Source organism: Cricetulus griseus, chromosome 2, assembly GCF_003668045.3.
Source record: "Cricetulus griseus strain 17A/GY chromosome 2, alternate assembly CriGri-PICRH-1.0, whole genome shotgun sequence".
NCBI lineage: Eukaryota > Metazoa > Chordata > Mammalia > Rodentia > Cricetidae > Cricetulus > Cricetulus griseus.
In genome coordinates, this window is record NC_048595.1 from 411,461,102 (window position 1) to 411,533,190 (window position 72,089).

Sequence of the window (72,089 nt, forward strand, 5' to 3'; positions counted from 1 at the left end):
GAGCTCTCTCTCATCATGGTAAATTGACACACTGTTTCCATTACATAAGAGCCCTTTCTTTCCTCCTGTCCCCAGTTCCTGGTGACTGCTATGCTACATTTTCCCCTCTGTAAATATAACTACTTTGGTTACCGCATATGAATAATAGCATATAATCTTTGTCATTTTGTGTCTGGCTTATTTCATTGAGCATGTCTCCAATATTTTTCATGCTGTTTTGGATATAATGATTCTATTCCAGATGTGTATTAAATGGAGTTCTCTAGAGGAACAGAACCACAGATAGAATAAGTGTGTGTGTGTGTGTGTGTGTGTGTGTGTGTGTGTGTGTGTGTGTGTGTGTATGTGTGTGTGTGCGCGTGTGTTGTATTTTATTTAAGGGGATTTGTTAGAGTAGCTTACAGGCTGTGGCTCAGCTAGTCCAACAATGGCTGTCTATGAATGGAAAATCCAAAAATCCAGGAATTGTTCAGTCCACAAGACTGGATGTCTTAGCTGGTTTTCAGTATCCTGAAGAAGTAGGATCTAATGCCGGTGAAGAACGGACTTGCCAGTAAGAGCAAGAGCAAGCAAGCAAGCCGAGAGAGAGATTGAGCTTCCTTCTCCCATGTCCTTTATAGAGGCTGCTAGAAGAAGGTGTGGCCCAGATTAAAGGTGTGCTTTCCCACCTCAAAAGATCAGGATTAAGTGTGTCTTCCCTCTTCAAGTGATTTAATTAAGAAAGAAAAATTCTCACAGGTGTACCCAGACACTTGGATTTTAGTTAATTCCGGATAGAATCAAGTTGACAACCAAGAATAGCCATAACAAAATGGCTGAGCAGTTAAGGGAACTTTCTGCTCTTACAGAAGACCTGAGTTTGCTTTGAAGTTCCCATGTCATGGATAGGGGAGAGCTCACCACCTCTCACTCTAGCTCTAGGTAATCTGTTACCACCTCCTGGCTTCAGAGAGTGCCACACATGTGTGTACATTCACACACACACACACACACACACACACACACACTGAAATAAATATTTAAAATAAGAATTTTATTCTTTCTGGAAATGAAATAATCTTCCAATGTAAGTATCCATTCATCATTCCATGAATATTTTGGTTGTTTCACCTTTTTTCTTCAAAACATACATTTGTTCATGCAATATGTTAAAATTATTGTTCCCCCTCCCACAACTCCTCTCATATCCCCCCTGACTTCTCCACCCACCCAAATACACACCCTTTCTCGCTCTCTCTCATTAGCAAATAAATAGGCATCTAAAAAGGAAAAAAAAAACAAAAGCAAACAAACCTGAAGAGGACACGACTAACAAATAAACAGAAAAAAAAAAGCCAAAGAAAAATCACAAGAAATTCATACAGACACAGAGACAGACACACTGACAAACAGAGAAATCACATAAAAACAAAAAATCATCAACCATACTGTATAAGCAAAAGATCTTTAGGGAAAAAAGAGAAATGTCCAGACAACGCATAATGAGACAAAAAAAAAAAAAAAAAAAGCAAGCAAACAAACAAAAATCCCACTTTTCTGCCTCCTCCTCTGCAGGGTTCCCTGAGCACTGAGAGGAGGGTATGATGGAGACATCCCATTTAGGGCCAAGTATTCCAAGGCATCACTGTCTGGACATTGTCCATCTGTGGGTCTCTGTATTTATTCCAATCTGCTGCAGGAGGAAGCACCTCTGATGATGACTGAGCAAGGCACTGATCTATGAGTGTAGCAGAATGTCATTAGGAGACATTTTGTTGCTACATTCCTTTAGCAGAAAAGCAGTATCTGGTTCGCCTATGCCCCTGGCCTATCTAGTCTCAGGTTCTTGGTCACTTGAGCAGTGTTGGGGATGGGTTCAATCTCACCTGGAGTGGACCTTAAATCCAATCAGATATTGGGTGGTTAGTCCCATGAGCTTTTTGCCACTATTGCACAAGCACATCTTACATGCGGGTCAACCATTGTAGATCAAAGGGTTTATAGCTGGTTTGGTGTTTACCTTCCTCTGGTAGCAGGCAGAGTACCTTCTAGTACCCTGAACACTAAGTCAGTCAGGTGAAGGCTCTAAGGTGGGCACCAGATCAACTTCTCCTTCTTCAGTCAGTTGTGTAGGTATTGTCCTCAGCAAAAGGGCTTTACCATAGATTGTGGAAAGCAACCAATAGTTATAGTCTTGGCAATAGCCTGGGCTCTTTGGGGGTTCTCATGGGGCCCCTTTGGACAACAACACAACTGGATGCAACCAATTCCTGGAAATGGAGTCTTAATTTGGTGATGACTGATGTCCAGTTGGGGCTCCATCTCTCTCATTATTTGGTGATTCCATTTAGGTCATATATTTTAGGAAGTTTCTACTTATTAATTTCCATTAAAACCTTCAAATGGCACTTGATTTAATCTGTCCATCCCAAAATTACCTTTCTATATACCCTCCCTCAACACCCTCTTCTCCCTCTCCATTTGATTCTCCTATTCCAGCCCCTGCTGCCGATCCATAACTATCTATTCTATTAACCCTTACTAGGGTGGTCCAATCCACACCAGTCCCTTACTCCCTATATAACCTCTGTGGTTATATAGATTGTAGCCTGCTTATTGAAAACTTAGCAATTAATATCCACATATAAGCAAATACATACCATATTTATGTGTGGGGGTCTGGATTAGCTCATGCAAAATGATTTTTTTCTAGATCTACCCATTTCCCTGTGAATTTAATGATTTCATTTTTTTTAACAGCTGAAAGATAACCATGTTTTCTTTATCCATCTATGCATTGATGGACTAGCCTGTTTCCAATTTCTGATATCATCCAATAGAGTCCTTTGGGTATATAAGCCAAGACTGAAATAGCTGGATCTTGAACTAAACCTACTCCCAGCTTCCTGAAGAACCACCATACTGATTTCCAGAGTGGCTGTGCAAGTTTGCACTCCCATCAGCAATGAGCAATGAGTGTTCGTCTTACTCCACATCCTCACCAGCATGAGCTGTCACTTGTTTTACAGATCTTAGTCATTCTCAGAGGTGTAAGTTGAAATCCCAAAGTAGTTTTGATCTGCATTCTCCTGATGACAAAGGATATCAAACATTTCTTTAGCCATTTGTGTTTCTTCTCTTGAGAATTCTGTTTAGATCTGCATCCCATTTTTAGTTGGTTTGTTTATTTTCTTGGTGTCCAGTTTTTAAGGTGTCTATATATTTTAGATATTAGTCCTCTATCAAGATGTATAGTTGGAAAAAAAACCTTTTACCATTCTGTAGACTGGTGCTTTGTCTGAATGAGTTTCCTTTGCCACCACAGAAGCTTTTCAGTTTCATGAGGTACCATTTATTAATTGTTGATCTTAGTGTCTGTTCAGAAAGTCTTCTCCTATGCCAATGAGTTTAAGACTATTCCTCACTTTCTCTTTTAACAGACCCATGTTGAGACTTATGTTGAGGTCTTCCATTGCTTGATTAGAGTTACTCCAAGATATTTTTTTTAGGTCATTTGTAAAAGGTATTGTTTCCCTGATTTCTTTCTCTGTCCATTTGTCACATGTACATTGGAAAGCTATTGATTTTTTGTGAGTTAATTTTTTATCCTGCTACTTTGCTGAATATGTTTATGAACTGTTTGAGTTTATAGTTTCCTGGCAGAATTTTTAGGGCCACTTTATGTCTACTATCATATCATCTGCAAATAAGGATTCTTTGACTTCTCTCCCTATTTATACTCCCTTGATCTCTCTCAGCTGTCTTATTGCTCTCCTTAAGACTTCAAGAATTATACTGAATAACTATAGAGAGCATGGACACTGTATCTGGTTCCTGATTTTAGTGGAAATGCTTTGAGTTTCTTTCAGTTTAAGTTGGTGTTGGTTTTGAGTTTGCTGTATATTGCCTGTTATGTCCCTTGTATCCATAATTTCTCCAGGACTTTTATCATGAAGGGATGTTGGATTTTGCCAAAGACCTTTTTCTATTTATATGCCATATTGCATGTATTGATTTATGTATGTTGAATCATATCTGCCTCTCTGGGATGATGCCTACTTGATCAAGGTAGATGATCTGTTTGATAAGTTCTTTTATTCAGTTTGCAAGTATTTTACTGAGAATTTTGTGTCAATGTTCATAGACGAAATTGGTCTGTAATTGCCTTTGTCACTGTTCTATTATTTTGAAGAGACATCATCACCAAGGCAACTCTTTTTATTGATTAAATTCATTTATTTATTTTACATCCTGATCAAAGTTTCCCCTCCCTCCTCTGCTCCCATTCCCTACCCCCTCCTTCAGCTCCTCCGCAATCCACTGTTCCTCTGTTTCTGTTTAGAAAGGGACAGGCTCCAATCAGTGTCAACAAAGAATGGCATATCAAGCTGAGGTAGGATAAGCTCCTCTCTTTGTATTAAGGCTATGCAAAACAACCAGTATGAGGAATACGTTTTTGAAAGACAGCCAAAGCATTATGGACAGGCCTTGCTTCTACCACTAGGAGTCCCACAAGTAGATCAAGCTATACAGCTGTCACCCATCTGTAGAGGGCCTAGGTCAGTCCCATGCAGGATCCCTAGCTGTCAGTCCAGAGTCTGTGAGTTCCTATGAACCCAGGTTAGTTGTTTCAGTGGTTTTGCTTGTGATTACTTTGACTCCCTGGCTCATACAATCCTTCCTCCCTCTCTTCAACAGGATTCCCTGAGCTCATCCCAGTGCTGGGTTGTGGATCTCTGCATCTATTTCCTTCAGTCACTGAATGAAAAGCTCTCTTATGACAATTGAGATAGTTACCAGTCTGATTATAGGAGATGGTCCAGTGAGGTACTCTCTCCATTATTGCTATTGCTAGGGGTCTTAGCCAGAGTCATCCTTGTGGATTTCTGGGAGTTTCCCTTGCACCAGGTTTCTACCTGACTGTCTTTTTCATTATTCTCTCACTCCATCCACCCCTCAACCTAATCCCTCATGTTCTCATTCCCGCCAACTCCCAATCTACCCAGGAGATTTCTTCTATTTCACCTTCCAGAGAAATTCATGTGTCCCTGTCCCTCTTTGGGCTCTCCTGACCAAAGCAACTCTTATAAAAGATAGAATTTAAATGGGGGCTTGCTTACAGTTTCAGAGGTTTTGGCTATTAACATCACAGCAGGAGCATGGTGTAAGCATGGCAGCATTCATGGCAATGGAGCAATAGCTAAGACCTATATCCTGATCTGCAATCAGAGAGAGAGAGAGAGAGAGAGAGAGAGAGAGAGAGAGAGAGAGAGACCAGACCTGGCATGAGTTTTTAAAACCTCAAAGCCCATACACTTTCTCCAAGAAGGCCACACCTCCTAGTCCTAATTCTTAAACAGTTCCACTCCCTGGTGACCAAGCATTCAAACATATGAGCCTATGGCAGTCATTCTCATTCGAAGTTCAAAACACCACAGCAATTCTCAGTCGTTGTTGAGTCTGTATGAGGTATTATGGAAACAGTGTCCTTGCAAAAAGTATTCAGCAATGTTTCTATTTTATGGAATACTTTGAGGAGCTTTGATGCTAATTCATCTTTGAAATCTGATAGAATTCTATGCTAACACCATTTGGCCTTCAACTTTTACTGATTGAGAGATTCTTTTTTTTCCCTCCATTTTTTAATTTAAATTAGAAAACAAGATTGTTTTACATGTCAATCCCAGTTCCCTCTCCCTCCCCTCCTCCCCTGCCCCCCACTAACACCCGACCTATCTACCATTTCTGCTCCCCAGAGAGAGTGAGGTCTTCCATGGGGGGGTCTTCAGAGTCTATCATATCCTTTGGAATAGGGTCTAGGCCCTCCACGTGTGTAAGAGACTCTTAATTACTGCTTCAGTTTCACTAAGTCTGTTTTAATTCTTTATCTGATCTTGATTTTGCTTTGGTAGATAGTATATATCAAGAAAATTATTCATATTGGTTACATTTTACAGTTGGATAGAGTATAAAAAGTATGTCCTTATAATTCTCTGGGTCTCCTCAATGTCTGTTGTGATGCCCCCCTTTTATCTCTAATTTTGGATCTTCTCTTTTTGTTTTTTAATTAATTTGGCTAAGAGCTTGCCAATCTTATTTTTTTCAAAGACCAACCCTTGGTTTCATTGACTCTTGGTATATTTGTTGGTTTGTTTCTGTTTTATTGATCTCAGCCCTGAGTTTGATTATTTCTTGCCATCTGCTGAGCTACATTTCTTCTTTCTGTTACAGAGCTTTTAGGTATGCTATTAAATTACTAATTTGAGATTTCTCCATTTTTTATATGGACCTTCAGTGCTATGACTTGCCTCTTAGAACCCCTTTCATTGTGTCCCATAAGCTTAGAAATGTTGTGTTTTCATTTTCATTCCATTCTAAAAAAGTTTTTAATTTCTATCTTGGTCTGTTTTCATTCAGTTGTGAATTGTTCAGGTTCCATGAGTTTGAAGTTTCTGTTGTTTCCATTGTTGTGGATATCAGCTTTAATCCATGATGGTATGATAGGATACATGATGTCATTTTAATTTTCTTCTATCCAAGGAGACTTGCTTGGTGTCCAAACAGGTGGCCAATTTGGAGAAAAGTTCCATGAGCCACTAAAAAGGTGGTGTTTCTTTTATGTGTTTGGGTGAAATGTTCTGTAAGTATAGTAGGTCCATTTGGTTTATAGCATCAGTTAGCTCCAGAATTCTTCTGTTTAGCTTTTGTTAGGATGACCTGTCCATTGGCATGAGTAGAGTATTGAAGACACCCACTATCACTGTGTAAAGGTCAATATATGATTTTAGCTATAGTAGTGTTTCTTTTTCTTTCTTTTTTAAAAGATTTATTTATTTATTTATTTAATATGTATAGTGTTCTGCCTGTATGTATACCTGCACACCAGAAGAGGGCACCAGATCTCATAACAGATGGTTGTGAGCCACCATGTGGTTGTTGGGAATTGAACTCAGGACCTCTTGAAGAGCAGTCAGTGCTCTTAACCTCTGAGCCATCTCTCCAGCCCCTGTAGTAGTGTTTCTTTCATGAACTTTGTGCCCTTGTGTTTGGTGCCTAGATGTTTAGAACTATAATATCCTTTTGGCGAATTTTTTCCTTTTGTCAATATACAGTGCCCTTCCCTATCTCTTTGGATTAATTTTGGTTTGGTCTATTTTGTTAGATATTAAAATGGTTATATCAACTTTTTTCCTTGGGTCCATTTGCTTCGAATATCTTTTTCCATCCTTTTACCCTGAGATGATCCCATCCTTGAATTTAAGTTGTTTCTTGGTTGTAGCACATAAACATGGATCCTTTGTTGCATCCATTCCATTAGTCTGTGTCTTTTTTGTTAGAGAATTGAGACTATCGATGCTGAAAGTTTTCAATGAACAATGTTTGTTGACTCCTGTTATGTTGTGGTGGTGGTGGGTTTTCCCCCTTTTTTTGTTTGATGGTCTAGATTATCTATTCTTTATGGGTTCTTTTTGTTTTGTTTTGTTTTTTGCTTTTTAAATCATGGACTGTCTTTCTTTCTCTAACTAATGTAATTAAAAGTTTTGCTTGGTATAGTAGTCTAAGATGACATCTGTGGTCTCTTACAGTTTATAGAACTTCCATCCAAGCCTTTCTGCCTTTTAGAGTTTCCATTGAAACGTTGAGTACAATTCTAATAGATCTGCTTTTATATGTTATTTAATCTTTCTCCCCTGTTACTTTTAATATTATTTCTTTGTTACATACATTTAGTGTTTGATTATTATATATAATTGGGAATTTCTTTTCTGGCCAAGTCTATTTTGTTTTCTGTATGCTTCCTGTACCTTTATAGGAATATCCCTCTTTAGATTGGAGAAATTTTCTTCTACGATTTTGTTGAAAATATTTTCCATGCCCTTAACCTGGGTTTCTTCCTTCCTTCATTCCTAGTATTCTTTCACTTGGTCTTTTGGCAGTGTCCCAGTTTTTCTTGGGTGTTTTGTGTCTGTATTTTTTTTTTAGATTTAACATTTTCTTTTACTAAGGAGTCTATTTATTCTATCTTGTCTTCAATGCCTCAGATTTTCTCTTCCATTGCTTGTATTCTATTGGTAAGGCTTGCCTCTAAGGTTCCTGTTCAAGTTCCTAAACTTTTTATCTCCAGTTTTCCCTCCCTTTGGGTTTTCTTTATTGATTCTATTTCCACTTCAATGTCTTGAACAGTTTTCTTAATTTTATTCCACTATTTATGTTTTATAAATTTTACTAATGGATTGTTCATATTCAGTTTAAGGTCCTTGATCATACTCATAATAATTATTTCAGTCCTTGTATTGTACTTTAGCTGTATTTCATTTCTCAAGGTCTATTGTAGTGTTATTATTGGGCTCTTGGAGACATATTGTCCTGGCTGCTTTTGTATAGTTTTAACACTGTATCTAAAGCATCTGGATTTTGGATGCTTTTAGCTCTGGGTGTTGGTATTCAGTCTTGTCTTCATTGGGCATGTTTTCCATTCCTTGGTTTCTGTCACCATCTCTGGATCTTAGTAGTGTGTGGAGGCTATGTGTTGCATGGGGTTGGGGTTGCTTCTGTGTTTCTGTCAATATAATAACTTGGAATCCTAGTAGAACTTGTTTCTAAGTATTGGGAGCTGTCAAGCAAGAATAGGGATAGGCTAGAAGGGTAAAGAGCTGAGAAGGTCCAGAGGAGGGAAGAATGCTGGGTCTGCCATGAGGCTCTAATTCACTGGCTGATGTGGCCAAGGGGATTCCAGGGAGTTTAATCAGCTGTTGGTAGTGAGAAAAATGGATGGGGTGAAGAAGGAAGGTGTGGGGAGAATCTGTGCACTTCTTTGGGGGGGGGGACAGAACTGTTTCACATTTTAAAAAGCAAGATTTATTTATTTTTATTTTATGCCTTAAGTGTGTTGCCTATATGCATTTCTGTGCACCACATGTGTACAGTGCCCACAGAGGCCAAACTCTCCTGGGATTAGAGTTACAGACACTTGTGAGCTTCCATGTGGGTTCTGGGAATCAAGCCCAGGTTCTCTGCAAGAATGGCCAGTGCTCTTAACCACTGAGCCGTGTCTCTAGCCCTGTTTTCACCTTTTGACTATTGTGATTAATTCTATTACATATGCCAGTATATAAAAACATCTCCAAATCATTGGTCTCTCTCTCTCTCTCTCTCTCTCTCTCTCTCTCTCTCTCTCTCTCTCTCTCTCTCTGTGTGTGTGTGTGTGTGTGTGTGTGTGTGTGTGTGTGTGTGTATAAGTGCATTGTATGTATGTGTGAAGGTGAGATGACATCTTTTGGAGTTATGTCTTTCTACCATGGGTTCTGAGGATCAATCTCAGATTGCTGAGTTTGCACAAGCACATTAACCCTCTGAATCATCTCACAGGTCCAGAGTAGGCATTTTGAAAGAGAACAATAACACTTAAGTCTCAGGAGGGATAAGTACCAAATGGAACCTCACATGTAACTAGTGTGATTAAAACACGGTATAGGCACTTTAGAAAGCTAGTTTGTCAGTTGGAGATGTAAGCATGCACCGTCCATTTTACTTCTAGGTACTTACTGATGAGAAATGAAGCATGTCCTCCCAAAGACCCTCATGTGCTAGATTATGGGACTTTACTCATAGAAACCTCAGGGCAAGTACATCCAGAGTGGAAGGTACCAGAGCCTGTGGCTTGAAGCCATCACAATAACATGTTGTCGTGAGTCAGATGCCAGTGTCCAAATTATGTAACTCAATTTATCCCAAATGCTAGCACAGACAAAACGAAGTCACCGAGGCAGAAAGTAGGTTGCTGTTTGCTTACAATCTGTAATGGAGGGCAACTCCTGCCTAGGGTGGTAGGGATGCTTTGGGAAAGAATATTCTGTCTTGACAATGGTAAGTAAGGGTTGTGCTGATGTTACAGATATCTGTTGAAACTCATCTAAATGCACTCACTGTACTAGCTACCTTTCTTGACATTGTGACTAAAGCATTTGGCTAAAACAACTGAAAAAGAGGGATTATTCATTCTAGCTCATGGTTTCAGAAGGTTCAACCCATGATAGTTTGACTCTAAGCTTCTGGCTCTGAATTAAGGCAGTCGATAGTAAGTTTGTGAACCAAGAAAATTCTTTACCTTGTGTGAAACAAGAAGCAGAGAACAAGACAGGACCTCCAGATCAGGTACAACCCCAATCTACTTTCTCCAGATAGGCCCTACCTTCTAAAATTTTATAAACTCCCCCAATAATGGCACCTTCTTGGAAGAAAGTGTTCAAACACATGATGACTATGGGCGACATTCAGATTCACACAGTAACATGCATACATGTTTCAATAGTTCCATCTCATTGTATGTAAATTATCCCAAATCCATTTTTAAAGAAATGTTAAGAAATGAAAAACTATTAGAATATTCTGGCAACTGATTCACTGCTGCCTACTATGTCTGCCAGGTTAACTTTTTGTACTAAAGAATAAAGTATTTCTGTATTCATCTTCTTTTAGTCATGAGCCACAATGATTTCCCAGAATTTATATTCATTTCTTCTATATGAAAATTTCAGGACATGCCACTATATTTCAAATAGACTGGAGAATAAAATAAGGTCTAGTTAAAGCATCTGGATTAAAGGAGAGAAAATGTTTAGTTTATAGCATTATTTATAGTGCCCATGTTAGGGCCCAAACCCAGGACAATTGGCTAACTGAGGTGCCTATTTAACATAGCTTAGTGGACCTGGCTATCAGTTTCTCCTAGCATCCCTCAGCCCCTACCTGTTACAGGGTATGGTTAGCATGCCCCACCCCCTACCCTAATTCTCCAGTCCAGGGCTACCCTTCCCCTCAGCTGCTCTTCTGTCCCGCGCACGCTGTATTTTCTCGGCCGGCAAGAAATACACGCAGGACACTCGGATCCTTCTGCAGACAAGCTTTAATGCATAAGCTTACCAGAGCGGAGACTCTGAACTAAGAAACCCATCCCTTAAAAAGGCTGACAAGCAGCCGCCTGGGACGTGTTACCCTATGAATGGCTTCAGCTCCTCAGGCCAAATGAGCCACGGGATAGGCAGAGATCAAAGGAATGGAGATTACCCAGCGCCTGTGAAGTAATTTACATCTTGGTGTCTTTAGGCACCATTATTGTAATGGAGCATGCAGGAAACGGCCCCCTACATATCCCCCTTTTTTTATTAATTAATGAAAAGGCTTTATATTTTTACAAGCAAATAGGTCACCCATATGTTGAGGGATAGAGGTAGAGGTTGTACCTTCCCAAAATCAAACATTAAGACTGTGTACAAGAGTCGCCATCAGGCTGTTAGCTTGACCCGAAGCGCTCTTGACCTGTCCTCTGCCGTTTTTCTGGGAAAGGGAGGCTCGGGGCAGGTAACCCTTATGCAGGTCAACGTACCTCTCAGAGAAGCCTGCATATTAGGCAACTCTGTGCGATGCCTTTGCTCAGCATCCCTCATTGGGGCTGCTCAAACCAGACACTCTACCCTGTGCAATGAGCCTAGGCTCCGGGTGTGCAAGAGCTGTCTGGCCGGCGGCCTATTGCTTAAGCATTGTTAGCCAAATATCAGTGGAAGCGCTTGGGCGATCTCTCTTTGTTTGAGCCCTCGAGCTTACAAACCAGCCAGAGGAGTAACACCAATCCGCAAACGGCTGCATCAAACAATTCCACCCCCACCCCTTTCTCACAGATCAGCCAGAAGTAACAGCAATCCGCAAACGGCTGCATCAAACAATCCCACCCCCACCCCTTAAGCAGTGGCAATCTCTCTGCCAAGGACAGGAGTTAATCTGGATAACAATAGCGGCTCTCAACTCCCGGGGAGAGGGTGGAGTTTCGACTTTTGAAGGTCCGAAGGGGCTCTTCGGGTTGAGTCTTTCTGGGATCCACAGGGGATTCTCTTCATCCTGTGGAAAAACACAATATCGCTCCCCTGGATCTTATGAGAATAGGATCCGGGCCTCTCCAAAGATCAGTTAAGATATCTTTCCATTTTACCATTTCCTTTTGGCCTTTTAGGTTTTGAGGTGAGACGCTTGGCCCGAGCGTCAATGTTTATGAGGCTTTAAAGCCCCAGGCATTCCAGGCCTTTAAGAAGTGTTGAATAGCAGGCATGGCCTTTTCCCCTATCAAAGACTGGGAAAGCCATCTGTAATTTTCTCCGCTCCTCTGATGGTAAAAAGGAGTCGGCACCAAACAATGGGGGTGCTGATAGAAGTACACCCGCTGGATTAATAGGCGATGGCCTCATATTTGCTTTCACTTTTGGCAGCCAATATCTATCGGGGTGGTATCGTGCTGCCTCCTCCTCTAGCTCTGCTTCCTTGCTAGAGTCTAAAATCTCAGAGTCTGAGCTGCTCAGCTCCAAGGCCTCTAGTTTCGTTGTAGGGCAGAGGCTAGGTTTTGAGTCATCTAGCTGAGCTGTTTCCTCTAAAACTTTATCTCTTGAGCTTTTAGAGTCATCAGAGCTATCAAGATTTAAAGCTTTAAACTTATTTACAGAATCATCTAACAAATTATTCACTCCCTTGTCATTAGACATCCCAGGAGGTCCTTTTTTCTTATTTGTTGTTGTTTCTCTTAACAAATTATTCACTCCCTTGTCACTAGACATCCCGGGAGGTCCTTTTTCCTTATATTTTATTGTTGGGCGCGCCCCATCTCTCACCACATTCGGTTTCTGATATGTAATTCTGGACTTCTTTAAGATTGCTACAACAGTGAGAAAAGTCAAAATAGCTCCTAGTAAAAGCATAGAAGCCTCTATATTAACCTCCCAAAATAGCAACATTCCCAAGCCAAAGTCCAGAAAAAACATACCTCTCCGAATTTACCACCCTGCAGTTCTGAATCCGCCCCGTTAGAGGGGTCTCCGCGGTGCCAGAGATGTTCACATGTTCCCGGGTTTCGGCACCATATGTCCCGCGCACGCTGTATTTTCTCGGCCGGCAAGAAATACACGCAGGACACTCGGATCCTTCTGCAGACAAGCTTTAATGCATAAGCTTACCAGAGCGGAGACTCTGAACTAAGAAACCCATCCCTTAAAAAGGCTGACAAGCAGCCGCCTGGGACGTGTTACCCTATGAATGGCTTCAGCTCCTCAGGCCAAATGAGCCACAGGATAGGCAGAGATCAAAGGAATGGAGATTACCCAGCGCCTGTGAAGTAATTTACATCTTGGTGTCTTTAGGCACCATTATTGTAATGGAGCATGCAGGAAACGGCCCCCTACACTCTTCCCTATATAACCCAGCCATTTTGGTTACCTGGCCTCTTTTCTACCCTTTTCTCTCCTGGCTCTCCCCTCTCCCTCCTCAGTTTCCTCACATGGGCCCAGATCAGGGTCATGTTCACACTATACTCCCTCAGTTGGCCCTGTCTCTGATTATGCTCTCCCTTTTATTTACAACAAACCTTCTTCACCATGCCTAGGGATCAGTCATGTCCCTCCTTTTTATTTCTTTTGTTAGGCCCTGAGAGAAATTAAAGCATTTTAATACTTCACTTGTATTTCAAACATGCCATTGTATGGGATGGCTGTTTAAATGTTAAACCTTCAGGAGGGATGTTCCAAAGTTCAGGTCCTCAGTAATGTGACTCCAGAAAGCTGCCCACTACAGCCTCAGTTCACTGCTCAGTGATGAATTCTGCTTGCAGTTTTGCCTGAGTCAAACATATGTACCCACAGGAAGGCTTCTTTATAAATCATAAACAGTTCACTGAAAAATAATTTTAAAAATGCATAACATTTCGATGCTGTCAAAGAAAAAGGACCATACATAGCCTTGTGTTAAAGATCAGCCTCAAAAGCTAAGAAGCAGTTGTGTGTGTGTGTGTGTGTGTGTGTGTGTGTGTGTGTGTGTGTGTGTGTGTGTGTGTGTCATATTATAGACAATATATGCTACATATATGTGTATGTAAATATTGGTTGCCTAGAGCATGTCCTGGGTTGAATGCTGAATGTGATGGCCTAATCGCAGGTTTGATATTTTAACATCAAGAAAATACTCTTTGTTGTTGCTATATTTTCATATCAAAAGAGCCTTTCCCAGACCAGCAACAAGTCTGTATCCTTATGATGCCCACTGAGCATCTATGGAGATGCACCTGCAGGCTTGCCTTGTATAGAACTATAAATAATCACACAATTAATACAGAGGCATTTCCAGAACAATCCAATACTTGAGAAGGAAAACATGGCAAGTTTGATTTTTTTTAAAGAAATCTTTTGAGATTTTGAAGAAATATTTTCTCTTTTCTTCAAGGTGTTCAATAACAGCCATTGAACAAACCACACTTTTCTACCTATGCAAAAAGGTGTTATCTCTAAGTCCTTTGATAGTCCAATTTCAAATTGTAAACACAGGAGGTTTGGGCTTGCATTTCCAAAAGCTCCTGGCCTGCAATTGCATGGTTGGGTGCAAAGTCATTAATCACATGCCATGTCTTAAAAAAAAATCAGACCTCTCTACCTCTCTATCACAGAGTCTTGGTTGTTGGGGGTGAAACAGCCTGGCAAGGCACAATTTAAGGGAGAAAGGCTTTCTTGTGGCTAGTGACTCATCATGGCAGAGAAGTTATGACTGCAGGGGCTCCAGACAGCTGATCACAGTGTGTCCAATCCCAAGGGAAAGGTGAATGCTGGTACTGAGCACACTTCCTCCTTTTTAAGTCCCTATGCCACTTTGCATGGGTCTTCCCACCTCTAATTAACAATTAACTTACTCTAGACAATCCCTCACAGGCATTCATCCAGAGGCTTGTCTCAAAGGTGTTTCTAGATTCTGTCAAGAATGGCCCAGTTAACCAGCACCGTGCTCCTTGGAATTTTCCATGTAGCAAAGTGAAATAAGTCACTGTTGCTCCAAAAGGGTAACATGCAACTTCTTCAAGAGTCCCCCAAATCAGAAATCATAGAAGGAAGGCAGATACTACAATTTCAGTGTCAAAAGCTGATTGGCTGTATTCTCTATTGGGGGGGTGGATGCACTTGCGTGCGTGGGACGACACACACACACACACACACACACACACACACACACACACACACACACACACACTGTAGCAAAATTGAATAAACCCGTGGCATAAAGAAACTGCAAAAATAAATACAAGAATAACTCACAAATTAAAAAATCTATAATCAATAAGAATGTGTAGATATGGCAGCGTTCTTAGATAAAACTGCATTTTCAACTATTTTTAAAATGTTTCCCACTTGGCAAAATCCCAAATGGGCTTTGCCAAGCACTTCTCTCTGCACTTTTTAAGTGCATATGTATTTCAAGGAAAATTTAATCCATATGTTCTCCTCTCATTTACACAATTTATCAAAATGTTGCTTTGAATGAGCCATTTAATGTCTAAGAAAACTAAAGAAGACTTTTTTCCCTCCTAAATAAGATTTTAGCTTTTTTCTTCCTGAATTAAAAACGAATTCTGATCTGCATAGAAAACTAATTGAAAAATGTCCCATTCTGTTTTAATATTCAGAACCAAGTTATTTCTGATAAAATGTAAACTTACAAGTCCTTTTATGCTACTGTTCCCAACTTCCTAAAAGCCCTTTTCCTGTCAAGGTTCCGAGGAGCCAAGGACTATCTAAATTAAAGGGACCTTACAAGTAACATTTTTTCAGTCACTTTAGAGAAACTGAGTCTAGGAAAGTCAGAGCACAGACTGACATCACAAAACAAAAAACAATAGCAGTGGAACCAAAATTTGTTCAATTAAGTGAATTCTTTTTTTTTTCACCTCAATTAGAATCTTATGCTATACTGTATGATTGCTTTAGAATAATACAAGATTATGAGAACACAGTGCAGATTACCTTGTAGAAAATGTGGCCTCTGCTGTCTCCAGACAAATGTTAGAAATGCAACTCAGAAACTAAGCAGGTCGTGTTACCACTGAAAGTTTCAGTAGTCTGATTCACTAAGAGACTCTGATGTAGAGCCACAGGGTCATGGATGCATCAGCTTATTTACTTTTGATTTTTATTTGTGTGTATGGGGTGTGTGTGTGTGTGTGTGTGTGTGTGTGTGTGTGTGTGTGTGTGTGTGTGGTACATGTGTGCCATAGCAGGTGTGTGAACATTACAGGACAACACTCAGGAGTCATTTCTATCCTCTCATTGTGGGTCCCATGAATTCAGTTCAGACCATCAGACTTGAGTGGTAAACACCTCTATCCACAGAGGAGCCATTTCACTGGCCACCACTCTTTCTGGCAACACCAGCCACTCTTTCCAAGAAGGAAGAGCAGAAAAGCATGCTGGCCGAATCTCAAGATAAGGACATTCCTCTCTGCCTTTCTGCCTTCCTGCCTTCCTGCCTTCCTGCCTTCCTCCCCCCACAGAGGATGTCTCTGTAGGTCATGTTTGTACCATTGTGTCTGAGAGTCAGTGATGAATAAGCCCTGGCGGGGCCATGATCCACTTGGGGTTCAGCTTCTGTTGCCAATGTCTTCAGATACCTCAACCTCTCCAGGTATGGAGACAGACTTGGAGAAAGACTGCCTGCTTCCCTAGGGAACTAAGAGAGGCTTGGGGCCTCCTTTGCTCATGTCAGAAAGTAGTTTGAAACTACAGACCAGTGAAAAGATCTCCCTAAGCACTGTAACCCATGGCTCTTCTCAGTGTTTAGGCTGCAGGGCTTTTTATCCAAAGCAGTGACTGCCAGAAAGGCCTCATTCTTCTAAAGCCATAGGAGAGAGCAGCTACGCCATAAGTATGTACATATCATCTGCAAGCAATAACAGAGACAACTGGGACACCTTTTGTGGGAGGAGAAACCAAAAGGATGTGGTGTGGACAGATGAACTGCTCACTAGTTCTCTAGCCTTGGGGAGGTTGCTTGACCTGTCTGTCTTACTTGCTTAGCTATAAGTGTGGAGTAATCTATGCCCTGCTTATGAGGGAAACAATGCATGTAAAGCACTTAAGATAATGTTTGCACAGCATGGAAACTCAAAAAAATTATTGTGGTTAGCTATCACTTTTTTCTCTTTGTTTTACTCATGCAAGGAAACTGGCTAAATTCCTAGGACTTGTAGCCAGAAAAGAAAGGAGACTATAGAAATATTACCTAAAACTAACAAAGAGACCTGAGTCTAAGCAGGTAAAAGTTACTGCAAATCAGTGATTCTCAACCCAATTCAAAATACAAAGCAAGCCCCGTCTTGATGCAGCCACAGCAAGTACCCAAGTCACTCAACATGTGACTTCTGAACAACTGTAACACTCTTTCTAGTGTGATTTCCAGTTGTTGAAATGAGCTAACTAATCCAGCTTGCTGATTATAAAATATACAACTGTATTGAAGTATCACATGGTAGTCTGTAAACATGTACATCCACTATGCATCAATTCAAAAAAAAAAAACTTTAAAGTAGAAACAAGATTTCAGAAAAAAATAGTGCACTTAAGGAGTAGACAGTCATTATATTCAAAAGCAAAACCCTTTATCAGTACCCTCAGAAGTTGCAGATCCAGAAATGGTATGTTAGCAATGAGCTTGGTAACATAGTTATCTATGGGGCACATGGGCGGCTGTGTTCTGAATTGCTTTGTCTTGGTGACTGAAGAGGAAAATATAGTAAAAAGAATGCAATTGCTGTCTAAATGTCATTACCAGGGAAATTGGGGTCCCTGCTCAGCATTCTTAGTCTCATCCATAAGACAATTTAAGAACTACCAGAAGAATGATCAAGGACAATTTTATTAGTGTTCAAAAAGAGAAATCACAGGCCAAGAACCTGTAAATCTTGGCAACCACAGTGGAGGAAAATGGAAAAGAGGGAGAGAGAACCCACCACTTTCTGAGTTGAGCAGGGAGGTTCCACAATCAGTCATGTGGTTAAAGGGTGGAAGCTTCATAACAAAGAATAAGAGGACCCCAACACACCAGAGGGAATATCCTTAGGCTCTGACCCAACAGAAAGTGAAAGAAGGAAGAAAAAGGGAACGTTGTATGTTTCTGAGTCAGAACCCAGAAAGGCTGGCTGAAAAGGAACCTCCTGCATAGTGACTGTACTGAGAACATGAATTCAGGGAGGGAACACAAGATCTCTTTAGGGGATCATTTTTCTTTCTATCTCTTTAGCACCGATTCATGGAAACCTGACTTTCTGAGGGTTTGGTCTCTTACAGAGATAATTGACTAGTCCAACTGGATTAACTCCTTGGTAGTTTTGTAGTTTAGAATTTATTAGTCTCCACCTAGGCTAGAGGTAGATTCTACTCTCTGGGCCAGGAAAAATTGCCCTTAATCAGCCTGAACAGAACTCTGATCAAGGCTGTAACCATGTCACTGTGACGATGACATTCTATTTCCAGGAGGTATGAAAACTGAGGTTGCATTTGGTGATCATAAATGTCCCTACCTTCTAGGAATGCAACTTCTGTGGTGGAGGGCTTGCCTAGCAAGTGCAATTCCCTGGGTTTGATACACAACACTGCTGAATAGAAACCAAATGTACCTGCCACTCTAACAGTTTATGGGCCCACCATGAGCTGGAACTAAGATTCTAACACCCCCAACACTGTCCTATAATAACTGATGTGGAGAGTGCCGTGGGTAAAATAAGCTTTCCTGTGGACCCTGTAATCAAGTGCATACAATGTCTCAGTGGTGAGAAAATTAACTGCTTTAAGTCTAAATTTTCTCCATCATGATAGCAGGATTATTTTTCTCTTACCCAGAAGTGCACATAGGTTAAATAATAGAGTTTGTTTGCCTCATGAGAGGAGCTCAATACAAAGGGCACTATTATTAATATGGCAGAAGAGGGCATAATGGATTCGGACATCTGATGGAAGGTTCTATACAACTAAGGAGCTATCAGTTTGCACATATATAATGTTTCCCAGCCCACAGATTGCTCCTAATTTTCCATGTGCTAAAATATTTATCAGTAAATATAAAGACAGTATGATAATGTTTGCTGACTGAATCAGGCTTTGTCAGACTTTCACAATGGCTAGACTTCACTTAAATCACATACTTGACCATCACATACATAACACTGTATGATGCTGGGGCTTGATGTACACATCATGCATTATACTGCTTAGCAAATAAAGTGTTTACTATTTAAACAGTAGAAGTAATGAAAGATGTGGAGTAGGAACTGAAGAGATGGCTCAGTTAAGGACACTTGCAGCTCTTACGGAAGACGTGAGTTGAGTTTCCATCACCCACACAACATACTATAACTGCCTGTGACTCTGGCTCTACAGTATCCAAAGGCCTCTTCTGACCTCTGCAGGCTACTGCATACACACATGGTGTACATACATATACTCAGGCGCACACATATAAGATAAAATAAATACCTTTAATGTGGGGAGTGCACAGAAACATGCCTGAAGAAGCTACTCGCTGCAATAGTGGCTAATGTCCTATATAGGAATATTTTCAGAGGTCTAAACTTCCTGTTAGTTCTTAACACTCACAGTAGAAGCAGGTAAGAGAGATGCTATCTAGGTAGTAGCTCTAGTGCTGGGCAATGTTAATTTAAGATGTGTTACATTTGTTTACGCTGTGGAACATTGGTTTAACCATGCAAAGATATGTTGCATTCTTTTATGTTGCATTTGTTTAACTCTGTGAAGCTGTGTTACTTTGCCTGTCTAAACACTTGATTAGGTTAATAAAGAGCTGAATGCCCAATAGCTTGGCAGGACCGGATAGGGAGGGCTGGCAGGCAGAGAAAAATAAGTGGGGGGAGAAATCTGAGAGGAGGGGATTGAGAAAAGGAGGAGAGAATGAAGCAAGGGGCCAGCCACCCAGCTACACAGCCAGCCACAGAGTCAGAAGTAAGGAAAGATATACAGAGTAGAGAACGATAAGGGCCCGGAAACCAAAGGTAGATGGGGTAATTTAAGAAAAGCTGGCTAGAAACAAGCCAAGTTAAGGCCAGGCATTCATACAAAAGAATACGTTTCCATCCGATTTATTTGGGAGCTTGGGGGGTGGGTGGGTGAAAACAACCAGCTAAACTTTAGTTTACCTCATGGGCCATCTTGAAAGATAAATGGTTTAGTCGACCTTAAGAAGAGGAAGAGTGTGGTAGCTGAGCTCCAGGGTCAGAGCAGCCCCAGGGCTGCTGATTCAGGCTTGTAGTTGATAGAGGAAGTGAGGAACTGAAGCATTTCTCTGCTGGCTTTGATGACTTTCTCTTCCTTATTCCTGCTTCCTCTGATTTTAACCAACAGTCTCTAAAATACACTTGAAATTATGTGAGTTTCTGAGTGATGCTGACCCCCTTCACACTCTGCAGTGAGACTTGAAAGTGAGAGTTAAGTTGCCAAGGACAAAGAGAAGCCACCAGAACTGAGATAGGGGGTTGAGCTTCCAAGGACCTCAGGAAGGAAAGAGGAGTCTTCAGATCTACCCCAGGGGAGAAATTCTGGGAATCCCAAATAGGGCATAAGGCCAAGCAAGGAAACTACTATCTATCTCTTTCTATTATTTAATGCTTTCTTTATTTTTACTCCAAGATTACAACCAGTTTTAAAATTTCTGGTACATAATAATTCTCCCTTACAACTTTCGCACAGCACTTTCTGTGCTTGGGGAATGTTGAGAGCATAGCTCACTAGGAAATAAATTCAACCTGATTACTTAACCAAACTTCCTGAATGGCCAAGGTATGAATCCATATCCAATTCAAGAATGAACAGAGCATTGTCTTATAAAATATCATCATTTCCTGGCTTTGAGAAGGGCATAGAAGGATGTGCTGAATCAGGGCAGAATATTTTAGTCGGGTCTTCAAGTTGAAACCTACAGATCAAAACAAAAGAGAAGAAGAAATAAAAGCAAAGTTTGTGAGTTGCGGTAAACAATAGTTTGGTGGGGAGAGCTAGTTTTCAAAATGTATCCATCCACCCCAAGCATGCTCCTTTCCCTTCTAGGGCCTTGCTGCCCCTCCTCATTTCAGTCTCAAGTCAGGCATACTGGAACTGATCACTTTTCAGCCTCAATAAGTCCTTGTTAATTATTTTAACATTTCAGGTTTAGGAAACCCAAGCCCAGTGTTTGCTAAGTGCTCTTTTCCTTGATTTGGATGCCCTCTTATATTACAAGGGAAGTTGAGTCCATGTGTTTCTGATTCATTTTTACTTAACTCATCAAGACATTGTTTCATAAAGTCCATTTGATGTCCAAAGATTCTGCTGAAAGTTTTGTTCCTCAAACCCCCGAGCCAGGAGAGTTACACAGTTGTAACAGAACCAATCAGGGGTTCCGGCACAGCCTCTTCTTACTTTCTCTGCCCTGATTTGCTTTTCCATGAGGGTGAGTTATTTGGATAGAGACAACAGTGTTTCATGGAGGGGATGGGATACTGCATTGGAAAATATCGCTTTGAAGAGCCTTTCTTAAGACCATTATGGGCTGACACCCAAATAACCCTTGAAATGAAAGAAGAAGGTTTTGTTCAGTTTGGTATTTGGTACAGTGTTTCCCTTGTAAGTAAATTCCCTTTTTGTAAGAAACACGTCCTAAAATTGAAATTTTAACTGGCAATTAGATAAAATATGTTTCTACTGGAAAGCATAATTCTCATGAGTATGTTTACATGGGGAGGCTGTCTTCCTACTGCTTTCCTTTTGAGCAAAACTCACACCCCAACCTTTTAGTCCATCTGCAGGACAGTGGGAAGATTCCCAACACAGAGGGCACCTTCCTGTTTCCGGCACAAAGCCAGAAGTTCTCTGGCTATTTTGCTTTAGAACACCAAATACCAAAAGTTAAAGATATCCTAAATGAAATGGCCACAGATTTAGAATGTATCAGCAATTAATTTCAAAAATTAATTTATTTCCACTTTGTGCTTCTTTCCATAACTCACTGTCACTTCCTAGACTCTGGGTCCTCAGGTAGAAACCCTGTCAGTTGCCCAAGTCCCCAGAAAGCAAAGTGAAATTCAAGAATCATTCTTAACCATGGTGAGAAAGCAAGTAGCTTGTGAATTCAAGTAACAAGTTACAGTGGATGAATTCAGGTGAAATAACAACATCTCTTGGTCTGATACTCTGCATCAGGCAGGAGCCATGGAGAAGTGGCCAGTCACTGGCTGATGAAGAACTTTGAATATTTGCTTTCCCCAGCACTGCTAATTTCCCAAAGAACTCCCCACCCCCATGTCTGAGTGTCTGTCTGTCTGTTTGTGTCTTCCTGTCCATCTGACCATCTTCTCATTATCATTTAATCTCCAGGGAGTAGTCTGGGATCAGGCAAAGGGCCCAGCTGAACAGAGCTCAAGAGCCCTGAATACAGACAGGCAGAGTCAGTAAAAACTGGTTCTCCCTTTCCTTGGCAGATCATGGGAGGATTGCACATGACTAGGAGAGAACATGTGGTGGCAGGAGGGGAAACTGGACCCTTCTCTTCTGGCTTCTCACAAGATTCTAGTGTACGTAGCCTCGTGCGAAGGGAACAGACTGTCACCAGCAGTACAGTCAAATAAATGGCAGTCCCCGGTGTACCTGAGGCTCAGCACCAATATCCTCTTGCAGCAAGCCGAGATCAGCCAATGTCTCTCCTCTGAGGATCAGAACCAATCCTACCTGGTTTTTGCCAAGCAACCTTTAGAAACTGCATGAACACTCCATTTGTGCCTTACAAATGACACCTTACCAGGACCCTTTAGAAGAATATCTACTGTTTGCCCATGGAATTCAATGAGGAAGCCGGGAGAGGCATGCTATCTTTATCTCATTTATACTGAAAACAAACAAACAAAACTAAGAGTCAGCCATTTAGGTGTTTATAGACCAGTAAATGAGGACAGAAAACAAATGATGACCACACAACATGGAAGTAACTGTATGGAGGGATGAATGCCACCAATAACGTCACAAATTAAGTGGTGATAAACCTTGGAGGCAGGAAGGAGGACATATTATGATGAGAATACTACCTCCAGGGACACAGGCCAGGCTAGGGACCACAGAGAGGCTCCAATTACAAAGACAAACAAAGGATGCTTTCATACACATACCTCATTTACACCCTACTAAAGTGTCAACCTGTAAGAACCTGAAGCACAATATATACAACAGGCTCTATGCTATGCCCAGTGAACACATGCCAGGTCCATCTCAAAAGTGAGGACTCCTTGAGTACTTTCTGTGATCCTTAACTGAGAGGGCTGCTCAGTGTCTTCAAGTCGAGTTAGCTTTCTGTCTCTTGGTCTTTTTCCTGTTTTAGTTTTGGCAGTTTCCTGTACCCTACGCTGAGTACAGGACCTGGGCACCATTGTGTTCCAAAAGAAATGGAAAATTCCTTCTGGTCCAACTAAAGAACCTAGCTCCTAGAAACAAAATGAAACCTCTAGAAACAAAAGACTACTTGTATCAAATGTGCATCTTGTCTGATGGGGTCACAGTGCCATCTTTCAAGAGTATTTTCTTCCATGTGTTGAGTCATAGATAGGCTAACGCCCCAAATTCCTTAGGATGACTTGTCTTTGCCCTGGAAGGACTTCAGTGTATCGGGGATACACACAAACTTCTGTCACCTATTTCCCAACTTTCACAGCTACTCAATGGCTTCCTGCCCCTGCTTCTAGAGGAATCTACTTTCCCTATAGGTCTGATGGCTGGAAGGTCCAAACTTCCTGGTTCATAGCTCTCAAACTGGCACAAGAGGACCCCAAGGAAGTGTGGGCAAAATTAAGAAGCACAGACAGACATGTATTTATTGTACATCTTAGCATGGGTTGAAAAGCGTGATGTCCTTGAATAGATGAATCTGGGTGACTGAAAGGATGGAATTTTAGGGAGAATGTGTCTGTTGCTTTCTAGAAAAGCCACCCCCAAGTTTATAGGTATAAAACAGCAAGAAGCACTTAGTAACTGTTTCTGTGACTTGGGAATTTAGAAGTAACCCAGATGGGGAAGGAGGGACCATGAAGTCACGGTGGCTGGGACTGGAGTCATTTGGAAGACTTCTTAATTTCTGTGTCTGAAATATCAGTCAAAGGTTCATGTTGCTTGTGACTGGGGTAACTGGGACTCTTCTAGCCCACCTCCCAACTTGTCCTTTGCACACAGCGGCATTAGAGTGCGTGGAATTCACAGCCGCTCAGCTCCTCCACTAAAGGCATGCACTGGGCTACAGAGCCAGACTGAAGCTGAGCTATTGTTCTTAACGGAGCTTTGGTAATATTAGGAGTGCTTCTGCTTTGTTTTAATCTGGTACAACTTGAGCAGCTGAGGCTAAGGATAGGTAAGTAGACAGGAGCTTTTTGAGACAAAGTGTCATGTAGCTCAGGCTGGCCTGGAATTTTTGCATGTCCTGAAGATGACCGTGAACTCTGATCGCCCTGCTTCTGCCTCTGGAGTGCTGGGATTATAGGTGTGTGTCACATGCCCATACTATGGGGTGTTAGAGATTGAACCCAGGACTTCCTTAATGCTAGATAAGCCCTGTACAGTCCCAGCCACTGTAACCTTATGATCCCTCCTTCCGTGCTACAGGAGGTCCTAGTGTGTCCTCAAGCATGGGAACCCTAAAAGGAAACACATGAAAGAGGCAGCACCGTGGGAAGGCTGCCTGCCGAGGCTGGAAGGAAGAAGAGAGCCACCAGGGAAGCATGATGATCTTCATCAGAGACCTGGAAAGTGACGAGGAAATAAGAAACAAGACAGTACTGTGGCATAGCAGCTCAGAGTGGAGACTTCCAATGAGGAGGGGAAACGCCCTTATGAATGAGCAGTGTAGGTCAGAATGAAGGCTGTGGTCAGTGCCTCACAAATCAACAGGCCCTACCCGGCCTTCAGGATCTTCCTGTATCACAGCACTGATGTGTGGAGAAACCGCTGGGATTGACCACCCAGTACACTATTTCCAGGCAAACAGCTCTACTTCCCATCTTCCAACCAAATCAACAAGAGGGCACTGGAGTGGGTGCCATGCTCACAGGCGCCTAGTGGCCCCACTCGTCAAAGAAGAACTGCCCCAGGGCCACCATTGACTGCTTCCTAGTATCAATTAGCCTGGTTCATCCACCAGGATGCCTCACACACACAATGTTTATTCTAGAATGCCCCTTATGCTACGTTTATTTGTAAGAACATATCTAAGTTTTTATTTCTCTTGCTGTGGGAAAGAAGTCCACCAGGACATGTTACGAGCAAAGGGAATGTTTATGCAAAACTTTTAGACAGAATTCAGGAAAAATAATCTTTCTGGTTAGAGAACATCACTGGAGGAGGTGAGGACCTCACTTCTCAGAAGGGCTCTTAATTGCATTTAAGTTTATCAGAAAATTGCTTAAGCCTCTATCAGGAATGCTGATTTCTTTCCAGAAGACAGTTGGTTACAAAGTATCTTACACACAGAAAGTTGTATCCCAAAGCAAATGCAGGACACATTTCCCCCCATATATTTATCCTCCCCTCCCCTCCAGGCTTCCTCCACAGCAGTGTTTTCCCTGCTTTCAAATGTCAGCCCCAGTCACCAGCTCCATTTCTTTCTCACTGGTTCAGGTCAAGATCAAACGGTCTTTTCTCAAATCGTTAATCTCTGTATTCTACACTAGGGCTCTTCCATTGTTCCAAGCTTGCTTTTAGTTGTTCCTTCTTGTGTGGGTTGCCTTGGGGTTTAATTTTTCATTTTTTAGCTAGACTGGGCTGTCCTAAAGTTCACTCTGTAAGACTGGCAGACCCTGGCCCCACAGTAACCCCTTGGCCTCTCTTAATTGGAATGCTGGAATTGCAAAAGTACACCCCACGCCTGGCATTGTTTTCCTTCTTAGCCCTTGTTTTAATTGTAAGTGATTGCATATTGTTCTGTGTATATACTCACTAGTTGGGGTGAGTGACTCTGTGGTCCCCCTGTCTTGTTGCTCTATGGTGCTCAATACACAGTTTATGCCCCCATGGTTCACTGTGGATACTTGACCATCAGCCATCACAAATTTATTCCTGTCAGCGGAAAGGAAGGGAAGGATGCCATGGTTTAAGGACGTGTTTCAGAGGCTCCCACAGTATCTCGGCTGACCTCACCTCTGCTTTCACCCGGTGCAGACAGCCACCAGTAGTGAGGGAAAGTGAAAAACGTGGCCTTTAGAATTCACACCTTCTGCTTCACCAGAGGATGAGAGAAGAGATACCAAGGGTAGCATGAAGTTCCCTTCAACTGGCCTATTTCAATGTTTGTCAGTCCTCACAGGCCAGGAAACTGCACTCTTACTTGAATTCCTGCTGGCTTCACAGGATATACTTACGGACTTTATTTAAAAATATTTTTGCATATTCTTTCACAATTTTATACATGTGCATAATGTATTTTGATCATATTCACCCTCATTACATTTTCTTACCCACACTCTGTCTCCCATTAAAGCCCTTCACAGCAACATAGATTTTAGTCTTTAAATGTAGCTAAATGCTACTTCCTAACTCTGGGTGATTTATATATAATATTAAAATGTTGATTATATGTGATTAAATATGATTTCTGTATGATTACATATGATTAGGTATACATGTAGAATCAGCAAGGGAGACTGCTTTTATATTAACCACCATGGTTTCTAACTCTTTCCTATGTACCACAACTACTAAATCTAAGTCTTTATGGCCCCCCAAATTTACTGCTGTTTTAATAAGCTATACACATTATAAAACAAGCACACAAATTAAAGCTAGTGAGATAAAGGGAGAATATGATGTTCTCTTCCATCATCATGGTGGACTTTCTGAGAGAAGTCCACTCTTAACAACTGCCAGACACCTTGGTGTGCTCTACAGCAACCATACATTGTACCATTTAACTGAGAATTCACTCAGAACCTAACCTGGAGACAGGGACAAAGTGTTAGTAGTAGATGTTGTTACATTGTTATGTCTTACACTGGGGAAAAAAATAAAACAACAATTGTTGAAACTCCCACATTTGGGATCTGACAAACAAATTAAGTGTCTCGACAAAATGTCTACATTGAAAAACCCATTTGGGCCTTTTCACAACACAGTTGAGTTTGCTAAAGAGTTCAACCTCGTCTTGTTTATGACCCCCTAATTTCCCCACTATTGGGTTTCACCGATGGGATAAACAAGGAACATTGCTGTTCTGCTCATTGTGGTCGTGGATTACAGGGTCCCGGAGAAGCAAGTGGAGGTACTTTGGAGCCTGGATTTCAGTGTGCTATGTGTGTAGTCTGTGTGCTTCTATATTATACATATGTAGACTAAAGCTTTTCCAACAAAGCTGGGGATGAGGTTGCCAGACCAGTCACACTGCGTTTCCCTGAGGACAAAGCCCAAAACTGACAGCTCTCATTTTGTGTTACAGAATAAAACCAAGCAATCAGGACCTGGCAGACCCCTGCACGGGGCCTCTCACAGATATCAATTACTCTACTAATTAGCCTGACAAAGTGTACTATTCATTTAGGTTGCAGGGACGGTAAAGCAGTGGGGACCAAAGGAAACAGTGACCATGCCATCTTGGAATTGCCAATGCACAAGATGTGGACATTTGATCAGAGTTAGGCATGTGCCCACGGCCTTAGGGAGAAAAACATTGGAAAAATCAGTTCAGGAAAGTTCAAATATGGCATTTTGAAGAGCGAATCTGAAAGAGCTGGCTCAGGAGAGACTGTAGGATTCAGAAGTGAAATTCCACACGTTCTGATGAATGAATGTAGAGATAAAGACATCAGTAAGACCCCACAGAATTTCTGTGATGAGTTTGGGTCTTGAAAGAATCTGTACAAGGAATGTTGAATAACCAAGGTCAAATTATGAAATGTATAAGAAAATTGTCAAAATCGTTAATGCGCTCATAGGCCAGTGCTTACAAAAGTGACAAAGGCAATAAGACCTGTCTGACTCCTCTATTTTGAGCCCTGATGTGAATGAGAAAGGGAACTGTGCAGCCAGGGAAGACAGGTAATGCTACAGATGAGCTAAGCTTTTCCATCACAGGAAATTACCTTCAAAACATCGAAGGCAAGCATGGGCTAAAAGGGACAGTCTCTGGGGAGGAGAGGGCGGCTGAAATGAATCCTAATCTCTATTTCCAGAGAATTCTTCAGGAACCTGTAGTCATGACTCCGAGGTGGGTGTTAAAGCAATTCATTCCAGACACAGACGAGAAGGCTTGAGCCACACAGACTCTGGCTTTTCAGAAGTACAGAACTGAACAGGGAGCAGACTGTACACAAAATCAGCGAGAAAACACGTGCTCTTTTGAAAACTTGGAGAGCAGACTGTTTCCCAGGTCCTGTATGAACTTCAAAACAAAATCAGTAGCATCTTGCACAGGTGTCCAGTCTTTTGACATTGTGACATGATGTTGTCACCTACGAATGTGTTGGGCTGTATTCTAAGCTATCCTGTGATGCACGTAGTCCACCAGCCACAGGTTGGATACATCTAAATTATACATATGGGCTCTTTAGGGTGATAGACGAACAGCCGGCAGGCAAGCTCTAACCAGGTGCAGAACACCTGCAAGACAGTCCCCTTTACAAACGTGACAAATGGCCTTTAAGGTTTGCCACTTCCCTTCTTTGTGAAAAAAAAAAAAGATGATTTATTTTCTCAGTACCCTTTTAAGCTTGCAAATATGATACTTCCTTGAAGGCAATATGTAATTCATTGTGAGATTATATATATATATATATATATATATATATATATATATATACTTAAAATACTTTTTTGATTGAGGAAAATTATATTAAATGTATAATTCACTCTAATTTTAAAGCACTAGATATGGAAATCTATCTTAGAATTGAGGAAAAGCACATACATATACACACATGTATTTATGAGACAGAAATCATACATTTTATGCATTGCATTTGATTTTAATCTTCAGCTTGATGCCATGAAAAACTCCAAAAACACCATTTCTAACGAGTCAGTAATACCCTATAATTCATATACTTATTCCTTTACTGTTCTGAATTTTCAAGTTGGTTTTCTTCTGATTTTATGATTTATTTTCCAGAAATGACTTTTTTTGATTTCCCATTGCCTTCCTGAAGTACACTTCAATGAACAGAATTAGTGGACAAAAGATGCACATGGCATGAAGATTCCAACACACAGTACCAGACTGCTTCTCAGAATATCAGTACTAATCCACATGGCCAGGGTTATCTGAACAAGGGCCCAGCTTCCAACCACTTAAAATGATCTTTGCAATTTCTTTGTCCAGTTACTAGGGGAAAAATCTGTTCCCTTTCTATTTGACTTGGGTTTCATTAGCTACAATGAGTTCATTACAGAGGTTATCACCATCTTTGATTCCCTTGCCAATCATCTGTTCTATTTTATTCATTTTTCTGCCACAAATATTTTTCTTGCTTACTGTTATGTCATCTTTACAAAGATCTGAACCGTTTGGGCCTTATTTGTTCACATTTCCACATTAAACATTTGCGTTGCCTTTATATACGGCATCTTCCTTAAGGCTTATTCTGTAGAATGTGTGCATTCTCCATTGGCAGGTTTAGAAAACTTGCTCTTGCGGGTCCCATTGCTGCTGACCATGCTGAGCACCTGTCACTGGGAGTGACATCTTGGTGTGTATTCTGTGTGTGTCTGTCTAGCTCTGTGCTTGGCGTTCTGATTGCCTTTATCTTATCTTATAAGGTTATGTGGATCATAGACATTGTGTTTCTTTAAAAAACGTTGTGGTGGTTGCTACTAAGTTATCAAATCACGAGAGAACCTAATTTCATAAACTATCAACTTCATGGGTGAGGAATTTGGCACATTTTCATTCCCGGTGCCCTTCACTACATTGGCTTTCTGGTCTTCATTGATATCATCTTGGAATCTTGATCTGGGATCATTTTGGCCAAACTGTTTCTTTTCTGTTTAATAACTTTTAGGATGGCTTTTGGATATTCATTTTCAATGAAATCATATTCGCATGTTTGTCTGAATGAAATCAGTTTCATTTAAAAGGATGCTTGTATGCATGTCTTCTGTGCTCCTCACACTCACTGTTTTCTGTTAGAACACTTTCTTGTCTGGAACCCTTTGGATCTGTGATTTCTCAGGCAACTAGATTGTGTGAAGCAAGACTTGAGGCACCAGGTCCTGAAGAGCAGAAGGGCTGTGAACAAACCCAAACTTGCTACTACTCTGTTGCTAGAATCACCTTACCATGCAAAACACAAGGAACCGGTGGTTAGTGTTTTAAAAATGGTTTGATATGTTTTTAAAAATTAAAATGTGAAAAGAAAGTTTGAGGATGTGAAGCTCTGAAGCTGAGATGGGTGAAGAGGTGAGAAACAGAGATGGGTGTGAACAGGCTTAGAGCAGCCAGCTCCCATCAAGAAAAAAGAAATAGAAAGTGGGTTGGGTGTGGTGGCACTAGCCTGCAAAGTCAGTCCTTGGGAGGCTGAAGCAGAGCCAACCTGGGTTACACAGAGAGTTCAAGGCCAACCTGTAAATACTGAGATCCTGTCTCATAAACACACACACACACACACACACACACACACACACACACACACACACACGCACACACGCAAGCACACACATGTGCACTTACACACTCACTATCCCCTACCTAGACTGCAATGGAAAAGGAACCTCACAGGACAACAAAACAAGATTAGGATAACTATAAAGGTTTCTTAATCCCATTTATGTAGAGAAAAATCACAAGGCTCTTAGTGGCAAGAACCAAAATTTTCAGATCCTTTTCTACTTTTAAATATTAAGCAAGGGGCCAGCAAGACGGCTCAGCAAGAAAAGGTGCAAACTGCCAAGGATGGCCGGAATTCCATTCCTGGGACCCACTTAGTGGAAGGAAAGAACAAACCCTGCCTGCTGTCCTATGACCTCCACACATGCACCATTGTGTGCCCACATGCACACAGTGAATAAAATGTAGTAATAAAATATTTTCTAGCAGCAGTCATGTGGGGCTGATTCTCTGAAATATTAGTTCACCCACTCACTATTAAACATGCTCTGCTTCCCTAAAGTCTAACTATGAGCAACTTCAGGGTGTGTGTGTGCATGCATGAGTGTGTGTGCCTATATGTATATGTATATATATATATACAAGTATATATCTCTGTGTGTATGTGTGTATATGTGTGTATGTGGACAAATGTGTGTGTGTGTGTGTGTGTGTGTGTGTGTGTGTGTGTGTGTGTATGTGTGTGTTGTTGTTGTTTTCTATCTCACTGAAAATCTGATTGCCCAAGAGGCCAGAAAACCAGAGCAACACTCCTTCCAGATGATGTCTTAGTTTTGTGACTGCAGTTCAGCACTGCGATAGTTAACGTCGTATCAGTTTGGTTGGGCCATAGTGCCAGATATGTGGTCAAAAATTCTTGATGTTTCTGTGAGGGATTTTTTGGATGAAAATAACATTTAAATCAGGGAAACTTGAGTAAAGCGATTGTCCTCCATAACGTGGGTGGGCCTCATCAAATCAATGAAAGGCCTGAGTGGAATAACAAACTGACCTCGGCAAGGAGAAGGAAGTCTGCCAGGATACCTTTGGGGTGAACTACCACATAATTTCTTCCCTGGTCATCAGCCTGATGGCCAGCCCCACAGGCATCAGACGTCCCAGCCTCCATAGTCATGTGTGCCAACTCCTTAAAATGGGTCTCTTTTTTTCTCTCTCTTTCTCTCATTCTCAATACCTCCCCCTCTCTTTCTCCATTTTCCTCCCCCTCCCTCCTCTTCTCCCCACCCTGTGTATGTGTTCTAGTTTTCTGGGAAACATTTCTGACAAATGTGTTGTGTGTCTAAACAGATACCAGGATCTGAAAGGAAATTAGAATATAAAAAACAGAACTCTGGACAGACTCTTTTAAGATTGTGCACACTCACTGCTGAGATTGTGCACATTTACTGTTGATATTGTGCACACTTACTGCTGAGATTGTGCATACTTACTGCTGAGATTGTGCACACTTACTGCTGAGATTGTGCAGTTACTGTTGAGATGATTTGCATACTTACTGTTGAGATTGTGCAAACTGTTCCCCAAGAGAACTCCCACTGGAACAGACTATTCACACTGAATGATAAAATGAGAATTCTTCTACAGGAGTTATTTTATAGCTATATTTAGACCATAGATAAAATACTCTGTCTTCCAGGAATTCATATTCGAAACAGGTTATTCAGTGTTTGGCAGCACTGAGGTACCCTATTCTGCGCAGGGAGGGGATGCAACTTTTTGAAAACTGAGTCCCTCTTAGCTCTTCTTCCACTGACTGAAGTTTTACATCCGCAGCTGGGTGAGCCTTAGAGTTGATTTACCTCACCAGTTTCCAAGAAGATACTGCTTCTATTTCTTCAAGTTAAATCAGCAGAAGAAGGTGATTCCAACGGCAAGCCAATGACACTCATACACTGGGGACCCGTCACTAAAACAGAGTTTACATTGGATAAAATTGCTGAAATAAGGAGAGAGCTAATGACTGTGATGAGCTATGGTGCACACGAAGGAGCTGGACTCTCTTCTTTAAAATGTAGAAAAGTCAACAAGCAGAGGAGCCCTTCCTTTCTTCTCAGATATTCCTCAGTCAGAACGGCACACCACCCAAAGACGGTTACATTTCAAATATTCTCCAATTTGGCAGACTCAGTTTTCACACAGCCATAGACAACCCACTGGCTGGGATCCTCACATAGGTGAGCAATCAGTAAATGACCTGTAAGACCACTCCCCAAGTCTGACATCCTTGTGCTTTCTTCTAGGAGCCCATGTTGGCCAGTGTGAAGAGGGCTCAGCACATTCTCAGTCATAACAACCTAGTTCCTTCCTGACATGTATGCTTTTATGACCCATGAGGCAATTTCTGGTTGCAGCAGCAATACTCTTCCAGAGCACACGTTTTTACAGCAGTTTGTCTTGGGATAGATTTGTGGCAGCAGGGGAAATCATGCTGTTCAAACAAAAAGAGTATAGTAGGGGCTCAGCTCTTACAGTCAGCATCCTGCTCCATAGTCTCTATATGGATGCCTAGAGGGAAAGAGCCATGCTCACTTTAGTGGCTGATACAATTTGTAACATAGAGCTAATGGTGTTTTGAAAAAATGCTATCAGGTACTGAAAGTAACGGTAGGTGACTACCTCTAGCATCCTTGCTAAAGAACTAACCATTCTTACCTTTCGATGACTATGGCAAATTCTTCCCCTGAGAATGCATGTTCTTTCACTTGAGGTGGACTGTATGACATGGCAACTGTTTACTCATGATGATCAGAGCCTTGTTTCCACAAATCGCTCCACCCTTTAGTCCACCATAGGTATTATTACCCAAATGAGAAGACAGTGGGGTGCCAAAAACAGATGGTGCTGCAACTGCTTCCATTAGTTACTTTTGTTGCCATGGTGACAAAGTAGCAGATGGAAAGGATCTTAAAGAGTGGAGGGTTAGTTTCGCTCACATTCTCAGGGGTTCTTCAGCTTATACAGCAGGGACTACAGGGTGTGGGGAATGGCTCCTCCTCTTCAGGCAGAAGGGCGGAGCAAGGCGTCTTCACGTGTGAGGACTAGGAGACAGAGAACACAGGCTGGAACAAGCGTGGATCTAAACCATCAAGGTCTGTCCCTTATGACCCATGTGCCCCAGCTAGACCTCATGCCCCGAAGGTTCCACACCCTCCAGAAATATCACACCAGTTCTGAATTTCTTTCCAGAGTTGGGTTCTTCAAAGCTCCACGTTCCTTTAAAGAACTTTCATTACTAACTCAGCGCAAATCCATAGTGAGCTCTACCCACACGAGCATTACAGCCATAACCTTCTGAACTTAATTCTTTGTAGTTCCAAAGATACATCTAAAATGTTGATTAGATAAAAGCACATGTTGTCACAGACCAAACAGGTGACCCACAGTCCTCTTTCCTTTTACTCAGTTGATATCAACAATCTCCAAAACCCTGGATCAAGCACTCATCATGCTAAATTATCCATTTAATATCAGAGCTGGAGAGATGGCTCAGTGGCTGAGAGAGTGCATTGCCCTATGAAGGAGCTTCAGTTTGGTTTCCAGTATCGACATTCAGGGCCTCACGCTACCTTGAAACACCAGCTCCTACGGATCTGTCGCCCTCTTCTGGTCACCATGGGCATTGTACTCACGTGCATAAATTGAGTCTCAGGACACAAAATTAAAAAGTATTTAAAACTTCAAAAAATTTAACAATTTTATTAAATATCAAGTTATCTCTTAGGATGGTTAATAAGTGAATGTAAGCGCTTGGCAAAGGGCTCAGCTTGTGTAGCTCATGTCACTTTCATACATAATTTTGCTCCCTCCTTTCTCTTTTGGAAATGGGGTCTTAGAGCTAAAAGGAAAGTGAATACCACCAACCCTAACCCAGAAGCTGTCTCCAATCGATAACCACTTGCAAAAGAAAATTTACTTTTCTCCAAGGGAGTCTCACTGGGGAAACAAACTTCTCTTAAGGGAGGCTGCATGCCCAGCAGTAGATGGCCAAAAGAAAGTGAAGTCAATAGCATCTCTGGAGGCTCTTTGTCTTATAATGTCCTGTCAGGGCTTTAAATTTTTTTCTTATTTCTAATATATATATTCTTTTCTTTTTACCCACAGGTCCTTTGCATATATATTATGGCTTCTGGTATGGTGTTTCTATGAGATTCCTGAGTGTGCAAATAATTGCATCTCTGTGTCTGTTACAGTTTCTTGTGCTTTTTCTTGGTCTCTTTTCACTCTGCTTGTTTGCTTTGACGTATTGGGTTAGTTTTTGTTTTATCTTATTATGTTTGATTTATTATTATCCCCCAGAAGCCTGTTTGTCTTCTAATGTGAGATGGAAAGGGAGTTGATCCAGATGGGAGGGGGGAGGAACTAGGAGGAGTAGAGGAGTAGAGGGAGCAAGACTGTAATCAGGATGGATTAGGTGAGGGGGAAAGTTGATTTCAATAAAACGGAGAGGAGAAATTATACTAGAAAACGTTCAGTGGCTGTCATAACGCAGTCCAGGAGTGCAGTTGTGTGAGGAGAGTTCTGAGGGCTTGTGAGAAAATGCCAAGACACAAGACAAGACTCTTGTGACCTCTGTTTCTTTAAGAACATGGAATTGTTCTTGGATTATGCTTTCACAACCCTCCTGGGCACAGCAGAGAAGAGTCAGTTTACTTCAGTTCACTACAACTGGATTTTACTGTTTATTTACATGCCTCAATGAAAAAAAATTTTCTGTGTGCTGCTTGCCATTCGTGTATGGTTTGTCCTTGTGACTGGACACTTTACTCAGGTGACACCTCTTAACCCTCGGGGTATAAACTGTCTGATGCTCTGAATAAAGCTGGCTATTGCATGGGACATTACTGTGCCTCATTTATCAGCTCCATTCTCCAAAGTCCCACTGCCTTTAGAGCCGTGACAAGTGGCCATCTCTCAAAAAAAAAAAAATTGACAGCTGTAAATGAACACATGAAGAGACATTCCGTGTTTTTTGCCATTAGGAAAATTCAAGACAAAACAAAAACCAACTTCATGTACCCCACAATAGTTATAAATTTAAAAGGACATAATAACTGGGGTTGGTGACGTGTGGAGGTACTGAAACTCTCATACACTGTTACATGATGTGGACGGTCTAATCACTTTTTTAAAAAGGTTGACAGTCTTTTCAAAAGCTTAAATACATGTTTACACACCACCCAGTAACTCTACTCCCAGGTATGTATTCTAAATGAATATAAAAATGTATCTATATGGAGTTTTGAGTGTTCATAATAGCCAAAAAGTAGAAGCAACAAAAATGCCCATTAGATGAGGGATAAAATAGAGTATACCCATGTACTAGAGTGTGATTCGCTGATGGGAAGGAATGAAGAGCTGATACAAGATAAAAAGAAAGATGAGTCTCCAAAGAGGCATGATCATTGAAGGAAGCCAAGGACAAAGGGCCCCATGGTGTATCTTTCTATCAGTATGATGTGTCTAGATAAGGCAAATTCATTGAGTGAGAATATTTGTGGTTAAAGAGGCCTGCAGTTGGGGAAGGGGTAGTGAGAGGCAATAGAGAATACCGCATTTATTTTTGCAGTGAGAAAGATGTAAAATGAAGGTAACAATTGTATAACTTGGTAAGTATATTAAAAACACCAGCAAAATGTACAATTTAAGTGGGTAAAAGGGATGTATAGATTATTTATTATTGACATTGTTAAATGATAAAAAAAGGAAAAGAAATGGGGTCCCACTATGTAATCTCAAGATGGCTCTGAATTCTGCATCATTCTGCCTCAGTCTCCTAAGCAGCAAGGTCACAGATAGGTACCTGCTTTAAGCATGAGGACACAAAACAATTCTCATTCTAAAATGTACTGGTTCAGGAAAGAACAACTTTTGAGAAAATGAATGTGCTTGTTTGAAGTGTGGAGGGGAGACAGGTGGTGTGCCTTGGAATAGATGTTGGCTGCACAGAATGGCTGTGCAAAAGCACCTTCAGGCAGTCAGAGGCTTCTGTGCTTTTCCTTTTCACATTGACAACATTTTATTAACTAAAACTTATCAATACTGGGCTAGTGAGGCACCATCAAGTAAAGGCACCCATGCCCAAGCCTGAAGACCCATGTTTAATCCCCAGAGGCCACATAGGGGAAGGGGAGAACTGGCTTCCATGGATTATCTTCTAACCTCCACATGAGCAACACCCACACAAACACACACACACACACACACACACACACACACACACACGCACGCACACACACACAAGCACACACATGCACAGACACACAAGCACACACGCAGAGACTAATATTTTAAAAACCTGTTACCAAGGGCCAGGCGTTGGTGGCACATGCCTTTAATCCCAGCACTCGGGAGGCAGAGACAGGTGGATTTCTGTGAGTTCGAGGCCAGCCTGGTCTCCAGAGAGAGTGCCAGGATAGGCTCAAAGCTTCACAGAGAAACCCTTTCTCAAAAAAACCAAAAAAAAAAAAAAAAAAGAAATAAAAACCTCTTACCAGTGTGACCTGCTTTTCCTCTGTGTTCCCCCACATTTCTGTGACTCTCCCTTTTGTAGGCTGATTGTATTTCACTGAATAACATGGAGGCTTAGATGTGGAAAACCTTTTGTCCCAGACTATCCCATACTGACACTTAAGAATCTAGCATGGATTTACTAATCCAAATGAAGACACCAACCTAAAGAGTGGCAGGCAAAGGAAATACGAACCAACACTGATCACCATTCTCCAGCCTTTGGCCATGACATGACTCCAAGTCAGAGCCTTGATAGATATCAGTGTCTTTGTCCAGACCAAGATCACAGTACACATCTTCTTCCTAGCTTTACTTCAGGCCAGCAATCCATTCTACTCTGTGTTCATTTAAAGGCAGGATCTTTTTTGAGGCAAGAGACTTCTGGAATTTATAGGTAGCTCCATCCTTCCTGTGTTACTGGTGGAGGTGAGAGACTTTCCCAAACTGTAATGTGTTACATATGCATATGTTAAGGGCAGAAATAAGAGAGTTCCTAAGTTATCCAGACACTCGCAGCTAATTCAAATGACTCAGCCAATACAGTTTTAAAATACTCTGTTTCACATCCAATGTTTCAAGGCTCAGGATCCAATTTACAACCCAAAGAGCCTGAAATAAACCAGGTGCAGGATACAGACACACAAACACAACAGTGACAACAGAGAAATTTATATTATATTGGACTACAGTGTAGGAAGAGCCCAGAGAAAGGCCTCCAAGCATACCACAGACCACACCAACTGAAGATACTGTAGACGTTTCAAGCCGGGATGGTCCTGGAAGGCGCACGTTTCTCTTCACTTCACATGTGAGCCATCTGACTGGAGTCTCGATTGGCATAATGAAAAGTTATGGAAAATAAATTTTACATTTTCCTGTGGGGAAACGAGTGGGCCCACCAGGCAGGTCTCTGCTAATAACTGGGAACGAGTGTGGGTATGCCAGGAGGGTCGGGACGTAGCCCAGGCTTACTGCAAACTGGAGGAGCCAGTGGCCTATCTTCGCTGTTCATCATGAGTGATCGTGGTGGTAAAAACCAACTGGCTTTCTAAAAGGAAACCTCTGGTAGTCAAATTTATTTTTCTTTGTCATGCACTATGAATAAAATGGTGCTCAACTGCACAGCTTAAATTATTTCCTGGAGTGCAGTTGGGCTTGGGAGCACACCGATCGCAGTTTTAAACTAACTCTGGGGTGTGGGAAGGAGTTGGCAGTGCACGGTGAAGAATTTCATCACCTAGGCTCCCGAACCTCTGAAGGCTCTTTATGCTTTAGATATAAAAATTCTTCACTGTCACCTGAGATTATGTTTCCTTATTCCATGGGTTCAGTTACACACTCCAAATGGCATTTGATAAGCTGTCTACCGTGTATCAAATTCACGCCAAGTGATTGGAGAATATGTTCTGAAATGATTGACAGCCCTCTAGCAATAACACCGAATTACCTATCAAGCTTTGAGGTATGCTTTTGATATGATGGAAGTGGAATAATACTGGACTACATGTAACTCTAAAAGAGGGTGTTCTATTATTCCAAATAGATCCCAGGTGACTGTGAAAGACGTATTTGTCTGGGTAACAACTATATCCGTGCAACATGGACAACTCAGCAATCACACACTAGAATCCCCATAAGTGCTCATCCCTGCTAACAGAGAAACAGTGCTGAACTCAGTAGCTCCAACAGAAGAGCAACTTGAATCCTAAATTTGGAGACAAAAGTCTGCTAATTAGTATTAAGGAGCTGACATTTCCTGCGAGTTGGGGGACTTACCTCCAGGTTTCAGACCCAGGCATTAGAGGCAATGTGTTATAATTGGTTCGCTCTGGGTTAGCTGGTAGATATTTTTAACATCTGAAACCTGTTATTTTGTCATTGAGGTTTATCCTGCTTTCCTATAGCTTCACAAACTTTCCATTTTAAATTCTAGAACTTCCATGCTAATTATAAACTTTTATCTTTAAAAGTAGTGTTGCCTTTTAATCATTTGCTGTAGTTGGGTTTCTTTTTTCTTTCTCTACAACATTCTAGAAGATGGCACTGTTCTTAATTTTGACTGAGAAAAAAAAAAACTTGACTTGTCTCGAAGACACTCTTATTAATTCCTTGGGAAGCCTGGGTCAAGATAGAATTTAATGTAAAACAACAAGATGCAAGGATTTAGACTTGCGGCACACAAATGGGAATTTACCTCTTACCAGAAGAAATCAACATTCTGATCATTTCCCTTTGCCCATGGACCACACCGAGTGCTATTTCTTCCACACCAAAATTGGCCACAGCCAAATTGCTCAGGCCACAAATGAGGAAAGCTGTGGCCAGTTCATGGGTGAACCAGTTAGATCCCTGGAGGTGGCAGGTGGAGTGCAATTGTGTCATTGGAAGGACCTAACTTGCTAAATACATGTGACCCAAGGAGAGCTGTTGGGAATCCTTAACCTTGAGTAATAAACACGGTAAAGGAACTGGCCAGAGACAACTATCTCAAATATCAGTAAATGGAAGCAACGTGATTACTGCTAACAACAGCTGAGCATAGTGTACTCGCCTGAGTACTGCAGCACTCAGGAGGCAGAGGCAGATGGATCTCTGTGAATTCAAGGCCAGCCTGGTTTACATAGTGAGTTCCAGGATGCCCAGGCTACATAGAGAGACCCTGTCTCATGGAAAAACAAAACAATAGCAATAACAGCTAAGATTTTCTTGGTTCTCCTTTAGATCAGGCATTGTCCATGCAGACCCTCTTTTGTCGTTACACGGGTACTTAAGTATATATAATAGTAAGTACTGGCAGAAACACAATCTGGAGCAGGTATGTCTCATCCCAAAGACCTCACTTGGAAGTCAGAGGCTTTCAGACCTTGACCAGCAATTTGAGAACGTTAGAATTACCCCCAGAAGCTTACCCTGTGCACAGGGTTCCTGGATCCTCGAGCCAATAAACTTGATTCTGTGAATCTGAGAATACACAGTAACCTCTTCTCTTTTAGTAGCTGTCCAAGTAGCGGTCAATGCTGACCATGGCCCAAGGATAGAATTCACAGCCCTGCATAGTAGTTCCCAACATCACTTGCATCAGGTCAGTCCACAAATTACACTATTTGTACAGTTCCCATGGTGACTTGGACAAAGCTATCTCCAGGTGGTGGCAGTAGCCCTGGACCTCTGGCCACCCCTGGTTATTCCCAAGCCTTAGGCATCAGTATTCCAGCACACAGATTAGCCAGTGAACCTGCAAAAAGGTTAGGTTACCCTACCCCAGAGCTGTCACCCTGCCTGTGAGAGCCATGCTGTTCCAGTGGCTTGATGCCATCATACAGAGAAACACCCATGAAAATCTCCAAAGGTGTCAAACTTCTAAAATGGCTTTACTGTCTTCAAGTCGCCAACATACTCCCTGGGAGGCTCTGACACTAGGGGGTATCTTGTTCATTAGCCCCAGCTTTTATCAGGAAGTAATCTCGTCTTCTTGGCAGAGCCTTAGAGGGGAAGCTTAGCGATGGGAGGTTAGAGCAGGAACGGGAACATTTGCTTATCTCTTGATCCATAGAAGGTGTTTTGCTAGTTTTGATCACAGAAAGAATCAGCCCATAGCTTACCCGATGCTCAGTGCATAAACTTTGAACTTCTCTGGGAGGTATGAGCAGGGTGTGGCAAGAGTCCTCCTGTAACTTGTAGGTTTCAAGTCTCTGTGTGAATCTTGAATGTCACTCACTGCCCTTACGATCCCTAAGCCTGGTCTTGTGTCTTCTCTGGAAAGTCTATGAGAAATGTGCTGCAGAGCAAGCATCCCTGAAGTGCTAGCTGTTATTATTTCAGCCACATTTATTGAAAATGCTTATCCAGTGGCATAGGCATGAAGCTTTCCCCCACATTCTGGTGTTGCTAGGATCGTGCCTTGATCAGGGTCTGTGGCTGGCCACTGCTATGCTGCAGAAGGTTCTGTCTACAGTTGGCAGACAACCTCAGCATGTGACCACTTATGGGTGTCCCTGTTTGAAATCTAGTAGTCACCATGACTTCTTTTCAGCCATGCTGGAAACCTACTCCTTTCTGTTCTTCTCCCCAGCTCCTTCAGTCTAGAATATTCTTTTTTTCTTTTTTTAACATCTGTCTGTTCTTCTGGTTAGTGGTCCCCATTTAAAGACTCCCTAGTTCTCACAGCTCGGCCGATCTGCACTGCAGTGGACTGTTTCCTTGCCTGGGTGAAATTTCTGGCTGGGAAACAGACATCTTTTCTTTACAGTTGTATCTATCATTATAGTTACTCTAGAGCATAGTGTCTGGTGCAATGAGGACCATGTTTGTATGTTGAATGTATGATTTCATACCTGCACCTTTCCTTTCTAAGATGAGAAAATGTCCTAAGAAGCAGAACTCCCTTCTTCCTTAGTGAGACCTATGCATCTCAAAAATCATCACTGTTTTCAGCTTACGAAGGAGGCGCTGCTGCTGTTAAATTACTAGCTCCAGTCTCTGCACTGCTAAAGATGGGAGGAGGGAGGTGGAAGAGCAAAGGGGGGAGGTGAGAATCTCACACGGGAGTTCTGCTCGCCCGAGACACCGGTTCACTCATTCAGGACTTGGTTCTTCATTGACAAATCTTTTCCAACTGTGAAACTATGTTAACTATTAAAACTTGCAGATGGCAGGCTTGAAAACAGTGTCAGTTTCCTTCATCGGGATCAATGAGAGCAATCACCTATGCTTTTCGGGTCCACCCTCTTTTTAAAAATGAAGTAATATTTTCTGAGGGACATTTACACAATGGAGTACTACTCAGTGGGAAAAAGAAAAAAAAAAAAACAATGGGATCTTGAAATTCACAGGCAAATGGATGGAACTAGAAGAAACCATCCCGAGTGAGGCAACCCAGTCACAAAAAGACAAACATGGTATATACTCACTCATATATGGATTTTAGATCTAGAGCAAAGAATTAGTAGTAGCCTACAATCTACATCGCCAGAGAAGCTAGGAAAGAAGGAGGACCCTAAGAGAGACACATATAATCCCCAGGAGAAGGGGAAAGGACAAGATCTCCTAAGCTAATGGGGATCATGTGGGAAGGGAGAGGGAGTTAGAAGAAAGAGAAGGGAAGAAGGGGAGGGAGAGGAGGACAGGAGGGAGCAGGAAGATCTAGTTGGGGAGGAACGGAGGAGAGCAAGAAAAGGGATACCACCATAGAAGAAGCCATTATAGTTTTAAAGAGAATTATGGCACCAAGGAAATGTCCAGAGATCTACAAAGTCAACCCCAACTAATAATCTAAGCAATAGTCGGGAGGCTACCTTAAAAGCCCTTCTCTGATAATGAGATTGATGACTACCTTATATGCCATCCTAGAGCCTTCATCCAACAGCTGATGGAAACAGAAGCAGACACCCACAGCTATACACTGAGCTGAACTCTGGAATCCAGTTGCAGAGAAGGAGGAGTGATGAGCAAAGGGGTCAAACCAGGCTGGAGAAACCCACAGAAACAGCTGACCTGAGCAAGGGGTTGCTCATGGACCCCAGACTGATAGCTGGGAAACCAGCATAGGACTGTTCCAGACCCCCTGAAGGAGGATGTCAGTTTGGAGGTCTGGACAACATACAGGGCCACTGGTAGTGGATCAGTATTTACCCCTAGTACACAAATGAGCTTTGGGAACCCTCTCCACATAGAGGGATACTCTCTCAGCCTAGACACATGGCGGGGGTGTGTGTGTGTGTGTGTGTGTCTAGGCCCTGCTCCAAATGATATGACAGACTTTGAAGATCCCTCAAGGAAGGCCTCACCCTCCCTGGGGAGCAGAAAGGGGTTGAGATAGGGCGGCCGGTGGGGGGCAGAGGAGGAGGAGGGAGAGGGAACTGAGATTGACATGTAAAAGAAGCTTGTTTCTAATTTAAATTAGAAAATGGGACACACCTTTAATCCCAGCACTTGGGAGGCAGAGGCAGGCAGATCTCTGTGAGTTCAAGGCCAGCCTGGTCTCCAGAGCGAGTGCCAGGATAGACTCCAAAGCTACACAGAGAAACCCTGTCTCAAAAAACCAAAAAAAAAAAAAAAAAAAAAAAAGAAGTAATATTGTCTCCCTCTTCTTCCTGTCTTCTCAACTACCCCAAGCAAAGCGCTTTGCATTAAGAAGCTGGGTGCTGATTTGAATAAAGTGGGATCAGTTGGGTTTCATCTCAATGAAGGGAATGGTTGCCTAGTGCCCTGAGTCTAGGTGTTCAGTTCAGAGAAGGTTCAAAGTCAATGATGCTATTTCAAGGCACAAACACATATGCATGTGTCATACGTGCACAGAAAAGTAATCAGAATGGATGTATAGCAAAATATGGATATTAGCTAGATCTGAATTTTTGAAACATGTATTTTGAAGTTGTCATTATATGCATCAAGAATATTTTATTTTATAATAATAATAATAGTTTTGATCTCCTCTAGTTTTTTTTCCGTATTTTGTTTGTTTGTTTGTTTGTTTGTTTTTAACACATATCCAGGCTTGCATGCACCTGGCTCTACTGACTACTAGCTCTCCTCCACTTCCCAGGGAAAAATGAAACCGGGTCCTACTTTCCCTTGTCTCAAATACAACAGTAAGGAAATTGTAGAGGCTCAAATACATGTGTGGGATGGAGGTTAGGTGTAAGAAAATTACTCTGTGGACTTCCTCTGTGTTTTCAGCAGCTGTAGCTCAGGCCCTTGGTTCATTTTGTTCACCTTAGGCATACCAAGAACCTTTCCCCCCTTCCCATTCACCGGGAGCTGAGAACCAAACTCAGGGCTAGGCAAGCACTCTACCACTGAACTAAATCCCCAAACCCCCAAGAATCTTTTAATACAGTGAGATTTGAGCCCTCAAACTGCAAAAATTTAAGCACCTTTCAAAGTTGCTCATTCCCATCAGATAAGCTCACTAAAATAATAAAGACCCACATAAAACACCGACTGACTGTAGAGAAAATTAGCAAGTGAGCGGTTTTATTGCAATGAACAAAATGACATTGAGGTCCATCAAAAGGACCTCAAAATTTGTTATTGTGTATTTGCTTGGAGTTAAAAGTTTTGGTAAGAAATATGGCCAATTTTATCAATACTAAATAATTTCAAAGTAATAAAAGCCAGGCTTTGTGGGATTATGATCTCCTGGATACTTGGTTCTAAATTGCTAAAACTCACTTTAGTCATTCCAAGATTACAGTGTAAAGTAGGCCCAAGCATATCACAAAACTAGAAACAAAAATTGTCTTCCGTTTACTGGCTTTAACAGAATGTCTCAAAGTCTGGGTTGAAATGTCATTAATGTTAAGAAATGCTTTTCATATTGTGCTTTTTGTAGCATCATCACAAATGAGCCTTCCAACGGGGTAGGTCTTTCTTTCTCTGCCCTGTGCATAGGCAAGACTTTAAGACTCATATTTAATGGACAATGGTCTCATAATTTAACAGAGAAGAATTATTAACCAATCAGTGGGATATCAAGGGACACAAAAGCTTTTGCTCATTGCAGTACCCAGAGACAGGGGGGAAGCATAGGTCTGCGTTCTTAAACTAACTTACACTAAACACAGCAAGGGTGATAATTTCCCTTCTCCACTGTTCCCTTAAGACCCGAAAAAGACATGGAGGAGACTATGTGAGCCCAGCAGATGAAATTACCCAGATTTTTTAAAATGTACCATAGGTCAGACTAGCTTCCTTCTTCTAAGGCCTCAATGATACTGTACCAGACATTAATTTAAAGCCTCAAGCCACCTTGAGTCATTCAATAGAAACAAAAATCTAAGCAGGGGGCAGAGAAGACTAGTAATTTAAAAAAAAAAAAGAAGAAATGCAACTGGAGAAAATAAGATGTGTTCTGTTCCCCCAGAAAGAAATCTGACTCCACTTTCCCAGACTAACCAAGCCTTATTCCTGTGGATGAATAATATCACTGTAACTCATCAGGGGAGTCTACGTCTACGTTTTAATTTGAAAAGTAGTTCCTATGTTAATCTTTAATGGCCTGTCTTCTGACCAACAGAACGAGTTACAGAAGAAGTCATTTGCAGTGGCATAATTAAGGCCTGTGAGAGCAGATGTGGCGCTGTTCTCCTTTTCAGCCAATGGCTGGCCGGCACCTAGATCCACCATTTGATCAGTGCATCTAGCCCCAGGGACTTCATGGTCTGCAAGCCACAACCTACTAATAAGCACCCTCCAGCCTGTTTGCTAAACAGATCTGTCCTGGCAGGCACCCAAAGACTTGAAACTTGGAGTGCTTTCCCTTGCCTGGCCTATTGTGTGGCAAACGAGAGAATAAACTCTGTCCCTCATAGAGGCAGTGCAATTACAGATCAGTTAGTTATACAGCTGTGGCTCAAAAGACTGCTTACCTCAACCAAATCGAGGCCTAATTTATTTTTGTATTGTCTTTGCTGAAAACCAAACAAACAGCCCTGCCCAGCTTGTGTATACAGTACCAAGAATGGCTCTTTCTCTTATAAACAAGATGGCAACTCTTGGCTCAAAAAAATCAGCCTCGGTAGCTGTAGGTTTTGTTTTTTATGGTCTAAATGAAGCCTTTGCTTGTTGTAGCTTCGTTAGATTGTTTAAGGAAACATGGAGACTGCTGTTTTTGATAGAAATTTCAGTGATAGAAGACCATGGGGTCTGTACAGTACTGTTGTGCGCTGTGGAGAGCGGATACAAGGCTGTCACTTTAAAGCACAAAAATGTAAACACACAAAAAAGGAACATCTCTTTGTGCGAAGCATGGTAGAGCAGCTTTAATTTATGTGCATTGATCTTCTAACAATTATGACGTAAGGAAGAATATGGCTTTTAGGAAACACATTTATATCCAAATTACCCTTGCCAAACTCATAATTTAAAAAAAAATCCAGGCTTATTCAAATACTAACATTGGGCTAGAAAACCTACCTGGAAACAGTGCAACAGCACAATAAAGATACATTCTTTTTCACTCTGTAACTAGTGTTTGTCACACTGTTTGAACATCACCTCGGCAGCATGTCCATTAAATGACAACTTACACCCTTGAGAAGATATGAGGCCAACTAGTGATCCAATTGAGAAAACTCTAGAGTGTTTGGAAAATGTCTTCACAGATAATAGTAGTTGATAAAACAGCAATTCTGCTTCAACTGAGATGGAATCTAGAGCAGGCTTTGTTTATCTAGAGCAGGCAGCATACCTTGCTGGAGCTCAAAGTGCTTCAGTAAAATGGAGTGCTTCTGCTGTCTCAGGATGTGGGTGGCAGGAGAGATAAACTCACAGAGCACCTGTGCCTGCAAGTTTGCAAACACCCATAAGTATAAATTGTTAATGCATTACACAGAGATCAACTTGGTGGACTACCAGGTACAGGTTTACAGGGTTGTAAACCACTGGACAGGATTCTTCCAGATCAACTTTCCATTACACAAACCAGCTTGATTTGAGGATCTTGGACGGTGGTTTGGAACATATAAAGAATTTTGTATGATATCATCTCACTTTTTGCTACTTACTGCGCCCAACCCCCACACCCCCCAACACCCGCCGATGAAGACGCCACCACCACCACCACCACTACATCTTTCCAAACCAGAACCTTACAGATTGACCTGTAAGCAAAGACAGACAGATAAGCAATAGGTGTTCAAAGCCAACATCTAGAGCCTCCTCTGGGGCCACACTCAGAATAAAGTAAATATGAGGGAAGAGGTTTGAAGCTGAGGACCCAAGAGATGGCTTGCTCACTGGGTAAAAGTTTTTACCATTCTTATAGAGAACTGGAATTCAGTTCCCAACACCCAAGTTAGGAGCTCTCCACCACCTTGACTCCAGACCCAGGGGATAGAATTTGCTGTTCTGGCCTCCGTGAGTACCTGCACTCACACGCACAGCCTTGCATTCATACATACATATATACATACACACATATGTAATTAAAGCAAAATGAAACCATTAAAGCCGAACTAAGGATGGAGGTTATCCCAGATGCCAAATGTCCCAGGAAAACTCAGCCTGAGACCCTGAACTAAATGCTCTAGGAGATTATGTTCCTGCTGTGATGTGTTTGTGGCAGCTTTTCAATTTACATACAAGGCACACTGTGGGTTTTCTTGTTGTGTTTTTATTTTTTTCTCCAGAGCCTTGTTCTTTGTTTTTTCCATCAAAACCATGTAGATATCTGAAATACAGACATGATCAGATGTTCTGTTTGTTAGGTCTAGCTCATGGAGATACCCAATCTGATCTGCATGAATCTGTACCAACTGGCATTCTAGTGCTTTTCCTGACATACAGCTCTCCCTACCTCTGTCTCGGGTAGTGCCTGACTCAGTTATTCCTTCAGTAACACTGTAGAATGAGCCATGACTTGAATAAACTGATTTAAAATCGGCAGGATTTCTTAGTCACAGTTCTTCAAGCTGACTGCAATTTGATCAGGCTAGGAGTAGGTCGGACTCCATGCTCTGGAAACTGGGGTAAAGCCTGGTGCAGGTCTGTATTGTATAGCTTTCTATTCTTTGGGTCAGTGGCTACTCAAGACAAGATTATTTCATAATGAACGGTAGAGACTTAGGGCATTGGCCCAGAATGCATTCACTAACATTTCCACTCACAGTCCATTGACCAACGTAAGTCAAATGACCCCTCCTACATCAGTGTGACAGGAAAAATGTACCTCTCTTTGTTTCTAACAGGAAGAACTTCAAAATCAGAGGGCAAAGGATTTGGGTGATTCTAACATAGGGAAACCATGACACATTTTGATGATGGTGCAATCCATCATAGATGATTTGCAAAAGGAAACACATTTTATTTTTAATATATATTTATTGTGAAGTATATTTTAAATGTTAACTTTTACATGTACTCTGAAATCATCTATAATTTAATTAATTATATATAATTAACTAAGTGAAATGATTCGTGTGGTTATCATTGTTCTGTAAATATAACTAAATTCTGTTGCTTTGATGGAAATGTAATACAATAATGTAAAACCCTTTTTATTTTATAATCTCTGGACAGAAAAATGTCACCATCAAGCTCTTAAGTGAGACTGAACTATGACCTGGTCACACAAACAGGAAGATTAAACTCCAGAAGATCTTCTCTCTGTACATCTCCTACCACTCTGAATCATTGTTAATCTAACTTATATAGATATAGCTGTAAAGGAGATCACTAAAATCCACATACTTAGAACTTATAGTCAATATATATATATATATATATATATATATATATATATATATCAACAAATCATGAGATCCATACCTAAGGATATTGTTTTAGGCTGCTGTAAAAACTTTAGGAGGCAGAGCCTAGTGAGGATGTAGGTCCCAAAAGCATGCCTTCGAGGGTCTTGTCTGGACCCCAGTACCTTCCGCATCTGCCCTGAATTGAAGGAACCCCTCTGCCATGTGTTCCCATGACAATGATATTCTGCTCAAGTGCTCAAGGACAAGCAGCCATGGGCTGAGCCTTCTAAAATTGGGAGCAACATAAATGTTTCTACATTGTTATCTCAAGTATTTTGGCCTTAACTATGCAAGAATAACTAAAACTACAAAGGTATGAGAATGGATGAAAATGATGAAGTTCCTATCTCCTCCCGTGCTGACATTCAGAGTGGGAAAAAGTACATAGGGAACTGAGCTTTCCCTTTCCTCAGAGCGCACCCTTCTGAACTGGTTCTCATTCAGTCCTCAGTTTCCCCTCAGAGTCCGACAAATCCTGACTCTACAATACAACTATGCCATTTATGTACAGTGTTGCTCAAACTCCAAAAGGTCAGAAATTAAAGAATTCTACAACGAAGTTAAAAACTGCTGTGCACATTGGTGTCTCCAAGAAATTGTTAAAATAATAATAGGATAAAATAAGGAATGGCAATAATGCTGAGAAGTCTAAAAGTGTTTCCTGAATTCCTAGCAAGCATCTCTTTGTGTCCATGGTCCCAAGGCTTCATAGAGCAAGCACTCTCTAGTGAGGACCGCAAGGAAGGGAGCAGACAGGTAGAAGACAAGAACTGATGTAAAGTTATAAAAGGGAAGTCTGCCCTCCACGCCAAACTGCCCAAAACTGCTGACAAAGAGGAATACCTGATCAGAGCAGAGTAAGGGAAGAGGCATGGAAGTGTGCATAGGATGCAAGGTGACCTGTGGCAAGGACCGCGCTGGCAGGAAGGGCTGGCTACTGAAAAGACAGCAGCACCCTCAAGAAACTGAGGCAAAGGAGAAAAAAAGGGAGAATGGATGAGCAGGGATTCTTACAGGCAGACCCCAGGCATGGCTTGGCTGTTGTACTCAGGAGCTTACAGCAGCTATGATGGCATGCACAAGATCTGCACAAGATTGAGCCTGTCAACAATTCATCACCCAGAGAGAGGGGGCTTCTGAAGTGCTGGGCCTCCTCGAGGAGCTGTCACCAGTGCATGCCTGCTAGAGGAAAGAGAGCCATTTATGTCATGGTGCAGCCTCTGTTAAAGTTGTCCATGCTCACACAAGGAAAATATCACCCAAAAGAAAAAATAAAGACATGAAAGTGGGAAGGAACGTGATGAGAAGAGGAGTGGGTCAGAAAGAGATGTCAACAGAGGCTAAAAGGGTGAATAGGACCAAAATTCATTATATATATAATATATATATATATATATATATTATATATATTAAAATCTCATAAGGAAACCCATTATTATGTATAACTAATATATGCTAAATAAAAAACAAGGAAGGCATAATCCATTCTTCTGATCAATGACACACACACACGTACACACATATACATACACACACACACACACATACACACACACACACCCACAGAGAGAGAGAGAGAGAGAGAGAGAGAGAGAGAGAGAGAGGGAGAGAGAGAGAGAACCGCTTTATACCTACCCACACCAACAGCAGAGGGAGCTCTTGAACCAGGCATGTTATATGCCACAGCACATTGTTTTTCCCTTTTGTCCACAGGCAGGAAAAAATGTAAGCAATCTTTGCTCAGCAGAAAATGAGAATTAAGATTTCCAACTCTGCTGGTGAAATTTATCCCATCATTTGGTAAGAAAACTCAGGGTTGAGACTGCTCTGCCGTGTACCCTTGTTCAGCAAGCGCAGCTGCCAAACTTAGGTCTCCAGTCTCTGCTACTGACTGGATGGCCCCTTGGCTATATAAACAGGTTTTGAATCATATGACCATGTTTGCAAGCTGGAGGATGGAATCCCTGTTTAAGGACCTGGGCTGTCTGATCGGAGCCAGCCTGTCCACGCCCTCTGGTTACCATGAGATTTCATCCCAGACACAGCATCCATGGACCATTGCTGGGCATGTTAAATCTTATCACTCGGTAAGCTCAATTTGACCCAAATGACAAAGGACAGTTAAAAGCTCAACTTCACAACATTCCTGCCATGTTATCAGACCCTAGTATAGGCACATAATTGATGACAGGTCACAGAGTTGGGGTGGTTTGGAAATAATTTATATGTTATAGGGAATTCATTTCTGAATGTTTGACACCATTTAGCAAAAGCCAACAGGGTCTGAAAATTTCATTGTTCTAATGTTTTCATTATGATCTAAATGTCTTTAACATATAGGACTATTCCTATTTTCTATTTCTTCTTGTTAATTTTCCATAATTCTGAGTTTTTGAGGAATCTTTTTCTCCTTACCTAAGTCACTGGATTTATCAACAAGAGTTGACCATGTCATTCTCTTATTGTCTTTCTCGTGTCTTTGGACTCTGAAGAGTGGTACTCCTCATTCTTGACAATCTCTGTGTGTGTGTGTGTGTGTGTGTGTGTGTGTGTGTGTGTGTGTGTGTGTGTGTGTGTGTACATATGTTCATTCTACTTGGTAGTTTTTTTTTTCCATTTTACCATATCATATGAAGCAAGTCTATCAGCAAAAACCCCACATCAAATTTTATTTCACAGAAAGTCTATTTCTTTCATGTCCAAAATAGTTGCCAAATAAGCATAAAATTCTATGGTTTTTTTTCCCCCAGTCCTTTGAAGACACCATCTCACTGCCATTTGACCATGTTAGTTATGAAAGGAAGCCTCTGGTCACTTCTTCCCTGCATCTACAGTGTATTTTTCCTCTAAAGCTGTCATCTTTTTCTTCATCTTTTTTTAAAGAATTTGATTATTATAGGTCTTATGTGTTTATATTTTGGGGATTTGTTGAGTGTCCTGGATCTGGTGTTTACAGAAGATGTTTGGCTGTTAGGAATTTTCTCCCCTTTTTTCTACAGTCTTTCTTATGTAGCCTTGACTTCATGATCTCCTGCTACACATCCTAGATGTTCTGTCATAAGCATGCTCCATCACACGTCTATGCTACAGACACAACATTGTAAATTGATTTTGCATGTTTTCTTTAAAAGAAAGTGGCATAGTAGAAAATACACTAGAAAAAAGGGAGAGAAATCCTAGCTCTGTTTTCAATTCTTCTAGTAACTAGCTGTCTTTTAGCCAGGCCTCTGACCTTACCTGGTTTTGTTTTCTATGAATTCAGTTCTTTTTTTGGGGGGGGTGGTGTTCAAGGCAGGGTTTCCCTGTGGCCTTGGAGGCTATCCTGGAGCTGGTCTCAAACTCACAGAGATCTGCCTGCCTCTGCCTCCCGAGTGCTGGGATTAAAGGTGTGTGCCACCACTGTCTGGCTGAATTCAGTTCCTTAAAACATTTTTAGATTCATATATTTTATTTGTATACTATTTTGCTTGCATGTATGTTTTTGGGCCATATGGGTATCCTGGTGACTGCGGTCATCAGAAGAAAATATCAGAGCCCCTGGAACTGGGGTTATGGATGATTGTGAGTTCACTGGGAACCAAATCTGGGTCCTATGCAAGAGCCACACGTGATTTTAATCTTGGAGCAGTCTCTCCAGTCCTCTGAATTAAGCTGTTTATGTTTGATTATTGCCAAGGCCTTTGAGACCCTATCTTTCAATACCCATGCATTATCAGTAAGGGAAATCCTCAGGAATAACAGACTCTTCCCAAGAAAATCTCCAATTTTTTTTTAGGGCCAACCGCCTTGCTCCATCTGAGAGTTGGTACCATGCACTATAGAACACCACAGAGATGAAATAGCATACACAGATTTTTTTTTTTAATCTGGGAAGTTTTCCCAGGAAGAGAGTTGCTTATGGCTTTGGAAGTCATATCAAAATAACCCCCACATGTTAACAGTACATGTCACATTAAGAAATAGATATTAATGAGGGATTTTAAAAACAACTATGGTAGGTTTAAATAGGGTACAGCCTTCTGATGACAGCTTTGAGTGAAGAGAGCCAAAACGAAGCCAGACTGAGAGAGGTATGGATATATTACTAAAAATATGTAGAGAGCCCGGTCAGGTGGCAACCTAAATTCACACTTGAGATTTTTAACATCAGAAGCAAGAAAGTCATTTACAACTCTTTCCAGAGGGTGAGGGTCTGCTTAGTGTTGGGAATACGCACCCATATGTGTAATGACAGAAGGTGACTCCTCTCACATGGAGTGTGAGGGGGCAGGGAGAGGATTGAAGCCTGAAATGAATTCTCTTGCTTTTTTCTGTATTAGAGAAACATGTGTTAATAGCAATTTGAAAATGAGGAGTAATTTCTTATTAGTTCTGTCTGAGTAGTCCACTATGAACTTGGATGCTGGGTTGTAAGAGGCCTACATCCTGGTCTTTGGTTTTACTAGGTACTGCTGTGTCACGACACTGGAACTAACTGAGCATCGCCAGCTGGTCTGTTTTGGTTGTAGTCATGGTAATAAATGACAAACATAAAATTAGGATTCTTTCATGGCTTTTAAGGATAACATTGAAGACATTGTTCTGTAAGCTAAAAGGGACAGGGCAGACTCCACTGACAAGTCACAATGAAGCAATGATCACCTCTGCTCACGAGGAAAGGGGTGGGATTCTGATTCTAGGGTTTTAGATTCTGGAATTAGAGTCCAGAGGTTTATTTTTTTTCCCAAGGAATTTTTTTTATTAGGTCAAATTAGAAACAAGCCTGCTTCACATGTCAATCCCTGCTCCCTCTCCCTCCCCTCCTCCCCCACCCTCCATTAACCCCTCACCCCATGCCCCCTCTGTTCCCCAGGGAGGGTAAGGCCCTCCATGGGGGATCCCCAAAGTCTGTCATATCATCTTGGGCAGGGCCTAGGCCCTCCCCCATGTGTTCAGGCAGAAAGAGCATCCCTCCACCTGGGATGGGCTCCCAAAGTCCTTTCTTACTCTAGGGATAAATACTGATCTACTACCAGAGGCCCCATAGAGTGCACTGACATCCATGTTCAGGGGTCTGGGTCAGTCCCATCCAGGGAGGTTATTTTAAAAGAAGCGGTGACATTCAGTTTATGAGGAGACAGTGGGGCTAATCGGTACTCCAACCACTTATAGGTTTGCCTATATTTCCTACACAACCCAAGAGACTAGAGGACACAGGTCTGACAGAAGTAGCCAAAATGATTCTAGAAAGAATCGTATCACATTCCCAGCAGAGGTACAGAATTTCTCCTTTATCCATAGGGGATATAGCCCAATGGATGCCTGAAACTGTGAACAGTATTCAACCATGCATGTACTATATTTGTTCCTATGATTCCTACCAACACTGCTACACACTAGCAGAGTCATCTGTTGTTTCCATGTTTTATGCTTTGGTATCCCCTTACATCATTGCCCATGTGCTTTGGGGCCATTAGTAACTAAAATAGGAAGTGCAGAAACAGTCAGTTTAATTGTGCCACTAAGTGTTTAGTGAACAGATAGCACACAAGCGTGTCTATGCTTCCTGAAGACATGATATGTGCCCAGGTGGAGCATAGCATGATGGCATAAGATTTCATCATGCTGCTCAAATAGCATCCAAATTAAAATGCTGCGATTGTCTATTAATGCAATTTTCCACTTAATATTAATAAACCATGGTTGCCCCACATGCAGCCAGAACAGTGAAAGGCAAAAACACAGATAACAGAGGCTACATGTTCTGGTAAAAACAAAGAAAACCCCAATGGTCAAGAACAAAAATCAATATCCAACCAAACCTTTAAAAAAATGTATCATCATTATAAAATGAACTATGGGAAAGGGGGAAAATGTGAAATGTTATCTTTATTAAAAATAGCTTCATTTCAAAATTTTTGATTAGTCAGTGTTTAATAGACTCGTTTAATAAACAAGTTTTCAGAACGTCAGCTACTGACTTGCTCCTGTGGAACACGTGGCATATTAGACATTACTCAGCTGGCATTTTTAATGATAGCACTAATATTTTATTTGAAAAATATCCAGATCAGTAGCATTCTAGAAGTCTTATGCCTGGAATATACTTCTGTCTTTCAACTTCACCAAATGAAAATAGTTAACAAATGAAAGCCATCACCCCAGAAATTTACTATGGTGTCCTAATTTGAGTCTGGGGTGCTGTAACAAGAGCCATGAACTAGGTGGCTTCCCACACCCCAGACTGCTGTTTCACAAGCCTGAAGGTCCAGAGTCTGAATTCAGTGTCCAGTCAGGCTCCCTTTGAACAAGGCATGGTTAGACAAATCCCTGTCCTCTTAGCTTTGGGTAGTCATTGTCAATCTTGGAACCCTTCAGTTTGCAGTTCCATGTCTTCATTCTCTGCTTCTATGATCATGCCATTCTTGCTGGTGTGTGTTTTCAATGTCATCCTGGAAGGATGTTGGTCATACAGGTTAATATTAGTATGACTAACATAACGTTAGTCAGATTAAGGGCCCACCCTACTGTAGCATGGCCTCCATTAATTGTATCTGCCAGTACAGTTTTTCCAAATAAGATCACCTCCTTGGGGGCTGGGGGGAGCTCCGATCATTGGGGGACATACCATTCAACCTGTAGAAGTCCCCAGAGCACCCATGAAAGCATTTTCCTGCCGTTTTGTTGTGGATGAATGTGTTCCAAATCACTCACTGACACCCTTTCCACTACTTTCTTCTTAAGTCTTTACAAAGGCTAGACCTTGATGTTAATTTATAATGAATGCTACTCTATTTGACTTAGGAGATCTTCCTTTCTATTTTAGTTTTTCTATACTGTCTCCGCCAGTCAAGACAAATGACCAGGGAACACGTTTAACCCCATGCTTGAAATACCTAAAGCTTGGGGTAAAACATGAAATATCAGAGACACTGGGCATTGCAAGAACAAAGGGCAGTCACCACTTCAGGAAAGCAAACAGGCAGAAGACCTAAGTGACCCATCTGACTACCTGGAGAAATGACATAAGGCATGACACAGGAGAAGAAGCCAGAGTGACCAAGGACTCACCTGAGTCAGAGACAGGACTGGAAGCTCTAGAGCTAAAGAGCCTCTCCTAAGAGTCCCCTGGGCTCCAGATGCGCCTTCTTCTTTATATGTTTGAGAGTATATAGTAATTGTTAGCAATGCGTAAACAGGTATTCTTATCATCATATTACATCTTTAGCTATTTTCATAGTTTCACATTTATGCTTCAATAGAATTCCAAAATGTGAGGGGCTTATTTTCTTAGTAAAAGTTATACTTACCTATATTTGAAAGAAATGATCTAGATCCTAACAACTATATTAATGACATAACCTGCTTATAGTACACAACATGGCTGATTCAGTGTTAAGGGAACTCACTCAAGCCCAGGGGTGCCAGAAATGGCCTTGGAGTCTCACATATTTGAACTTCCAGTGGCTGAAATAAGAACTAAGATGAATCCCAAGACGAAGGCCAAAGTTCTCATCTTTCAGAGCTAGAAGAAAATAGATATAATTAAAACTGAAAAGGAAAGAAATAAAAATATACACATTTCTTTTATAATTATGAAGGTAGCAATCCCAAAAAAGGAAGAAGAAAAAAAAACTAAGGAAAGAAAAAAAAAGAAGGAACCTTCCAGAAGGGAAAACACATTTGTTTCTTGTTCAGCACACTTCGTTGTTTAGTTTTGTGTCTGTGGATATTGTCACAGGAGTCAGGTTGAAGGACCTGGTGTGACAGGTTCCTGAATGGATAAAGCTATGTCATACATGTGACCTCAACCATGCTTGAATATGTGGAATGCCTCCCAGGCTACTTTTTATACATGTACCTATATTAAAGAAAACTGAGGGGCTGGAGAGATGACTCAACAGTTAAGAGCACTGGCTGTTCTCTTCCAGGGGACCCAGGACCAATTCCCAGCACCCACATGGCAGCTCACAACTGTCTGTAACTCCAATTCCAGGGCATCTGATACCTTCACACAGACATATATGCAGGTGAAACACCAATGCTCATGAAATAAAAATAAATAAATTATTAAGAAAAAAAAGAAAAATGAGACAAGCTCAGCCAATCAGAATGAAGCCACCAAATAACTTAGTAGGGGCTTTCCAGCAGACTTGACTAAAAGGGACACATAACCACAAGTAGTGAGATGAATTTTCCTTGCTTGCTTCTGAGTTCATGTGGCAGTCTTGTCCTTGTGGTCCATAGTGGGGCCTTAGAGAACCTCTGGCATGAAGCTGCCTGACCTATGAATCACTGTTTGCTCAAAAAAAAAAAATCTCTTTAAATTTTCATTGTGCCTTGGATTACTTTTTAACAACAAAAATCCACTTTCTTTTTTGCGGTATTGAGAATCAAACCCAAGGACTGGTGTGTGGGAGGCAAGGGTAATACTGCTGCATCCCTATTCCATAGCATTTTTGATGTAACCTAGTTAAAGATGCTAAGCACCACAAATGAGTATCTAATTATCAAAAACAAGTTTGTTCTTCTCAGACCTTACATTTTCTACAACAAAAATATAAACTTCATCCTGGTGGCACAAGAGCTCTTGAGGACCGCAGGGTGTGTGAGTGACCATCTGCACAGGTAGAGGAGGCCATATCGGTGGGAATAGTGAGTTTGCACACCATACAGACACCTGGGTCCCATTGAAGCTGTCACACCACACCTGGACATCTGCCTTCATGCTTTAAGATCTATGCAAAAAAAATGTTTTTCTGCCTTGTTTGAGCCACTGCTGTTTCGTGCCATGTAATAAATGCAAAGCACTCCTAAGGGACACACAATAAAAGTCTAACTTCGTCATCTCTGCAGGAGACAATCACTGCTCACGGGGTACATGGTAGAAGTATCTTTACAGATGAGGAAACCGGGGCACAAAACTTGAGCTCATTGTCTATTAGGAATGAGAGCCAACAGTACAAGGATGGTCAAAAGCCCAGAAAAGGGCTGGAAGCAGGGTTTTCAAAGAGTTACAAGGGTGGGACCCACAAAAGGACCAAAACAGCAGATTGACAAACTATGTTGTCTCTACGGCTCATATTATCCAATATTATTCCAGAATAAAAAAAATCCCTTAGAAATTTACTCATGTGTACAACATGTGGTTCTAAACTACATGTCCTATATGTAAAATAAAATAATAAATAAAAACAAAAGAGCAGATTCTAGAGGTCAGGACTGAGCGGAAAATGATTTTCTCTCTCCCTGCTTGAAGATGTATTCATTTTCCTCTTTTACTGAGTATAATGAAGATAATGGGAATTCCATTTGACAAAAGCTAATTCTGAAATTTCTGTACATTATTACATTGGCTGAGCCAATCAATGTGGGACTCAGGAGACCTGCAGGGTGGAACCAGCCAGGCTGTGGATGACCTGGAGACTTTATACTTCACAGTTCCACATCCTGGCTTCCCATGTCCTTGTTCTTTAAGAGGGATGAAGTTGGTAACATTTCCAAGGGCTTCTCTACATGTTAGCACCTCTGGGTATAAATATATAACCTACAAATGAAGATGTCGAAGGCATATTCTGAAAGTTGCTTCTTTGAAACTCCATGGAATGAAATCTAGTTGGTTCTCCAGCTACACTCACAACCCCCCCCACACACACACACACAAAACATCTCTTGATTAATAGAGGTTCCTGACTTTCAGGAGCTGTTTAAATAGAATTTTGCCCTAATACTGTTTATTATGAGGCCTAAGAAAATTGGAGGGATTAGGGTTACAGCCCTAATAATTTGCCTTTATAGATCTAACCTGAAATAACAGGCATGAAGGAAAAATAAAATTAGCAGTTTCCTGAATAATAATTCCTGGATAAATGTATGTACTAAATCCTGTTGACAAAAAAAGCAGTGAGGTTGGACCCACAGCTTGAAGGAAACACATGAGGGACATGGCTAAGGTTCTCAGACTCTAATTAAGGGCTTGGTGGAGGTCTCATTGTGCTTATTTCTTGGGGTGTTAAGTGTCACAATGACTTATGCCTTTCTTTGTGCACAATCTCTTCTATAAGGAATTTTTCCAGGATCTAGAAATAAGCAAAATTTAAAAAATAAAAAACAAATCCTCTCAGGAGCCCAAAGAGCAATACAGAATGTAAACCTGGCCTGTGTCCCTAACAATCTGCCTCATTCATCCATGAGCCTCCATTTGGCGTGGGGCTATGTATGGAGTGCCGAGATGGAGGAGCTGGAGAATATTAGGCTGCCCAGCCAGTGAAGAATGGATAGCAGCTTCCAGAACAAGGCTGTTTTTAACAGTCCTGCGACATCTGTAGATAGATAGGTCCTGTCCTTCCTTGTTTTGTACCCAAGCATCCCCAGCTTCCATCCCATGTCTCTCTGTTGTTGCTGGTAACTTTCTCCAGCATCTTCAGAGTTGCTCAGAAAGGGAAGACTCACCCCCACAGCAAATGCCCAAACTGCAGGGGAGAGGGATGTGCTTGCTTGGGTATAGTAAGGACTTTGTCTGCAAGTCTTCATGAAAGCACTCTTCCTAGAAGGTGATGCTGAAGTGTAGGTGGGTACAGAGGCCCCAGCCCATGAGCACTAGCCCTCCCTGGGGATGATGACAGAGAACAGCAGGACTAGTTAAACACAAGCTGGTGCCTGCATTGTTGTCACTGAAGGTAAGGACCCATTCCTTGCCTGTCACCTTCCTGTCCTCACACAAACCTGCAGGATGCTCTCCACCTGAACCCTCTGCCTGCTCCCCACCCAAACCTGCCCCAGGAAGCAGCTGGTTACAACCACAGCAACACCAGTGTAGTCTTTTTAAAAAAACAAAAATACTCAGCACAGCCTGTGAATTTTAAATTTAAATTCCATGACCCCACTGAGGTACATCAGGCAAGACTGACAGGGCCAGCTGTACACAATGATCCACAGTCTGTTTTCCAGCGATTCAAATGGGTAGAGTGGAAGGTTTGGGATAGTAACAACCTTGTCCTGCTGCTGTCAGAGCCAAAGCTTCGAGATCAAGATATTGCAGGGTGAGACCCTGCTGGGGCTTTAATGGCTAATTAACCCTTGTTTCTTCATGGGGGGAGAGCTCAGTCTGGGGTGGCAGTAATGCCCCTGTTTCCACTTGTATTTTCATAAAGTCTGTCTCTCAGTGTCAGTCCCTCCCTGTTCTCCTCTGTCTACCCCCTTCCCAGCTGTGGATTTTCCTATAAGGACATTTGCCATTGTATGTCATCTAAGATGATCTCATTTGGGACTCTCTAACTCATTAAATCTGCAAAGACCCTTTAACCAAATTAGGTCACATTTACAGGTTCTAAATGGACTTTTTTTGGAGGGGGGTGTTGTATTTAGATTTCTTTGCTGGATAAAAGCCATTGTGAAAGACGACTTCTGAAATAAAAAGGTTGTTCAGCTCATACATCCCGACCACAGTCCAAATGGCAGGATCCTGGAGCAGAGGCCACAGAGGAACACTGCTTACTTGCGTTCTCCCCTGGGATTGTGAAACCTGCTTTCTTATACAACCCAGGACCACCTGTTCAAGGGTGACTCCTCACACAGTGGGCTGGGCTCTCCTGCGTCAGTCATCAATCGAGAAAACAGCCCGCAGAGAAGTCTGTGAACCAATCTGAGGCAGCCAACCCTCAGCTGAGGTTTCCTCTCCCTAAGTGATTCTAGTGGATGTCAGGATGTCACGTTGACAAACTAACTGGCACAAAGGGGGAGCCGCTCATCCACTACAGAACGCTATTCTTTAAGTTGAATCTTAGCTATTTCAGAAAGCTTTACACAGGGCAGTATCTGTGCTGATAGCAGCTGAAGTTGCCCCTCTCTTAGGAGCACAGGTGTGTGATTCACTACACCCCCAGCTCTGTGCCCTTTTGAGAGCTTCGGTAGAATCCCAGAGTGAACTTGGAAAGGCTACTGTAGCACTGTGCTAGCTCAGCTTGCCCTGTATTTCACCGTGTACTCAGCGTCTCATATCTTGATGAGCCACAAACAGATTTGACCTATTTATTTCAAGATGACTACAGAATAAGTGGTAACACAGAGGTTAAATGTAGGAGGCAAATCCCCTTAAACTCCCAGTGTCATTCCCAGGTGAGTTAACCCTCATTTTCCTGAGCCTCCTTGTACCACTGCCCTCCTAGTTCACTAAATTTCTTAGAACAAATCCATTATCCATTTTCTTTCCTCTTTCACCAAGCCCTGTCCTTAGAGGCTCACCTTTTACCCTATAATTTTCATTAAAATACCTTCCTTTCCAAGATGTTTCTCAGATTCAGAAGGCTGCTGGAATGAAGCTATGGAGACCCAACTCTCCCATCTTACCAGAGATCCTTTGCCGTTAGGAAACAAGTGCAAGATAACGCATGAAGTTGTGCTTCAACAAGGACCCAAAACGTCTTTGTTGACACAGCTCTGAAGGAGATTTCCGAATGACCTTTATTGCTTTCTATGACTTTCCAGAGTTGCTCTTTAGACACGGGGAAGAGGGAAGCTGTGACAGTAAGATGGAATGTTACATAAGGAGGAGAACGTACTGCCACGACCCCAGCTGAATCTCATCTATAGCATAAAGATACATGACTTCTCTACCCCACAATATGGCCCCCCACTCTTCCTTAGAAGAAAACTTGGTTCTCATCCAGAGCTGTGAGGTACTGTATCAGAACAACAGCAAGTGAACCTCTAAACAGAACTGGATCACACCTCCTGATACCCCAGATTTCAAACAATCCCAGACTAAAAAAGTGATCAGGTTGCTGCCCCCCCCATAGTGTTTCTTACTTCAGATTATCAGAGAATGACTAAGTGAAGCACGAAAAAGCAACTGTTGTCCAAAGAATGGATAAATTATACCACAGAGAAGGTTAGCAAACGGAACCTGGAAGGAAATGGACTTCACTTCTGCTTAGGCATTTACTCTGAGATGAGATAATGGAGTAGATACTGTGGGGGAAGCAAACACCTGAGCATAACAGAAAGAATGTTTGAAAAGATGCAGGTCTGAAACAAGAAAATTTTGTAATATTACAACTCTATTCTGAGTTCAAACACGACTCAAACCACAGATACCAATGGAACCACAGGCTGAGTCAAAAGGGAAGACTTCAATGGCCAACCAGACTTCAAGAACCAATCCACTTGAAAAGTTCTTTTCCAGAAAAAACATTTAGTTGAAGAAATAGAAGGTACAGAATAATTACACAGAAGACTCGGCTTCCCAGTTCACTCATTAGCTTAATAACCATATCCTATACCATTTCCAGTTTGCCAAACCAATTATAATAGCACAAGATGGGGGGGGGTCTTAGAAAGAGAATTAAGAGCTATCTAGTCCTTCATCAGCAAAGATCCCTGAAAAGTCACGTGCCATAGCTCCTTATTATTAGCTAAAACCTGCAGTTACATCGCTTCCTGAGGAGGAGAAGCAATTATGCTTTTAAAAGTCTTGGTGGTGAGGGTGGAGGTGGGGGAGCCATAATTACCTCAGGCCTAAGAATTCTCATTCTGACTCCAACTTAACATGATCACTCCCCTGCTTCTGCCTCTGAGGGCTATGTTCTGGATGGGAGAAACGTTGATGTTTGTAATTACAAAAAAGTAGGAAGAATCCCTATGCCTGGGGCTGGAGCCACAGTTTGATGGACACAGGTACATTGGGTCCTGGAATGCCACAAGACAGGCATAGAAAGGGGAGATTGATGGGCACTGAACACAGAAGTCCCCAAGATAAATCCTCCAATGAAAAGAACATGTTGAAGAAGACTAGAAGTAAAGCCGGTGCCCATCTACCAGAGACAATGACCCAGCTGTGGAGCGTGGGGTAAATCATCAGGGAAGATTTCCCACCCAGGAAATGGATTGGGAAAGTGATCAACCATCACCCTTCTCTGGTTTGCTTAAGCCATTTTTTTTTAAATGGCAATTTGGTGCTATTCAGTAATCAGTAATAACCTTTTCATTTGTCACATTAGCATGATTCCAATATCGTTCATACGCTGAGTTAAGGTCGGGGGTGGGAAAAGGAAGAGAAATACTTACACACAATTCACTAAGTGCTGCCATCCTGAACAAAATAGTATCGGTGTCAGATAAGGGACACAGACCACTACTCGAAGGACAACGCATTGCCCTCTGAAAAGGGCTTTTTAGGGAAGATGGTGTTTGGTGGGAACTCAGGAGAGAATGAATGTCAGAGTATTAGGACTGGGGGAATCTCAAGCTGAAGAGATGGTCTGAGAAGGGGTTAAGCACATGAAGGACTGAGACAAGCACTGCTTAATTTGACAGGCAACTGGGAGCCTTAGGATGTGTGTGAGTAGGGTGATGCTATACTTACAGGTGTAGCCCAGGAAGCCACAGCATTCCATAGACTGGACACAGGATGGGGAAAGTCCGAGTAAGAGAACCAACATAGAAGGGTGGCCACAAGCATAGAAGGAGAAGAAATGCCTGAACTAAATTATAAGGGGATTTAGGTAAGGGAGCTGGCAGAATCAAAGAGGATGCCAAGGCACGAAGCCCAAAAGAGCATCACTGCAAATTTAAATGTGAAATACTTAGAAACATGTCTCCTAAATGAAGTTTCTATATCTAGAAAAGCAAAGAGATAGCAGTTCAAAACTATAGCATGCCATGGGGTTGGGAACTGTGATGCTATGTGGAAAAAAAGAACACCTACAGGACAAACAGGGGAGGTTCCCCAGCTCTGCAGGCCCCCTCTTCTGTCCTCAGACCAGCACCTCCTCCAAACTGTCACTCACACATGACGAGGCAGGATTTAAGATGAAGCAGAAGCGACCAATGAAACAGAATGGATTTATGCGTATAGGGAGTGAAATAAATTCTAAGTTGTGCTTACATTTTTGTGTGTCTTTTTAATCTCACTTTTCCAGCAATTTATTTTTTAAAGTTTCCAACTTACGGTGGATGAAAGGGAATGAAAAAGATCTTTCCCTTTTCCCAAATTGTTCAGGGAGGCATCATTGTGGATCTTGTTTCACATGTAGAAGTTTCAAGATATTATTTTAACTTGTTATTTCATTTTATCCAAGAAATGCATCTGCATATGAGCAGTGCAAGCCTTGTTCTCCAGTTTTACAAAAGGTAAGATTTTAGATTTAACTTATACTCAAGTCACATAAACATGGACAGGGTGGAGAGTGGGTTTGCAAAGCTGGGTTTTTGACTCTGGCCCATGGGATCCTGGGAGCTCATCAACACTGAAGATATAAGCTGAGATTGCTTTTTAGGAGATGGAGTAACCAGCGTGGTCCATAAAACATAAACCCCATACTTCTGTAGTTCTCAGAAGTAAAGTCAAAGTACCATTTATCAAAGTTTCCAGGATTTTTATGTTAACACTTGGGTTTCATAAATATCAGATGAATCAATTTCAACTTGATTCATTCACTGCTCTGAGTTAGTTACTAATAATTATGAGAATTGTAGGCAGGATATTTAGAAATGATCAATATTTTCTCAATTATCCCTTGTCAGGAAAATCTTTCTTCACAATTGATATTTATGGTAAAATTTATCTGTAAACTCAATTGTTCTTCTTATTCTTACTCTGTATCTCCCAGGTTTGGATGGTACACTATCACCAGAGGCTGTGAAGTAGAGTTTCCAGAATGGCTGGGTCCTGAGGATGCAGAATTCTAAATTCTATTTACTCTCAGACTTTGGGATATACAGAAAGTAGCATTTGCTGGAGGACTCGGTGGAAAGATTCTGACACAAGAAGCTGAAATGAATGAATCTGAAACATAGGTAGAATTTCTCTTGAAACATGCGTTGATGAAAACATGTCAGGAAAATGTCTGGGAAACCCACTGAAAGAATTTCCCAAGCACCAAATGACCCACAGAGATGTAGAAAGGAAGCCAGTAGGCCAACTCAACTTGGTCATTATTCAGGTACTGACCATAGCGATGTCTCAGTGTGTGAGCCTCAGGTGGAGGCTACAGAAGACTAGAATGTTCTTAAGTTCCTTTAATAGTTCTATAGACAGAACTAACTTTCCAAACTGGCAATGCCTTGGAGAAATCAGCCCTAAACATGAGATTATCCTTCAGTATAGAACTCTGCAAAAGACTTGCTGTTTACAGGACAGTATGGCCAAATAACACAATCCTCATTTTGGCTACTCGACTGATAATATTCTGGGGGAAGACATGAGACACGAGAGGCTCTTCCCATGTCACATTGTTTACCCTGTGCTTTGGTCCAATGGCACCATTAGTGGAAGACACTAAATGTTCAACTTTATGAGATTCTCCGTACACAGAGATATTTTACAGAGTAAACTGTTGGTCTGATTTATATAATGGTGAACACCACTCTTTTTTTTAACATGCACATAACTAATTAAATTTTATAGCTTGCATTAGTACAGGATCCTATTTCACGCTTCCTTGATTTTTCCCTAGGCATATCTTTAGTGGTGGGCAGGAAGAATGTGCACCTGCCCTTCAGGTGAAAATTGCTTTCACAGAGATTGGCACAGCCTTTCCACATGTGGTGGTGACACTTGAGCATCTAGGTGCCACGGCTCTGTGTTCTCCTCCTGCACTGGATGCACTGGAAGGCAGAGGTCTTACCTGGCACAGTTGTGGCTCTATCGTATGCCTAGCATGACACCAGGCAAAGGGAGGACACTCAATAAATGGCTATTGAATATTTATGAATGAATAAAGCAGACCCAAAACAGCTCCTACCTATTTTCCTCTCACACAGAGAGATAGCAGCATGGACCAATCTGTCATGTGTTTATGGACACTTGCCCTTGACAGCTTTTCCTTTCACAGCCCTGAATTCATTCAGAATGTTCCAAGGCTTTCTTCCCAGCAAAGTCTTTAGAATGGCCCATGCCAACCCGATTAGCTTTGCAGCTGTTGAGAAGTGAATGGGACAGAAAACATTTTCATAGGCCTGCCAGGTCCACAGTTAACTGCCTTTTAAAGGGGCTTTCTGATAAGCGAAGCTGCCCCTGCCCTCGGGCGATTAAATATCTATCTGTAAATATTTAACAGCAATAAAGGGATGCATGCAGGTGGGGGACTCATCCTTCAGATCTTTATGGAGCAAAGTGACCATCCGGTGCTCACTTAAAAACATTCCTGGGGGTTTCAGCCTTCAGGGTTCCAGTCTGCTCAGATCATTTACTACTTTAGTCAGCCTTAAGCAAATACCTCTTTGCACTCTGACCTCCAGCCTGTTCATGCAGAATTCTTGGGGGATACCTGACTTGTTGGCTTGCTTTAGGACTCACAAATGTGAGGCTAACCTTGACTTTCTGAGTACAAGAAATCTGTCCAAACACTCTTAGGAGCACTCCCCTTAAAGGTGTAGGGAATGGTGTATTCTTTGCCCTGATTCAGTCCATTTAGCTGGCATCCCAGGAATGGGGCTGTTAGAGAAGCAGCAGGTGCCTTCCCCGTAGTCCCACTTGTAATTTTGACAGGAAGAACTTAACTAGTCATTTAGAGTCAGTGCTGGGACTGTTTTCTATCTAAGGCCAAGTCTTCTGTACAAGAGACTGAGCTGCCCATCACTGAGTTCAGAGGACCAATCAATCAAGCCAGACGACTCATTGGAATGGTTGCCTGGTTGAATGGGTTAATTCAGTCAGAAGTGGTCATCTTGGAAGCGCCATCTTGTTCCTTGTGTACCATGATGAAATGAGAGGGAGCCTGAGAAACAAGGGCAGACTGGCTGAGGGGTTTGGCTGCCACCTTAATGAAACCTGGTGTCTGAAAGGCCACAGGCTCAATTTCCAAAACCACTTGGTGCTGTGTGCCCCTGAATAACAGAAACTCCACCTGGAGCCAATCTTCTTCTCTACCGTGACCATGGGTGACCCACCGAGATGCTGTCTGCCTTCAGTCTCTAATATGAACCTAACCCTACCTGCTGTTTGGTGCAAGCAGTGCATAGAAGCACTGCTTCAGGAAACAACGGGTTAGCCTCTGGATTGTTGTTACCCAACCAACAGGTACTGCAGGTAGCAGCCTTCATGACCAGAGTCCCCCGGGCCCTTAGATGTTTCTACATTTGAAGTAATACATCTGCTAGTGAAGACATTTCCATTTGTCAATTAAAAATGCATTTTTCTGGCATTCTCCAAGTACAGATACCACATTAGATAGAAGCAATGTAGACAGGAAGCATCCTAGTGGAAAATGCTCACATCGGCTCCAAGATGAGCAGAACTGCTCTTGTTGATTAAAACAAGCCGTCTGTTAGTGAGGCAAAACAGACAGGAAGAAGTTTTAGTGTGGCAAGCTATGAGCCCCTGTGCCTTCTTGGGGCAGAGCCCACTTCTTGGGCTTACATGCTGCATCGTTTCACGGGGTCCTACCCTTGGCCCTGTGCTCTGAACTTATCATCATAAATGCCATAATTTTGAATGATTCTACCCTTTCCTTCTTGGTAGCCCCTGCAACTTCTGGCTCTCACTGTAGTTCGAGTAGTTCATAGTCTACTAACAGTTCCTGTTGTAACAGGCTCATAAGGGCTGGAATGTAGCTCAGCAGTGTGCTTGTCTAGTTTGCACAAAGCCGGTGCTTCAGCCTTCGGCATCACATAAATGAGGTGCAGTTGTGCACACCCACCATCCTAGCACTGAGACAGAAGCTGAAAGTTCAAGGTCATCCTCAGCCACACAGTTTGATGCCAGCCTGTACTATGTGGGACCTTAACTCAATAAACAACAAAGAAAGAAAGAAAGAAAGAAAGAAAGAAAGAAAGAAAGAAAGAAAGAAAGAAAGAAAAAGAAAGAAAGAGAGGGGGAGGGAGGGAAGGAGGGAGAGAGAGAGAGAGAGAGAGAGAGAGAGAGAGAGAGAGAGAGAGAGAGAGAGAGAGAGAAAGGGAGAAAGAAAGAAAAGGGAAAATGCCCAGGGCTTGTGGGATGGCTCAGTAAGTGAAGTATTTGCCATATAAACCCCAATAAGTAAGGTCAAATCTTCAGCACCCACATAAAAGCTGGATGTGCAGGTATACACCTGTTTCCAGCCTCTGGGAAGCTTGCTGGCTAGCCAGTCTTGTAGATCAGTGGGCACCAGGCACCTAACCTATGCTGGTGCTCTTGTCTGCACAGGGGATGCCTAGGATGCCTACATGAACCTCCTAGCACCACCCCAGCAGTGTCTCTATCCATTGCTTCCTTGGATTTTTAGGGAGCACAGGGAGCTGGTGGGCATGAGACAGTTGGAGTCATCTTCCCCTGGCTTTATTAGCTTACAAGTTTCTCAATACCAAACACTGAAATAACAATTTGTCTCTCTCACCCACCTCAGCTTTCTCTAGTTCATGCCTGGTCCCGAGGCTGTTGATGTCCCTGTATTGTTTTTCTACAGCATGAGATAAAACCAGTGTTTTAGTTGTTTGATTTTTACTGGGTGATTAGTCTAGGCATGATAAGAGGAAAAGCACTGGGAGCATTATTTTATTTGAAAGCCAGAAGCACATAATGTTTATTAATAAAGAGCCTGGTTTACATAGATTTTATTATTATTGAGCATAAAATGGTTTATATTACAAGCAAGGGTGAAATTACTAACTAATTAGCCCATGAAGATCACGTTTAATGGAATATATAAATCTAGGGTGTTGCTTTTTCTTTTTCAAACCTTACGGGTCTCACTCATTAAATGTGCACACATGCCTTTATGCTGAACAGGGGACTGGGAAACACAGCTCAAGGTCAGATGAGGAACTGTGTGCTTGCCAATGTCCAAAATCTCAGGGCTTTAAACCCCTTAACTACAAAGGAAGTCAGACCCAACGCACAGCTGCTCCGGTGTGAGGCTGAATTCAAGTAAAAATGATGGCAACCGAGGAAAGCAAAAGATGAGAGTATCTGCTAAATACCTCCCCTCTGCCCTGCTCTCTGCCCTCTGCCCTCTGCCCTCCCCTCCCCTCCCCTCCCCTCCCCTCTGTCTTACCTTCTCCTCTACCCTCCCCTCTCCCCCATTCCTCCCCACCCACTTGACTATTCCAAAGGAACTCAGTTTCCAGTAACTTGAAGGATGGTGCCTTTGTCAACACACCATGTCCAGATTTCCTAATAGCATCATAAAATGTGTCACTCACGGCAAGAAACTGCCATTCACAGGAAGCACAGTGTGAGGAAAACCACTAGGAAAATGTCCTGGAAGGAAAAGAAAAATCCCAAAATTTGGGGAAATGGGTAGTCCCCAACATTTCCCAGAGAATAAAGTGAGGGCTTCAGCAGTGCGGGGCGTGGGGGTGGGGGGTTGGGGTGGCGGGGAGACAGGATGGGACAGACAAATGGACTCTGCCCGATTCGGAATGTTCCTGCCTGCCTCCAGATGGCTATCAGGCCAGGCAGTGACTTCTCCCTCTCCTAGGTCTTTGCAGTGGGCTGTTGCTTTCCACAGGACATCGAAGAGATAAAGATGCCTGAAACCCCCCCACTCTGCCCCCCCAAATCTTGATCATATCAGGCTCAATGTCTACTACCCAGTTGTTCAAAAACCGATTTCCAAATGTGTCACAATTCTAACCTTTTTGTTCAAAACTCAAGTTACCGGGCAGTGGACTACCCATTCCTGCTCTAGGAAGAATGAATGAAGGGCCCCAGCTCCTAGGATTTCCTTGCAAGGCCTGGAGTTCTTTCATCTGCCCTTCAGGGTGACAACAAGCAACAAGATCAAACAGAACTAAAACTCCCTGGTTAGAGTCTCTGATAACCCCAGGCTGGTTTCCAGTTTCTGGGTGACCATCCCAACAGCCCTAAGTGATTACAACATTATTCATGATGAAGATAACGCTGCCTGCTGCCTTAACGCCCCTGTCATTTCGTTTTATGGGAGTGCTTTTGTTTTAATGTCACAAATCAATGCAAATCTAGACATACCAGGCCATAAGATTTGTATTCGGGAAATCTGTGTTTGAAAGACTCCAGTGTTTGCTCTGGGGGCCTCGCTCCTTGGACACCAAGGGTGTTTGGCTGCTCTGGGAAAGTGCCTGCCAAAGTGCCTGCCGGGCTCATGTTATTTAAAGATGAACACTGCCCCCTGCTGTCCACAGGACGCATTACTGCCAGACGAACTTGGCTGGAAGATGAAAATAACCGTCTTTGTAACAAGGCGAGTGGGTGTGTGTGTGGGGGGGGGTAATTTTTTAAACTATTGAGAGATAAGAAAAATCGTTTTATTTTATCACTGTTGTTAGGTCACTTTGATAAACTATCGCTGGAAGCAAAACTCTGTTTCAGTGACAGGCCCAGAGAAAAACTCTGTGGTGCCCTAGGAGCAACACACAGGGAAGAAACGCTGCGAAAGGTTTTTGACAGGTTATAGTTTGTCTCTAGTAGGACACAGCACCTAAAAACAGACTGAAATCTGGAGCCAAACCTGAGCTTTCAGAAAACTCTTAACAGTCACCAACTCACCCATCCAGGAACTGTCCCCTAATGCCTTAGGGACAGCAGCTTCAGCAAAAGGCTGGACAAATGTCATCAGGTGCCCACTGTGTCCGCTTCCCAGATTGTCCCCCTAACTGTTCTTCACAACACAGAGTGCTTCTACAGCATCTTTACCACGTGCTTTTTTGTGACAGAAATTATCTCCTCTTTATAAGCTAGAAATTTTGGAATTAAAAAGAAATAACTGCCTTATGTTCAAGAAGTTAGTGGGTACCACAGACTGTACGCTCATCCCACCTCGTTCGCTTATGAATTAACATACGGGTCTTCTTTCCATCCTTTCTCACCTCCCATCTTCTCCACCATAAAACTTAGAAGCTGGGCACTTTGGCACACACCTGTGAACCCAGGACTTAGTAGGTGATGAATCTGAGGCAGATTTGCCTTTCAGAGCCATACACGGGAGAGGAAGGAGAGAGGAAAGGAAGAGACAAGAGAGAGGGGGAGAGGTAGGGGAGGGGAGAGCGAGGGAGGGAGAGAGGAAGAGACTCATGCTGAGTAATCAGTTAGGCCTATTAAATGTATGCCTATTGAATTTATTGATAAGCTCCCTGTAGAAAGGAAGTCATCTGACCAAAAGCATTTTTTTTTAAAAAAAAAAATCAGAATTGCCTTTGCCCCCTCACTCACCTCCATTTATCTGGGGTGTCACTGATGGGTCAATTGTGGTCTAAAAATATTGATGAAACTTTGAGAAATAAACAATTCCTATGTTTCAAATTGTGAGGTTGTGTGCTGTTCTGCCAGTCTGCTCTATTCCACCTGGAGGAGCAGCCATGCCTCGCTCCAGTATCCACACTTTATGGATCACCCTCTCCTTAGTTATTTAACAGCTTTTTAGTTACTAGATAGGCTTTTGTGTTATCCTGTGCTTTTGTTCCAATGACCTTTACAGGGTAGTGTAGCAGTGAATCCCAATGACTGTGTCACTGTCCTGATTTCATCTTGTCATTCAGGGACTGTACCATCTCATGTCATCACAAGGAGATCACACACAGAAAGAAGTCTACCAAGAGATAGAGAGGGAGAAACCACGTTCACATGGCTTTTATTGCAGTATACTGCTGTGATTGTCCTTTTTAATGGTAGTTACTGCTGTTGATCTCTTACTGTGCCTAACTTATAAATTGAGTGTTATTATAGCATGCATGTACAAGTATTGATAGGCCCTCTGACAATGGCAGTGTCCTAGAATGTGTCTCCCATGGATGAGGAGTGACTCCTATAAACTCTGTCCTAAGCACCTTATGTCAGAATCATAGATGGGCACATCTGTGTCTTCCCACAGTGTCAGAATTCATTGACTAACCAGTAAATTCACAAGCTCTATCAGTTTTGCTGTCTGTAACTTACCAAAGTGGTTCCAATTTCCCTCCATAGCTGTCCACCAGCAGTTCTGATAGAGGAAAGCACACTCAGAGGAAATCTGCAGGGTACCGTATAAAAGTCCTGTGATCAGCCAGGCAGTGGTGGCACACACCTTTAATCCTAGCACTTGGGAGGCAGAGGCAGGCAGATCTCTGTGAGTTTGACGCCAGCCTGGTCTACAAAGTGAGTTCCAGGACAGGCTCCAAAGCTACACAGAGGAAACCCTGTCTCAAAAAAAAAAAAAAAAAAAAAAAAAAAAAAAACGAATATACAAACAAACAAATAAATAAAGTTCTATGATCAGTAGGTGCCAGCTGTTCAGACACAGTTGTCAAAGGCAGGTCTGGGCTACAGGCCCCTTGAGGGTCAGTCTGAAAAGTGTCAGTGTCATGGGCAAGAGAAACTGCACACATGCTGTTGCCGAGAACAGAACAAGAGACCTTGGCTCCAGCACATTTCTGGACCCTGCTAGGGACTTGGTCAGGTGACTGGTGGTCATGGCTGCTACTTTGTCCTGGGCTGCCTCTTCTTTCACAGCCTCAGGTGAAGAGTCTCCATCTGGAGTGATTAATTAATAGGCTCAGATGCCACGTGTTTCTGATATGATTTGGTATATTTTCAGGTGTCACGATTTATTGGCACAAATAAATTATTTATCAGTTTGTGCCTCCTGGTGTTGGCAGATGGTGGCTGTTTACGCGCACAAACAAGATGTAGAGTCATTGTTTTTTGGCACTTACACTCAAAAGAGAGTAATTCGGGTCAGATTTGTTGCTTTATAAAGTGGAGTCATGTTAGGCCAGGCACAGCCTGAAAGCTGATCGCACACACACCGTGGAGTGACACGGGACAGGTGCAGTCCACTCTCCCTCAGTCCTCAGGGCTTACCTCAATGCCTGCTGCATCCCTGGGTTGGTGCCAGGAGGATTTTGTTCTGAGATCCTCCTTCATTTCCCTGTCTTCGTTTCCAAAGAAGTCCTACCAAAGCCATTTGACTTTTGTCGTAAATGCCTTGATACTGACAACGACAATCCCCACTGAGTGCTGGGAACTACAGGAGGCGT